This window comes from Eriocheir sinensis, chromosome 10, assembly GCF_024679095.1.
Source record: "Eriocheir sinensis breed Jianghai 21 chromosome 10, ASM2467909v1, whole genome shotgun sequence".
Taxonomy (NCBI): domain Eukaryota; kingdom Metazoa; phylum Arthropoda; class Malacostraca; order Decapoda; family Varunidae; genus Eriocheir; species Eriocheir sinensis.
This window is the reverse complement of record NC_066518.1, coordinates 15,110,834-15,182,922: the sequence shown is the minus strand read 5'-3', so window position 1 is coordinate 15,182,922 and position 72,089 is coordinate 15,110,834.

Here is a 72,089-nt window from a genome sequence, read left to right as displayed (position 1 = left end):
TGTGCATTCAAGGGAGACCACGATCACTGTTACCCTTATCATATTACCTGGCACCGATGTAACGGCACCTCACATCCAGCCATCCTTCTCAGCATCACAGTATTAAAGACTGACACTGAGGCTGGTATTATAAGACACTTTCGCTTCTCATATCAGCTATTTCTAAAGGTCAAAGAGTAGGTCAGTCGGGTTCTTATGAATGTATCTTCAGGTTCAAGGTACAGAGGAAGGGTCAAACTACCACCAGGGTCATAAAACTACTCTTGGAAATGCCCACAACTCCTACGAAAGTCTTGTCAAATATGTGTTCTTGGGCGCAGAAATGTCTGACAATGCGACCCTGAGACTCCATATTCCTGTTGTGGGTGATCTGACGTCCACCAAAGAGGGAGCACAACTACTTTTACCCTTTTCTACTTTACTCTAAACTTCACAGTACATCAGAAAGACCTTGAGACGCTATATTGCTGTTGTGATTGATTTGACGTACATCCAAGACCTTCTACCCTCTTCTACGTTACTCCACCTCACTTGTGATTGATTTGACGTACATCCAAGACCTTCTACCCTCTTCTACGTTACTCTCCACCTCACAGAAAGACCTTGAGACGCTGTATTGCTGTTGTGATTGATTTGACGTACATCCAAGACCTTCTACCCTCTTCTACGTTACTCTCCACCTCACAGAAAGACCTTGAGACGCTGTATTGCTATTGTGATTGATTTGACGTACATCCCAGACACTCTACCCTCTTCTACGTTATTCTCAACCTCACAGAAAGACCTTGAGACGCTATATTGCTATTGTGATTGATTTGACGTAGATCCCAGACACTCTACCCTCTTCTGCGTTACTCTCAACCTCACAGAAAGACCTTGAGACGCCAGATGGTTACGGCTGATTGGGCGTACTCACTTGACGACCCTCGCTTGGCTTCACTCCCTTGCTTTTACCCTCCCTTTTTGTGTGTCTCGGTTCCGCCTCGCCTAATCGCCGGGTGGAATTTGTGATACGCTGTCGTGAATGTCGTTTCCCGCGGCGACCAAGAACACGGAACGGACTCTAAAGGAACGCCATGATGAGGATGAGCATGATGGTGATAGTGGTGGTGGTGATGATGATGATGCTGGTAATGATGGATGAGGAGGAGGAGGAGGAGGAGAAGGGAGGGTGAGTGGTGGTGGAGTAGGAGGAAGAGTTAGAGGAATGGCGAAGAGAGAGAGAAAGAGGAGAAGGAAGAGAAGGAATGGAGAGGAGAAAGAAGAAGGGCGAAGGGAAAGAATAAATGAGAAAGAAGAGAAGAAAAAGGAGGAATAAGAGGAATAGGAAAAAGAAGAGCAAAAACAGGAACAAGAACAGGAAATAAAACATGTGCAGAAATAATAATAATAATAACGTAAACAAAAATAACAAACAAATCATTCCGAATAATGGAATAACAACACGAGAACAAAAGAAGAAAACAAGACGAACAAAAGAAAAGCGAAAAGGAGAAAAGAAAAAGCTGAAAATAAACTAGGACACGAACGAGAACGAGAACAGGTGGAGGAGGAGGAGGAGGAGGGCGAGGAGGTGAAGGAAGATGAGAAGGATAGGAGGAGGCGGAGGAAGAGCACCACCAGCAACAGCGAGAGAGCGAGAGAGGGAATAATGTCAACGTAACTATGGGAATGCTAAGAATGTGTGGTCCGTAGTGGGAGCGTTGTGGCCCCGCCGAGGGCTGTACACTAGGCTCAGGACGCTCCCCTCGACAGCCTGAGAGAGGGAGAAAGAGAAGAAAGGGTGTGGCGTGAGGGGGTGAGGGTGTGAAGGAGAGGATGGTGTAGGTGTGGCTATGGTGATGAGGGTGAGGGGGTGGTAGGGAAGGGATGTGGTTTGTAGATGATGAAGAGGAGAGGCAGATGTATAGATAGATAGATAGATAGATAGGAAGATAGATAGATAGATAAATAGACAGATAGATACAGATAGATAGATAGATAAAGAGAGATAAGGTGTGTGTGTGTGTGTGTGTGTGTGTGTGTGTGTGTGTGTGTGTGTGTGTGTCTGTATCACCATCAAATATTCGAGGACACAAATTTTGCGAAGCTCTCTAAAACCTCTCCGTTCCTCTCTCTCCCTCTCTCTCCCACCCTCCCTCTCTCTCTCTCTCTCCCTCTTTCCCTCAGGCACACGCGACGAAGCTCCCCCGAACACAGGCAAGACTAGCGAGCTTGTTAAAGGCGACAAGGCGACCAACCCCGGCGTTTTCCACAAGGGACAGGAAAATAGGAGTCTAAGGGCCATATTCTTAAACATCTCCCCGCCCAAGCACACATATTTGACAAGGCTTTCGTAGGCGTTCTGGGGGGCATTTCCAGGGGTAGTTTTATGACCCTGGTGGTAGTTTGAGCCTTCTTCTGTACCGTGAACGTAAAGAAACACTGATTAGAACCCGGTTAATCTCATTTTTTGGCCTTTGAAAATAGTTTGGTGTGTAGGATGAAAGCGTTTGATAATACCGACCTTTCTCTGACCCCAATTCCTTCTCCTCCTCGTTTTTCTTACCCTTCGCTCATCCTCTTTTTCATCTTCCTCCTCCTCCTCCTTCTCCTCCTCCTTTTCACTTCCTCAAGTCCACCCACATATCTCAGTCTAACATCTCAACTCTCTCCTCCTCCTCTCCAACTTTTTCTTCATTTCCTTCCCCCTCTATATTTTTTCAAACAAATATGCCATCAAAATATTATCTCTTTTATCTTTATTTTATTTTTTTCCTTCACTTCCCATGTTCATCCCCATATCTACGCACACAGCATGACATCTATCCACGCACTCAACTCGTACCAAAAATAAAAGGAACGCTGACTAAATCTCTCTCACTCATCAAGTTAAGTGAAGCCCAGATCAATTCACTACCCGTCTTTTCTTACTGGCAATACGTATCCTCTTATGCACCTACGTAACATCAAAGGGTCGGCGAATCAGTGCTTAATATATATGCACTCACAATTCATCTGTCTGAGTGAGGTTTAACCCATATCACGACGCGTCTCTCTCTTTTTTATGTCGGTAAGAAGCATCATCCTATCAGCATTGGCGTAGCAGAGCAGATGCTGCTTATCTGAATAACGTTAGAGCTATGAATAGACCGCTCACGCATCTCATCTCTCTAAAAAGGGGAAGGAAGAGATGGGAGTGAGTGAGAAAAAGAATGGAAAGGAGAAAGAAGGAGAGGAGGGAGGGAGGATTAAGCCATTCCACCCAACGTATTTTTATGCTTAAGAGATTTTATGTTATTTATTTACGTCCCAGTTTAACCTTCATAACAACCAACTGCGCCTCTGCATACCTCTTTCAATAATGTCATGCCTATACTGCCCTGTGTGTGTGTGTGTGTGTGTGTGTGTGTGTGTGTGTGTGTGTGTGTGTTTATACTACTCTGAATGCAATTACTCTCTCAAAAGCTATTATAATTACTCCACTCCCTAACTTAACAATTACTCTACTCTCAAAAGCGTGTGTGTGTGTCTCTGCCTTACGACTATCTAAGCTTACATTTTTTTATCCGCTTTATAACCCTAAATTAAACGGGGTCGCTGTTGTGTATGAGCCTCTTTCACTGTGGTATATGATTTGCACTCTTTGTTCAGTGATGATTTTGTGTCTCAAGTCCTACAGTCTAATCGCAACATTATTATCCTAAGTTAAACGGGGTCGCTGTAATGTATAAGTCTCTTCCATGAGGTATGATTTGCACTCTTAGTTCACTGACTTTTTTTTTCTCTCCTTTATGGCTCCTTTACACACTTTCCATCCACCTCTTCCTTTAGTCTCCTGTCTATCCAAACCTAACTACCTCCCTGCATATATAATTCAATCATGCAACTGTCAAACTAAACGGTATGGACTTCCTCTACTCTTTGTTCATTAATATTTTTGTCCCTCACGTCTTTCTTCGCACACTCCATCCGCCTCTTCCTCTAGTATCCTGTCTAGCAAAATCTAAATACCTCCCAGCATCAATATTTCAATCGTGCAACTCTGAAGATAAACGGGACCGCTGTTGTGTATGAGCCTATGCTACTCTTTGTTCGTTAATGCTTTTGTCTCTCAAGCCTTCCTTTACACACTCCATCCACCTCTTTCTCTAGTCTCCTCTTTATCCAAACCTAAATACCTCCCTGCATCTATATTTTACTCATGCAACACCTAAATTAAACGGGGCTGCTGTTGTCTATATAAACCTCCTCTTTTCTTTCTTCGTTAATGTTTTCGTCCTGCATGCCTCCCTTTACACACTCCATCCACCTCTTCCACTAGTCTCCTGTCTATCAAAACCTAAATACCTCCTTGCATATGTATTTCAATCATGCGACACCTACCAGCTGCTGCCCCGAATATGCGTGTGTCTATATTATGCCAAACCTACGTACCTACTCCCGCCTCGTGAATGCCTTTGACGGAGTTTACGTCCCGCGGAGCTTAAGACTGCCCTCGTTACTCATGTATTCAAAGCGCTGGGCCGCGAGTGAGTGTGAGTGTGAGAGTATGAGTGGGTGGCTGGGAGGGTATCGGTCTATCCATCTCCATTTCTGTCTAACCTCGGTGTGGGAGAGGGAAGCAGAGAGAGAGAGATAGCTGGTAGGTTTTCTCAAACGTCTCCCCGCCTCTCACATTAACTATTTCTAAAGGCCAAAAAGGAGATCAATCGAATTTTAATGAGTGTTTGTTTAGGTTCATAGCACAGAAGAAGGGTCAAACTACCAGCAGGGTCAAAAAACTACCCCTGGAAAGCCCCACAACTCCTACGAAAGCCTTGTCAAATGTGTGTGTGTGTGTTTGGGCGCCGAAATACTTATTAACACGGAGACGAGTCGAGAGGCACAGAGAGAGAAAGGGAGTCGAGTGGTAAACAGTTGAGTAAGAGAAAGAGCAAAGACTGGAGAGAGGGATAGAAGCTCAATTTACACAGAGAGGAAAAGTAAATTGTGGAACCAGAACCTAAAATCAGTGTGGGCTTGGAATGAGAGAGAGAGAGAGAGAGAGAGAGAGAGAGAGAGAGAGAGAGAGAGAGAGAGAGAGAGAGAGAGAGAGAGAGAGAGAGAGAGAGAGAGAGAGAGAGAGAGAGAGACAGAGACAGAGACAGAGAGAGAGAGAGAGAGAGAGAGAGAGAGAGAGAGAGAGAGAGAGAATCGTGAGCTGCAGCCGAGATGAAGAAAAGCAAAGAAGAGAGCGGTGGCGAAATTATGTTCTCATTCTTAATTAAGCCACACAGGAGCAAGAAGGAAAGTAGGAAAGAGGGAAAATAAAGCTGCAGTATGTAATGTAATCAGCAGTAATGGACGCCTGCTTTACTTTACTTTAAGCTGACGGTAAGACGATGTAAGATTATGTTTTCTTCCCTAATAAAGACCGTATCACTATCTACCAGATCCCAATTCCATACAAATAAAAGAAAGCTAGAATGATGAGCAAAACTAGACTAATGCGATCAGATGTAATGGACGCAAGCTTTAATTGAGCCTTAAGCTGACGGTAAGCCATGGAAAGATTCTGTTTTGTGCCATAGTAAAGACAGAGAATAAAGAAAGGGAGGAACAAATAATGAGAAAATAACCAGAGCAACGCAATCAGCCGTAATGGACACAGGCTTTACTCTAGCCTGGAAATGATACAACAAGATATGGAAGTACACACAAATGATGAGATTAACAAGATCAACGCAATCAGCCGTAATGGACACAGGCTTTACTCTAGCCTGGAAATGATGGTAAGCGGTGGAAAAATTACGCTCCTCTCCCTGATACAGAAACTAAACAACAAGATATGGAAGTACACACAAATGATGAGATTAACAAGATCAACGCGATGAGCCGTAATGGACACAGGCCTTACTCTAGCCTGGAAATGATGGTAACCGGTGGAAAAAATGCGTTCCCCTCCCTGATACAAAAACCAAGCAACAAAAAATGGAAGTACACACGAATGATGAGATTAACAAGATCAACGCGATGAGCCGTAATGGACACAGGCCTTACTCTAGCCTGGAAATGATGGTAAGCGGTGGAAAAATTACGCTCCTCTCCCTGATACAGAAACTAAACAACAAGATATGGAGGTACACACGAATGATGAGATTAACAAGATCAACGCGATGAGCCGTAATGGATGTGAACTTTAGTTTAACCTTTAACCGACGGTAAGAGGAAGAAAGACTGTGTTCCCTTTTCTTACTGAAGCACATAGTAACAAGAAGGAAAATGCGAGTGATGAAAAAAAAATACTACAGCAGTGCAATTTCCTTCAACCTTAGTCTAATAGTAAACGGAGGAAAGAAAATGCCTTCCCTAGTAAAGAGACACAGATACAAGAGAGCAAAATATTAAGAAGGAGAAAATGAATAAAACAACACGACCACCCGCCGTAATGGACGCTAATTCTACTCCGTTCCCTTCCTCAAAAAAGACGAAAAACAGAAAGGAAAGAAAGGAAAGCATGAATGAAAAGACAAACTTCAAACAATGCTATCCGCCGTAATGGACTTAAGTTGATGGTAAACGGATGAATAAATATTTTCTCCTCTTCAATAAAAAACAGTAACAGGAAGCAAAGTATAAATAATGAGAAAGAAAAAGAGCAATGCAGTGGCAAAATTGTGTTCGCTTCCGTAATAAAGAAACACTAATAAACAAAAGTAATGAGTAAATTAAATAAAACAATGCTACCCGCCGTGATGGAGTCAACCTTTACTTTACTCTGGCCTGGCGCTGCTGCCCTGCCGTCCCCGATAACAGTCATATATACACAAATCATTGGAGGTCATAACGCCGTTCATTACTGCGTTATAATCACGGCCAGACGTTAATGCGGCGGAGATTATTCAGTCTGTTTCTATTAGATCCGCAGGCTTAAACACGGGGCTCTGTGCGTATAGGTTAGGGAGCGCGCGAGTAAACACACACACACACACACACACACACGACTTGTACTTAGACATGCATGTCTTAATCTTTGAGACAAGCATATGACTACTGGCAGGATCAACCAGGTAGCTATGGCGTTAGCTGGAGGACAAGCGGCGAACGAGCACAACAACAACAACAACACCGCCACCAGGAGGCGGAGGAGTAGGAGGCGTGCCGCACGCTCGCTTGGCCGAAAGGTAGAGGAGATCGCTCAGCGTCGGACAGCTCTGGTCAGCTACGCCGCGTCCCTTGTTTAACAGAGAAGAGAGACGGGGGATGATGCGTGGGCTCGAAACTCTGCCGGCCACGTCGCTCGCGCCTCATCGTGCACAAGTCAACAGACTGGTGGGTGGGTTTCCGCGTGAGGCCTTGTCGAGATACGAACGCACCACGGACACCAGCCCCAGCGCACCGTCACCCGTCGTCGCCTGCGAGAGTGGAGTGCTTCGTTCCAACCGACCGCTCGATAGAAGCTGCGTCAGTGTGAAGACTAGGATTCTAACCGACGACATTGCATGCGGCGTCACCCTCGGGATGCGTTATCGCACGGAGAGTGGAGTTACCATCACCTAGACAGAGAGGGGTCGCTGCATTGAAGGCTGATCGCATTGGCAAACACGGTAAGAACGTGCGCCGCCACGAGGAGCCGCAGCTAATGCCGTGAAGCTTCTCATGAAAGAGAGGGGGTTGTGCGGGCAAGACAAGGGTGCTAATGTCAACATCAACATCGACCTGAGAATGAGGATTGCCAGGTGGAGGTGAGCGATGCCGAGTCTTAGCCCGCGGGAGAGTGGGCTCGAACTAGGATACAGTTCAATGGCGTGTTTAGGCTGCCGTAGTAGGTCGGTGCGCGCAACACAAGACTAATCCCACCCAAGTTTGCTAGCCCCGGTCTGAGAGGTTGGCAAACGATTAGTCGCTCTGGTGAGTGCAGCACGCTCCGGCCCCAAACAGCGGGGAAGCTCGAGCGGGTTGTGGAGCAAGTCCGCCGCCGGCAAGCTCAACCCTCGCTCGACACACACACACACACACACACACACACACACACACACACACACACACTTGCGTGAGCCATGAGTAGAAGCTAAGACATTATAACAGGCAGTCAGGCAGAGCAGACTCGTGACAGGACAGCCGAACTCCTTGTTGGAAATGTTCTCCTTGATATAATAGCTAATTGGCGTAAGTGATATCTGGTGTTACGAGGGAAGCTACATCGACTCCTTACCCTTAATGATGAAATACTAATGTAGTTCTTCAGCACCATAGGACAAGTTTAAAGGAGTAAGATGAGTGCTCGACTGTACTGGATTACGTATGGGAATGTATCATATATTTGTGTGTGAAAGGGAGGAGGGTGACCGTACGTGTGTGTGTGTGTGTGGAAAAAGTATTACAAAAGGAAGAGTTTAAGAGAGAGAAAGGAGACTGGCTGATGTCATTGGGCCGAAGGGAAGAAGAGGCATGATAAAGGGAGGCGGCAGAGCTTCAGGACCATGGAGGGGAGACGGGAGGGAGCGAGGGAGAGGGGGAGCGAGTTGACAAAAGACGGAAAAAAAAGGAGTGGACCAGAGAGAGAAGCTGACGGGGTGGAACAGGAAGGGAAGAAAAGGGGTTAAGACTAGTGTCAGAAAGGGGATTGGAAGGGAAGAGATATGGGGATTGTAGGGGATGACAGGGGAAGGGAGGGTGTACGTAAATTAAAGGGGAAAGAGGAGGGAAGGAGGAAGAGGGACTAGCGAAGAATAGGAACAATGTGAAATAGCTGGAGAGAAGTGAATAACGAGGGAAGTTGTAATGAAGGAAGGAAATGGAAGGAGAGTAGAGAAAAGGGGCTTGCGAAGATGAGGAAAGGTTTATTTCACGTATATTTCAAGTACATTTCAAGGGCGTTACAGAATTGCGCACGAAAATATCAACGCTTCACAGCAATCCAATTTTCATAAACTCATAATAAAAAAACATTGCCTGGTGTGTGTGTGTGTGTGTGTGTGTGTGTGTGTGTGTGTGTGTGTGTGTGTGTGTGTGTGTGTGTGTGTGTGTGTGTGTGTGTGTGTGTGTGTGTGTGTGTGTGTGTGTGTGTGTCCTCTCCCTCTCCTCTCTTCTCCTTCGCTTCTCCTTTCCCTCTCTCTTTCTCTCTCTCCCGCAAACCTTCACTTATTCTCTATCTCTGTCACTTCCATTATTTTTTTTAATTTATACGTGTGTGTGTGTGTGTGTGTGTGTGTGTGTGTGTGTGTGTGTGTGTGTGTGTGTGTGTGTGTGTGTGTGTGTGTGTGTGTGTGTGTGTGTGTGTGTGTGTGTGTGTGTGTGTGTGTGTGTGTGTGTGTGTGTGTGTGCCCCGATGGTCTTTTATGTCGCGCAAAATATTTCATGGATCGCTTTCAAAAGCTCGCTCCCGTTTCTCACTAATATGTACACACACCGAGGCTAATGGGGCGCCAATCACGGACTATTCAGCGTTGCAAATACTGTTGATCGCCACATTACCAACCAGATGATAATGGCGAGGGCAATGGTGGCGCTGGTGGTGGTGGTGGTGGTGGTGGTGAGTATGGTTGTGGTCAAGGAGGTTTGAGGGTAGTGGTAGGGGTAGTGGTGGTAGGTAGGTAGGTAGGTAGGTAGGTAGGTAGGCAGATAGATAGATAGATAGATAGACATATAGATAGATAAACAGATAGGTAGATAGATAGGTGGATAGAAACCCAATCGAAAAATAAAAAAACAGAAGAAAAAAAAGAAACAGAAGCTAAAAAAAACTAAATTAACTTGAAAAAAGACTGAAAAAATAATAACACACACACACACACACACACACACACACACACACACACACACACACACACACACACACACACACACACACACACACACACACACACACACACACACAGAGGAAAGTTTGCAGAATACAATCTTTGCATTTTGCACGAGATCTCTCTCTCTCTCTCTCTCTCTCTCTCTCTCTCTCTCTCTCTCTCTCTCTCTCTCTCTCTCTCTCTCTCTCTCTCTCTCTCTCTCTCTCTCTCTCTCTCTCTCTCTCTCTCTCTCTCTCTCTCTCTCTCTCTCTCTCTCTCTCTCTCTCTCTCTCTCTCTCTCTCTCTCTCTCTCTCTCTCTCTCTCTCTCTCTCTCTCTATCTATCTATCTATCTATCTATCCAAGTGCTAACTCAACAAAGAGCAAGAATAAGCGAGCTCTTCCAAAACCCCCAGGCCAGAGAACCCAGCTAGAGTCACCTAAGATCCCCTCCAATGCCTCTCTCTGTCCTGTAGCCGCACTAATTACCCTCAGGTCCATTGGGGTGGATGCATAGTCTTTCCTAGCAGGCGACATGGCAGCTGTTGGAAGGTGGTAGGTGGGTTGGGTGGGGTAGCTTGTGTTTCATCTCTCTCTCTCTCTCTCTCTCTCTCTCTCTCTCTCTCTCTCTCTCTCTCTCTCTCTCTCTCTCTCTCTCTCTCTCTCTCTCTCTCTCTCTCTCTCTCTCTCTCTCTCTCTCTCTCTCTCTCATCCTCCCTTCCTTTCCTCCCCTCGCCCGCTATCTGGCTCTCCCTTCCCTGATGTTTCCTTTCAACGGTGAGGGACGAGAGGGAGAGAGAGAGAGTGAGTTCCATCTCCGGTGATGCTGTCTCCCTCGATACATGGAGCCTCTCTCTTTCTCTCTCTCTCACTCTCTCACACACTGTCTTTCTGTCTCTCTCTGTCTCTATCTCCGTATCTCTGTCTCTTTCTCTCTGTCTGTCGGTCGGTCTGTTTGTCTGCGTCTCTTTCAATCTCTCTATTTATTTATCTATCTGTCTATCTATCTATCTATCTCCCAGCCTCCTTTTCTCCCTTCCTTCTTTCCTCCTCTCGTTTTATCTACCTTTCCTTCTCCTACCTTCTTCTTTCTTAACGTTGGCCTTCCTTCCTTCTCTCTCTTCTCTCTCTCTCTCTCTCTCCTTCCTCCTTCCTTTCCTCCCTCCCTCTATCTGGCTCTCCTTCCTGATGTTTCCTTTCAACCATACTAGGAGAGAGAAGTCATATTTTTTTCCCTTTTTCCTTTTTTTTTTTTTCCTTTAAGTTCGTTGCCTCTCGTTTTTCCTCTGATCATTGCCTTCTTTTACCTCTTCTTTTCTTAGTATGTGAGTCTTCCTTCCTTATTTTTTTTTCCTTCTATTCCATTTCCTTTTCCCCCCACACTCCTGGTCTAAAGAAGTTATCCATTTTTATTTCGCTCTTAACTTCCTTAACTTCTCATTTTTATTTCTTACCTTGCTTTTCATTCCTTATTTCTATACTTCTTCAATGGTAAATTCCCTTCCTTATTTCCTTCCTTCATTCATTCATTCATTTATTCATTCATTCATTCATTCATTCATCCCTTCCTTTCTTCCTTCCTTCCTTCCTTCCCTCTTTACTTCCTTCTTTCATTCATTCATTCATCTATTCACTCAACCCTTCCTTCCTTCCTTCCTTCCTTCCTTCCTTCCTCCCTTCCTTCCTCTTCTCCGTACCTACCTCATGCTCCCAACTAAAGCATTGATTCAACCTTTCACTTCCTCTCTTCATTTTCCATCCTCCTCCTCCTCCTCTCTCTTTCTCTCTCCTTGCAGTAATCTCTTTCACTTCCTGTTCCACCGTCTAAGACTTAACTAATTTCCTTCTTTCCTTCCATATATAACTGCCTGCCTTTCTCCTTTCATCTCCTGTATATCCTTGACTTCATTTTATTCTTCGTCAATCTCCCTTCTGTGTTTCGCTCTGGCCCCAAACCTCCTTCTCCTTCCCTCCACTCAGTAAGATTTTCTCCATTCATAACCATTAAAGAGAAAGAGATGAAGAATTGTAACAAATATCTGAAGAATTTGATGAGGATGGCGATGATGGGGTTGGGAACGATGGTGTATGTCTGTATGTATGTGTGTGTGCGCGAAACAAGACCCTCGGGATGGGATGACGCAAGCCAGCACCAGGACGAACCAGAACTGATAGCAGTGAAGGCGTTGCGGAGCCAGATATTAATTACTCAATTATTCCACCTAACCACCGCCACTCAGAGAGGCTTCCCTTGGTCCGCTGCCCCCTCCTCCGCCCAGCTCCTCCCTGGGTTACCAATCACTGATCAGATGTGTCGGGGTGTCGTGGGGGAGAGAGAGAGAGAGAGAGAGAGAGAGAGAGAGAGAGAGAGAGAGAGAGAGAGAGAGAGAGAGAGAGAGAGAGAGAGAGAGAGAGAGAGAGAGAGAGAGAGAGAGAGAGAGAGAGAGAGGAAAAGGTCCAGATTAAGACAAGAAATGGTTTAAAATTGTGTCTCTATTGACGTGAATCTGAAGGAGAAGGAGCAGGAGGAGGAGGAGGAGGAGGAGGAGGAGAAGGAAAAGGAACAAAGGAACACAAAGGAACACACTGGAAGAACAAACAACAGCAGACCTGCTGGTCCTTACGAGGCTGTTTGTGACAAGCTACACTAACTATCTAATCATAGGTGGAAGATGAAAGGACAGCAAAGGCGAGGGAGGAGGAGGAGGAGGAGGAGGAGGAGGAGGAGGAGGAGGAGGAGGGGAAGGGGATGGAGGAAACTTGCTCAACCAGTTAATTTAGATAAGCCATACAGTTTGTCACCATCTCTCCTGACCACCCCCCTTTCTCTCTCTCTCTCTCTCTCTCTCTCTCTCTCTCTCTCTCTCTCTCTCTCTCTCTCTCTCTCTCTCTCTCTCTCTCTCTCTCTCTCTCTCTCTCTCTCTCTCTCTCTCTCTCTCTTACTCTCTCTCTAACTCTCTCACTCTCGCTCTTCACCACCACCACCACCACCATCACCACCACCATCACCACCACGGCCGCTAATCCACGGCCAAGAGTTAAGTAAAAGCTAAATCAAAAAGAGACAGAAACACACCCAACCAATTACTGTCTGCCCCCAGCTGTGTGTGAAACGCTGCCACACAACACTGCAACTCAACACATCTCTAAAGCTTGCAACACCAATGACAACACTACGACTTGGCGGCCTCTATATAGCCTGCAACGCCTCCTTCAATACAACAACTCAATTATTCGATACCTTGCCACTGCTTCTAATCTGCTTTCGTCAATAAAACAGCCTGCCCCTTACTTTCTAAATCCAACAATCACACTGCTTTCATCTATATCTCAATCTGTCCTAGTTTTGCTACACAGCCTCACTACTTTCGTCTATATTAATCCATATTCTTAAACGTCTCTCTCTCTCTTAAACGTCTATCAATCACACTGTTTTCATAAATATCTCAATCTGTCCTAACTTGCTCCATCAGCCTCACTACCTTCGTCTATATAAACCCATATTCTTAAACGTCTCGGCGTGTTTGAAAAGCTTCTCGTACGTAGTTGTTGCTGGGGTTTTCATTGACTGTTCTGTGATGCTTGTGATAGTTTTAATTGTCTTCCATAGCCTACCTTGAACGGGAAAAACACCACTCATGAAAACCCGACTTCATAATCTTCTCTGTGGCCTTGGAAAATATTCGTAATGGGAGCCCCGATGCGTTTAAAGATATGGACCTATTATAACTCAATCTCTCCTTAACTTGCTGCATATACCACACTGCTGCCGTCAGTAACTCAGTCTCTCCATGCACCTACAACACTGCTTTCGTCTATAGAGTCAAGGTATAAAGGGAAGGAAAGAAAGATTGACAGAAAACTTATATGAAAAAATTCTTCCTCTTCCTCCTCCTCCTTCCCCAAATCTAGCCATTCTTTCGACCTCCAGTTTCTGCCATAACCTTTTCCTCCTTTCCTTTCCTCCTCCTCCCTTTCTCTTCCTAATCTACCTTACCTCCTCTCCCTTCCTTGCTCATAAGATCTACATCCCTCCTTTCCTTCTCCTGCACTCTTTCCTTCCTTTTTTTTCTCCTCTTCCTCCTCGCATTATCTCCCTTCCCTTCCTCTCCTCCTTCCCCCCTTCCCAAAAATCTGATATCTTCTCAAATCTCTCTCTCGTCCACCTAACCCTCTCTCTCCCCCTCTTCTCCCCCTCCCTCCCTCACCCTCTTCCTTGTCTCTCCTTCTCCCCTTCCCTCCCCCTCACACCCTTCCCTTCCTCTCCCTTTTTTTTCCTCTCCTCTCTTTCCCTTCCCGAAAAACTTACACCTTCTTAAATCTCTCTCTCGTCCACCTAACCTTTTCTTTTCCCCTCTTCCCCCACCCCTCACTCGTTGCTCTTCCTCTCCTTCCTTCTCCTCACCCCCTTCTCACCCTTCTCTTCCTTTCTTCTTCCCCCGTGCCCCAAAGACTTATCCTTCCTTTCTTCCCCCACCCTCTCAGCCTCCTCCATTCCGCGCCCTTCCCCCTCACTCCCTTCCTCTCCCTCCTTCCCCTCGGCCGCCACAAAACCTTCAGAGACAAGTCGCTGGGCCGGATAACCGCGGATCATTATTGGATTTTTCGCAATTGTCATTATTGAATCCGGAGTCTGCCCGACCGTCTTGGGGCCTGCATGTGGTCACGGGGCGGGGAGGTGATCTGTCAGTGTGAGGAAGAAGAGGAAGGGAAGGGAAGGAAAGAAGAGGAAGGAAAGGAAAGGAAAGGAAAGGAAAGGAAAGGAAAGGAAAGGAAAGGAAAGGAAAGGAAAAGGAAGGAAGGGAAGGGAAAGGAAGGGAAGGAGAGGAAAAAATGGGAAGGGAAGGGAAAGGAAGGGAGAGAAATATAGGAGTAAGGGGTTGCATCTGCTTAGGGTAAGGAATGTTTGGAGGGGGAAGGGAAGGGAAGGGAAGAAAAGAGAAGGGAAGGGAAGGGGAGGGAAGGGAAGGATATATGATGAACACCAGAGAAAGAATAGCAGAGAGGAAAATAAATGAAAGAAAATAAGGTAGAAATGGAGATAATAGTTTCCTAGACTAGAAATTAAACTGGAAAAGGAAGTAAAAAAAAAAGAAAGAAAAGTTTGGTACGAAAAAAAAAAAAAGACAGCCGATGAAAACACACACACACACACACACACACACACACACTTGGGGTCAATACCTTAGCCTGACTTCGCTCTTCAGACTAATCACGTGACCTTAATGACCCCTGACGAGCTGCCTTTTGCTCTCTCTCTCTCTCTCTCTCTCTCTCTCTCTCTCTCTCTCTCTCTCTCTCTCTCTCTCTCTCTCTCTCTCTCTCTCTCTCTCTCTCTCTCTCTCTCTCTCTCTCTCTCTCTCTCTCTATCTATCTATCTATCTATCTGTCTATCTATATTTGACTTTTCTCTCTCATTTCTCCCCCTCGTCTCTCCTCCCTCCCTTCCCTACCCCTTCCTCCTTGCCACTTCCCCCAGCCTAGTCCACGCACCACACACCCTCGCCTCTTCCGTTGTTGGTGTAATTAATGCAGACACACACACGCCGCCACTACGAGCTGTGAGTTACATTAAATAAAGAAGAATATAACACATGAATATAATCAGAAGGAAAAACTGGACAAGTACAGATATGGAGACGGGACCCACGAGCGTAAGCCCAGGCCCTTTAAACTTACAACTAGGTAAACACACACACACACACACACACACACACACACACACACACACACACACACACACACACATAGCCAAAGCAACAGACGTTTTTTTTTTTTACACTTATTCTTATCTTTCTCTGTACTTCCCTGGAGCACTGAAGAAGGAAGGAATGAGCACTTGTTTCTTGTTATACGGACTTGGTAAAACGATTCCATAAGCGTTCCTTTACGACCATGGTGCAGAAACTTTGTCAAACTTCCACCATGGTAAAAAAACTAGAGTCGGTTCACTCGAGTCTGAAGTGTGCATTATCGCGCAACGGCAAACTGCAGCACGGCGTGTCCGATTTCGTGGCTACTGTTTGCAGTCAATAATGTCAGAATCAATAATGCCGTCAATTATAGTCGATTTTGAGTTAAAAATATATAAGTAATGTCGCAAATAGCTGTTTTATTAATATAAAGCCTGCTAATTTTATCGGTGGTGGACAGCTTCAAGGCTGTTTAATAATCATAATCAGCGATCTTGTAAATTAACAAAACAGCTATTTGTGACATTACTAATATTTTTAACTCAAAATCGACTATAATTGACGGTATTTGTTATTGCTGCCTGCATATTATTGACATTGACGACTGTTTACTATGCGTAGGCTAGCATACAGTAGCCACGAAATCGGATACGCCGTGTGGCTGCAGGCTGCCGTTGCGCGATAATGCACACTTCAGACTCGGGTGAACCGACTAAACTACCCCTGGAAATGCCCCTCACAATTCCTGTATATGAAAGCCTTGTTAAATGTGTGTGTTTGGGCGCCGAAAGGTTTATCAAGAACATGACTTAGATAAGTGGTTTTGACATACGGTAGGGGAACGTTGAAATACACGTTAAAAGAGTGGAGGATGAAAAATGAGATAATTGAGTGAGAAATGGGTGGGGGAAGAAAGTAAGGAACAGTGTAAAAGAAAAATGAATTATAAATGAAGGGAAGGAGTTAGAGGAGAGAAAAATAGGAAAGAAAAGAAAGAAGAGAAAGAAAAAGAAAGAAGAGAAAGAGAAGAGAAAGAAAGAGGAAAAGAGAGGAATGTTAAAAGAGCAGATAACAAAATAAAAGATAAAAGAGAGAGAAATGAGAGAGGGAAAGAGATAAGAAACAGAGAATAAGAGAAAACTCAATTATAAATGAAGTGGAGGGGATAGAGAAGAAGAAAGAGGAGAGGAGAGAAAGAAAAAATGGAAAAGAGAGGGAAGGAAAATCTCTCTCTCTCTCTCTCTCTCTCTCTCTCTCTCTCTCTCTCTCTCTCTCTCTCTCTCTCTCTCTCTCTCTCTCTCTCTCTCTCTCTCTCTCTCTCTCTCTCTCTCTCTCTCTCTCTCTCTCTCTCTCTCTCTCTTCATTGTGAGGCAGAAGGAAGGTAATATCCGGTGATTCCCCCTTCCCCCCTTCCCCCCTTCATTCCCCTCCTCCCCTTCTCTTCCCCCCTTCCCTCACCCCGTTTCCTCCCCCTCTCCTCCCCTCTCTCCCCTTCCCCCTCCTCCTCTTCCTCTTTTTACCTTTACAATTTCCTCTTCATTCTTTTTCCTCTCTTCCCTTTCACTTTCCTTAGTTTTCCTTCTATTTTCCTTTTTCTCCTCTTTCTTCTCTCTCCCTTTTCTTAATTTCCCCCTTATCTTTCCCTTTGTTTCCTTCCTCTCCTCCTTTCCCATCCTCTTATTCCCTTTCTCTTTTCTCTCTACTTTCCTTCCCTTTCCTTTTCCAATTCCCCTTTCTACCCTTTCCCTTTCCTTTTCCAGCTCCCCTTTCTACCCTTTCCCTTTCCTTACATTTCTACTTCCCCTCCCTTTCCTTCTCCTTTTCTCTATACTCCTCTCCTTTCCATTCCTTTCCCAATCCTCCCTCCTAACCCTTCCCCTCATCTTTCCTCTCATTTCCTTCTCTTTCCTTCTTTTCTCTTCCCCCTCTTTCCCTTTCCAAATTTTAACTCCTAACCCTTTTTATTTTCCTCCTACTTCCCCTCCCTTTCCTTCTCCTTCTCCTCCTCCTCCTCCTCCTCTTTTCATATGATACACACATAACCCTTCCTCTTGGGGTAGGTCAGAAAGGGTCTTGCAAAATATGAGAGTAAGATTTGGCTGTCAGACCCCCTCCCTTCCCTTCCCTTCCTCTCCCTGCATCCCTCTCCCTCTCCCTCTCACTCTCACTTTCTCTCTTCAGACACCTCCCCTTTATCACCCTTCCCTGATATCCCAACATCTTCTCCCTCCCTCCTCTTATCACCCCTTCACTCTCTACTTCCTTTCCTCCTTCTCTCCTTCCCTCCTTCTCTCCCCCACCTCTTTCTTCTCTACTCCATCACTCCTCCTCTCTCCGTTTATTCCCCTTTCCCTCCCTCCTTCCTCCAGTCTCTCTTACAAAAGGGCTGATCATGTTCCACTAATATTATTATACGAAAGATTTTGCATGTGACTATGAAGCTTAAGAGAAAAAAATCATCAATCATCCCTTACATTCACATCCTTACATTATACTTTCTTCTTTTCTTCATTCTGTCCTATCACGATTTATTTACCATTATTCTTACGCATGTCAGTCTCTTTCCTCCTCACTTCGTTTCTCTCCTTCACTCGCCGCCGTCCTGGCCTGACCTCTTAAACCACCACCGCCCCTACCACCGCCACCACCACCGTAATCTTTTCAACAGACCTCGTCCCAGCACGCCCCGGGCCACGAAGTAAACGCCGGAATAAGCCCATGCCCTTGATGATGTTCATGCTGCTTCATGGAGAGGATTTGAATTATAATGAATTGCTGGTGGTGTTTTGTGAAGGTTATCCAAGTCGTCATTATCGTCATCATCATCATCATCATCATCATCTTTATCATCAGGACTCCCACTATACTATCACTACTACTGCTACTAATACTACTGCTACAACTACTACTACTACTACTACTACTGTAACCATCACCACGGCCACCCCATCTATCGTAGTACTACTCCTTAGATTACCATTACTATTACTACTACTACTACTACTACTACTACAACTACTACTACTACTACTACTACTTCTACTACTATTACCACTACGACTACCACTACTGCTGCTACTACTACTACTACTACCATCACTACCACCACTATATCACTACACTTAAGTTACCATTACTATTATTACCACCATTACCCCCACCACCACCACCACCACCATATCTTGCATGCCCGCCGGTGACATCCTGGGAGTCCGTGGCCGCAGCAGGACAAGGCCACAACCCTCTAGCATTACTCAGCATCCCCGGCCTGACTGACTCCCGCCGACACCGAGTCTCAACACACAGGAACAAAAGCCTTGCGGTAAAGCAGCTCCCGCAAGGCACACCCACCAAGCACGGCATTCTCTTACCCCAACTCTCGCCTGGGGCTCCGAGGGAAGGAACTGATGTCCGTATTATTAAACATTTCGACGCCCAAGCACACATATTTGACAAGGCTTTCGTAGGAGTTGTGGGCATTTCTTGGGGTGGATTTATGACCCAGGTGGTGGTGGTTTGACCCTTCTGTACCATGAATCTAAAGAAACACTCATTAGAACTCGACTGATCTCATTTTTGGCCTTTGGAAATAGTTTCATCCTGCTGAAACTATTTCCATTTCATCCTTATTATTGTATTTCATCATTACATTAATTTGCCTAATTCATAAACTACCCAAATTCATAACCCAGTTCTTGCCAATCCTCTCCTTAAACCAGAATTTCCCAGACTCCTACACACTCCCACGCCTGCTATCATTCTTTCCAGTGTATTTCATCTTTACCTTTATTATCCTAATTCATCAACCTTACCTTTATTTGCCTAATTCATCAACTACCCAATCCGTAAACTAGTTATTGCCAATCCTCTCCTTAAACCAGAATTTCCCCGACTCCTACACACTCCCACGCCGACTATCATTCTTTTCAGCGTATTTCATCTTTACCTTTATTTGCCAAATTCATCAACTACCCAATCCGTAAACCAGTTCTTGCCAATCCTCTCCTTGAAGCTGAATTTCCCAGACCTCTACAGACTCCCACGCCGGTAATATCATCATCCTCTCCTCTGTAAGTATTCCATCATCGCTTTCATCTTCACTCAGCAAATGTATTGGCAGAGAAAACTGTTGATTGCCTCCCTCCACTTTTTCCTCCTCCCCTGCGCGGCTTCCACACCTTCAAAGCGGGAAAGATCAACGCACGGCCCCAAAGTTAACGCCAGGCTTTCGTTCCCTCTCGCGTCTAGTTTTTCTTCTATCCTCTCAGGACGCAGTGACCGAGGGATTTGCTGGTTAGTTTTATGCCGCGTCCAGGCGTGAAACCGGAAGCAGAAAGAAACGCCATCAAACGCCAGCTGACCTAATGTGTTGCAGCGGACTTACTAAAGGTATAAGTCCCCCAAAAAACGGTCTGTTGATAATATTACTACTGCTACTACTGATATTATTACTCTTATTATCGCTACTATTTATGCTAATACTACCTCTACAGCAGTTCCACTATTACTACTACAACTACTATTACTACTGCTACTTCTTTTTATATTACTCCCTCTCTCCCTCCCTCTTCACCTCCTCCTCTCTTTATCCACACACCTCCAATCATAAATCTTACCTCACTCACTCCCCTTGAACACACTAACAATAACAGCTCTTTACTATCCCTCTCCTGCTCCCCCTTCCTCCTCCCCTCCGCATCATCTCACCTCATCCTACCACCCTTAACATCACCCCAAAAACCTTGACGACCCAGCACTCTCTTCTCTTTACTCTCTTAAAAGATCAGTAAATTAAGACCAATGCATTATACAACCACCAGGAACAGGTATATTATGACTACGTTGCTAATCTTTTTGCTAATGTCACGGGAACAAACGCAGAAGACGCTAAAGTAATATATTATGTCTACGTTGGTAACCTTTTCGCTAACGTCACTGAAACAAAAACAAAAGATGCTCATGTGATTCCTAAAACTCCGTACGTAAGTGACACCTACCTGATAACACGAAGGAAAAAACGAGCGCCTGGCAACTTCCTGACCCAGTTTCTCACGCTCCTTGTACCTTGCCTTAGTCGCGGGTCGTTGTGGGTCGTGGCCGCTGAATATACGTACAACACCTGTGAATATGCTAGACGACACTGACGGGTATAGTTAAGTCACCCCCTCAGCTGGCCTTTTTTTTTGGGGGGGGGGCTATTAATGCTGTTGCTGTTATTACTGTCATCATTATTAGTAATACCATTGTTATCGCTACTGGTATCACTGCTTTGGTATTCAAATTTACTTTGGTCTTTCTTCGTTCATGGCATGGCTTGACATTATCCGTGTGTGTGTGTGTGTGTATGTGTGTGTGTGTGTGTGTGTGTGTGTGTGTGTGTGTGTGTGTGTGTGTGTGTGTGTGTGTGTGTGTGTGTGTGTGTGTGTGTGTGTGTGTGTGTGTGTGTGTGTGTGTGTGTGTGTGTGTGTGTGTGTGTGTGTGTGTGTGTGTAAATGTGTTATGTATTTATGTATGAATGAATGTATGTATGTATGAGCTCGTATCTTTTATTATATTTTATTATTACGTGTGTATGTTGGGAACCTACGTTTATGTATGTATGAACTTATTGCATATGTGTATACTTCTACGTACGTATGGATGTATGCATTTGTATGTATGAATGTATGATGGGTAAATAGGAAGGAAGGTGGGTAGGTAAGGAGGTATGTATGTATGTATGTATGTACGAGTGCTTGTGTGCTTATATATGCAACAGGCAGCCAATCAGTCAGCCACCACGGTCTCTTCACAGGCATGTATTATTAATTTCCATCATCGCTCAGCCTGCCAACATTTTCGCAAATCAAATCAACTTTCTGGTTGTGACGGCGGCTCCAAACCCTGCATCGAGAGCCCCTGAACGAACACACACACACACACGACAGTCTCTCTCTCTCTCTCTCTCTCTCTCTCTCTCTCTCTCTCTCTCTCTCTCTCTCTCTCTCTCTCTCTCTCTCTCTCTCTCTCTCTCTCTCTCTCTCTCTCTCTCTCTCTCTCTCTCTCTCTCTCTCTCTCTCTCTCTCTCTCTCTCTCTCTCTCTCTCTCTCTCTCTCTCTCTCTCTCTCTCTCTCTCTCTCTCTCTCTCTCTCTCTCTTCGTAATTACCGTCACTGTTTACTTTCGTTTCGCTCCGCACGTCCGTATATTAATTTCCGAATGACTCCTGAAACTCCTCTCGCACGGTAATTATGTTCCCCGGCAATAAACCGTGCAGTCTTCATTACGGGCCCATTGACAGACGTACACACAGCCGCCACTTCTGCCGCGGCTGCCGGGGACTCGGGCGTTAAAGAGGAGACTGGGCCTGACAGATGCTGCTCGGGTGACGGTTGCATCGTTTCTCTTCTCTCTATCAACGTTTCCAGATTAGTGCTCTTAGTACATCGTAAATTACACACACACACACACACACACACACACACACACACACATACACACACACACACATACACACATAGAAACATGGATAGAGAGACAGACTGAAGCTTACCAAATAACCTAACAAATAATTATATATAATGAACCCCCCAAAAAAGAAAAGAAAAGCTCTTTCGAGGACGGTACTGCCTTTCTGGCTAACAAACACGAGTCCAGCACGTGATCAAACCATAGTGAATAACTTTAACCAAGACGAGGAGGAGGAGGTCGGAGCACACACCTATCTACCTAGCTATCTGCCTACCCATCCCTAGGTCGGCCACTTACCTTCCCCGCGCTAGTGAGAGGCAGAGGCCGAGGCAAGGCACCTTTAACCCACACTCACTCCACCAGACAGACCAAAGCCATGATAAAGAGGAACACACGTCTCCACCACGCCTTGACCCATGCCCCGCCCTGCCTACGGTCCTTCATACCTTTGCCTTGTGAAGTGACCCAGCCCTGTCCCTTCCTTGATCCCTGTCTTGTCCCTGACCCTGCTCCTTTCTTCATTACTTTTGTCCCTTCTTCCTTCTTCCCCTGTCTGCTCTTCGTACGTGCTTCTTTCCTTGCCCTATATGTGCCCTTATCAATGCAGTGTTTTCCCTTACCTGCCATACGCTCCTTCTTTGCCCCTAGTATTTCCTTCCCTCCTTCCCTACCCTGTTCTATCCCTGTTTCTTCCTTCCTTCTCTGCTGTATTCCCTCTTTCACCCATGCTTCTCCCATCCCTCCCTATCCTATGCTCTGTTCCTTCCCTCCCTGGCTTCCTCCCTCCCTTTATTTTTTTTCTCTATCTCAGTTTTGTTTCTCTCTTTGCATGTATCTGTTCTTTTGCCCCTCGCCTCCCTCCCTTTCTAATCCCTTTCTGTCTAATATATTTCTTCCTTTTTCTTCGTCTCTTTCTTTCTAATTTCTTTTTTTTTTTTTTGCATTTGTACCTTTTTACTTTAGTTTCCCTTGTTCCCCCTTTTGTTTCTTTTCTTTCTTTTTTTTTTATTATATTATTTCTCTCTCTCTCTCTCTCTCTCTCTCTCTCTCTCTCTCTCTCTCTCTCTCTCTCTCTCTCTCTCTCTCTCTCTCTCTCTCTCTCTCTCTCTCTCTCTCTCTCTCTCTCTCTCTCTCTCTCTCTCTCTCTCTCTCTCTCTCTCTCTCTCTCGTAGAAATTAGCCTCAAGAAAAGAGCAGGACGGAGCGTGAAGGAGGGAGGACTGCTCAGACGGATCTCAAGGTGAAAGAAAACACAGTAAAAGAGAGGAGAGGAGAGGAGAGGAGAGGAGAGAAGAGAGGGTGTGAGGGTCAGAGGAAGAAACCAGAGGAGTGCATATACTAAAGGGAGAGCGACTGCCAGAATCTTTTATATTCCCGCAAAAGGAAACGCGTCAAAATATCAGAATTATAACGAGACTGAAAAGGAAGCAAATGAACAAAAGCTGACCACAAAACAAAAGCCATAAACCAAACACAGAAAAATATCAATAAATAAACACTGAACATAAATTTCCAAATATCAGGAAAAAAAAAAAACATTTAGCAAAACCTTTTTGTTTAATGTAGAAAAAAGAAAAATGACTAATCAGGGAAGGCAGACAAGATAAAATCATTACGGGCAACCCTTTTTACGGCACGCGTTCCTTTACTCACCAGTTACGGTCATATTGTACATTACACCTTCTTAAATACATTGGAATACAGTACAAGAAAACTACTACTACTACTACTACTACTACTACCGCTACTATCTTTATTTATTTATTTATTTATTTATTTTTTTTTTTACATCTTGGCCTATGGTGCCGGTAGGCTTTCTTTGGGGGCCTGGTGGTCGGCTCGAGCCCATCGTGGCGCAGGCAAGTGTTTATAGTGCGCCATCTATTCGTGGCTCATGCTGCCTCCCGAGCTCATTCTTGATTTCCCTTTGACAGTTCCTCTAGACTCTTAGACCATAACCACGCAAAAACTCAGCACAACGCCCATACTCCAAGTTCCAACTACGTGTTTCCAGACCTTATTCCTATGATATCAACTTTCCACAAACCACTTTACTAGATGATGAACAACTCTAAAAATTATCCATATATCTCATATTTACTGTAATAATGATCCAACAATCTGATATCCACTGTTAGTAATAATATGACGCAGATGTGCAAAGCAAAAAAAGTAATTGGGTGTAAAGTACCGTATGTGGAATTCAAAGAAGGTGAAAACTATAAAACCTGCCGTTCAGTAGTAAATGATAACTTTGTATTTAGCGATGAAACACTGAGTATAACATGGAGAGGTATAGGTTAATACGAGTTGTAATACTACTACTGTATACGATGATGATGATAATAGTAGTAATAATAACAATAATAGAGCAAGTAGGTATTGGATGTCCTCTGGTCTCATTAGCAACAATCCAGGGGTGTAGTAGGCAGAAAGGCAACTAAAATTAAGAAATCGCAATGGACGGACACGGGATAAAGGGAACAGATATGGAGGGAAAGAGTACCTACGCGACACACTGGGAAATAACTAATGTATAAAGAACCCAAGGCATGTTATCCACGCATTATGCATGAAATAAAAGTTAAGCAAGGTTATTTTTTCTTACTTATCAAGATTTATTTGCGAATAGTTGCCATTCAAAAGAATTAAGAATATTTTATCTATTCCTTTATAGTTTAGCAACAGCCCTGTCACCCGCCATCCGACGCGTGAACTGCACTACTTAGCCGACTAGGCAAGATTATAGCAGAAAGAATTTGCTGGAGGCCAGTCGGTCTTCATGGACGTAGCACCTCCTTTTATTACCTAACACCGATTTCCTCAATATTCGGATAATTTTTTTATATCACATGGAAACAACGATGGGAAATTCTGCATCTCGACAGAAATTAAACGTGTGGGTAACCCTGGAGCGAGGCTCCTCCCTGGTGGACTCCATCAAGCTCTCGTGCAAGGACTCCACCTGCTGCCTGAAGAGGAGGCGTACGGTCGCCTCCGTCAAGCTCCCCGTGGAAGGCTGGTCTTGCGTCGCAGGGATTCAAGGCTGCCATGCCGAGGGTGAGCTGCGTGTGCCCTTGGCGAAGCTGTGCAAGAAAGACGGCAACGCGGCCGTCAGGGTACAATGCGCCTCGCTTAGGAAGCCAGTCTTCACCTCTACCATGCCGCTGGCCTGGCTGCTGGACAACATCAGCGGCCTCCACTTCTCTCTCTTTTGTGACGACGGGCCCGCCTTCACCAGCCTCCGGTGCAACGGGAGGCGGTGTGGCGAGCCCGTCCGGGCGGTGAGCCCTGCACCGCGTGCGGCCACAGACGGGGTGGCCAGGACCGATGAGGCTGATGCATGGGCAGCCTTTGAAGTGACGACCCATGATGACTGGTCCGTGGAGGCTGATGATTCATGGGCAGCCCCAGACTTGGTGACCTCTGTTGCTATGGTCGAGGCTGATGATTCATGGGCAGCCTTTGAAGCAATGACCCGTGATGACTGGTCCGCGGAGGCTGATGATTCATGGGCAGCCCCAGACTTGGTGACCTCCGCTGCTATGGTCGAGGCTGATGATTCATGGGCAGCCTTTGAAGCAATGACCCGTGATGACTGGTCCGTGGAGGCTGATGATTCATGGGCACCCGCCGAATTGGTGACCGCCATCACCGATGAGGCTGATGATACATGGGCACTCTTTGAAGCAATGACCCGTGATGACTGGTCCGTGGAGGCTGATGATTCATGGGCACCCGCCGAATTGGTGACCGCCATCACCGATGAGGCTGATGATTCATGGGCACTCTTTGAAGCAATGACCCGTGATGACTGGTCCGTGGAGACTGATGATTCATGGGCACCCGCCGAATTGGTGACCGCCATCACCGATGAGGCTGATGATTCATGGGCAGCCGCCGAATTGGTGACCGCCATCACCGATGAGGCTGATGATTCATGGGCAGCCGCCGAATTGGTGACCGCCATCACCGATGAGGCTGATGATTCATGGGCACCCGCCGAATTGGTGACCGCCATCACCGATGAGGCTGATGATTCATGGGCACTCTTTGAAGCAATGACCCGTGATGACTGGTCCGTGGAGACTGATGATTCATGGGCACCCGCCGAATTGGTGACCGCCATCACCGATGAGGCTGATGATTCATGGGCACCCGCCGAATTGGTGACCGCCATCACCGATGAGGCTGATGATTCATGGGCAGCCGCCGAATTGGTGACCGCCATCACCGATGAGGCTGATGATACACGGGCACTCTTTGAAGTGACGACCCGTGAAGACTCGTCTGATGAAGCTGATGATACACGGGCACTCTTTGAAGTGACGACCCGTGAAGACTCGTCTGATGAAGCTGATGATACACGGGCACTCTTTGAAGTGACGACCCGTGAAGACTCGTCTGATGAAGCTGATGATACGGGCACTCTTTGAAGTGACGACCCGTGAAGACTCGTCTGATGAAGCTGATGATACACGGGCACTCTTTGAAGTGACGACCCGTGAAGACTCGTCTGATGAAGCTGATGATACACGGGCACTCTTTGAAGTGACGACCCGTGAAGACTCGTCTGATGAAGCTGATGATACACGGGCACTCTTTGAAGTGACGACCCGTGAAGACTCGTCTGATGAAGCTGATGATACACGGGCACTCTTTGAAGTGACGACCCGTGAAGACTCGTCTGATGAAGCTGATGATACACGGGCACTCTTTGAAGTGACGACCCGTGATGACTCGTCTGATGAGGCTGATGATACACGGGCACTCTTTGAAGTGACGACCCGTGAAGACTCGTCTGATGAGGGTGATGATCCATGGGATGCCCTCGAATTGATAACCAGTGATGACTGGTCTGATGAGGATGATGATCCATGAGATGCCCTCGAATTGATAACCAGTGATGACTGGTCTGATGAGGATGAGGATCCATGGGATGCCCTCGAATTGATAACCAGTGATGACTGGTCTGATGAGGATGATGATCCATGAGATGCCCTCGAATTGATAACCAGTGATGACTGGTCTGATGAGGATGAGGATCCATGGGATGCCCTCGAATTGATAACCAGTGATGACTGGTCTGATGAGGATGATGATCCATGAGATGCCCTCGAATTGATAACCAGTGATGACTGGTCTGATGAGGATGAGGATCCATGGGATGCCCTCGAATTGATAACCAGTGATGACTGGTCTGATGAGGATGAGGATCCATGGGATGCCCTCGAATTGATAACCAGTGATGACTGGTCTGATGAGGATGAGGATCCATGGGATGCCCTCGAATTGATAACCAGTGATGACTGGTCTGATGAGGATGAGGATCCATGGGATGCCCTCGAATTGATATCCAGTGATGACTGGTCTGATGAGGCTGATGCCTTCCTGGACGTCACGGCCATCTGTGCTGTCGTTGTGTACATTGTCTTGCTTCACTAAGCAGCCTGGTAACACACTCACCAGTGACCCCCGGCGCAGGCGCGAGCCACATCGTGAGCCACACTCCCGGGGAGCGAGACACCCTTTAGTGACCGTCGCTCTTATTACACCTTCAGGGGAGGAGCTCCAGCTGTATTTCTTATCTTATCAATGAAAACCTTTACAATAAAACTAGTATCCTATTAATGAATTTACCTTACCTATTAATAATAGTGTGCCTATCACAGTGAAATTCACCACATGCACGACTGCCAAGTCTCTTCCATTCGTCTACCATTCTATTAGCAAACCAATTCCTGCCTGCATGTTTAACAAATCTATATTGATCTAACGACCCATGGCTAAGAGTGCATTATATTTTCTTACTTATCAAGATTTATTTGCGAATAGTTGCCATTCAAAAGAACTAAGAATATTTTATCTATTCCTTTATAGTTAAGCAAATGGACACATGTTTGACCGAGTTGAAAAACTTACTAAATTTTATGCTCTATTTTGGAATATACTGTTTTAGATGAATGCATGTAGTTTTATGAAGCTTTTTCCCGCTTACAAGACCCACGAACATTTACATTTAACGGGGGACCCCTCGGGTATTAGTGGAGGGTCCCCGATGGACTGTGAGGTGAGGGCCCTGCCTTCATGCGTGGCTACGAAGACCGCTTCAAATTTTACATAAGACAAACGATATCAAATGTTGGCCTTACCATGTAGCAAATAGTTTAGTAATAGTAGTAGCAGTAGCAGTAGTGGTAGTAGTAGTAGTAGTATAGTAGTACAGTGGTAGTGGTAGTAAAAGTAATAGTAGAAGTAGTAGTAGTAGTAGTTGTAGTGGGTGCCGGAGATACTCCCCCCTTAACATATTCCCTTTTGAACATTTCCCCCTCCGGACATTTCCACTCATTCATCTATTTAATACGAGCGAAATAACAAATTAATGAATCGTAAAACAGACGATTAAAGAGAAGGAACATAATAAAAAAAAACAGGATCAACAACAAAATATGATAAAAAACAAAATACTGAAAAAAACAACTAAGTAACTATCTAACTGAATATCTAACCAGCTAACTCTTCCTAGCTGTCTGACTAGCTATTAACTAACTATTTAAGTACCTGCCTACCTGCCTGTTTTGGTGTGGTTGTTTGTTCAGCTTGGTGACCTACATTCAGAGAAAAGACTAAAAACCAAGGACAAAACATTTCAATCCGGAGAGAGAGAGAGAGAGAGAGAGAGAGAGAGAGAGAGAGAGAGAGAGAGAGAGAGAGAGAGAGAGATTTGATTTGATAAATTTATTACGCCTCATGGCGACAAACAAAATACAAGTTCAATATCCACAGATGTCTCGTAGGACACGTTGACACACACACACACATACACACACACACACGCACACACAAGCACACACACGCACACACTAACACACACACACACACACACACACACACACACACACACACACTCACAAAATATAAGAGACTGAAAGATTCACATTTAATATCCCCCAAAATAAGGAAATCTTATGAGCATTAAGTCCAAATTATCATCCTGAAGTAGATATTTACAAACATTAGTTAAATCCTGTCCCTGCGGTAATAGGTCTTTCACTGTGGGGCAGGCAAGACAATAATGTTGAAGGGTGTTAGCGTTCACTTGGTCACATAGTTTGCATGTAGAATAGTGTGGCATATCCTCGACCTGGGAGATCTGCCACACTGGTCGATAACCCAACCTAATCCTCGCACTCACGACATTGTGTCTACGGACCATGAGGCCATGACGACGATATTTGTGGTTTGTGTCCATGAAGGCGTCGTAATGTCGGATGGATACACTGTCAGCACGCTCAGAGTTCCTGCGATTCACCATACGGGCGTTGACGTCTGACATCAGCGTATTCCTGTAGCACCGTAAGGAGAGCGGGACACGCACTGCAGGAAGGTTAAGGCCACACGCAGCCTTAGCGAGACCGTCCACATTATCATTGGCCGCGAGTCCAACATGAGACGGCACCCACAAAAAGGACACAACCAACGCTCTGTCCCGTGCGGTGGCTAGCCGACGTAGGATATCTTGAACCACGTGATCGTAAGCGTAAGCGATCCCCTGTCTGCTCTTCGTACGTGCTTCTTTCCTTGCCCTATATGTGCCCTTATCAATGCAGTGTTTTCCCTTACCTGCCATACGCTCCTTCTTTGCCCCTAGTATTTCCTTCCCTCCTTCCCTACCCTGTTCTATCCCTGTTTGTTCGTTCCTTCTCTGCTGTATTCCTCTTCACCCATGCTTCTCCCATCCCTCCCTATCCTATGCTCTGTTCCTTCCCTCCCTGGCTTCCTCCCTCCCTTTATTTTTTTTCTCTATCTCAGTTTTGTTTCTCTCTTTGCATGTATCTGTTCTTTTGCCCCTCGCCTCCCTCCCTTTCTAATCCCTTTCTGTCTAATATATTTCTTCCTTTTTCTTCGTCTCTTTCTTTCTAATTTCTTTTTTTTTTTTTTGCATTTGTACCTTTTTATTTTAGTTTCCCTTGTTCCCCCTTTTGTTTCTTTTCTTTCTTTTTTTATTATATTATTTTAGCTACTCTCTCTCTCTCTCTCTCTCTCTCTCTCTCTCTCTCTCTCTCTCTCTCTCTCTCTCTCTCTCTCTCTCTCTCTCTCTCTCTCTCTCTCTCTCTCTCTCTCTCTCTCTCTCTCTCTCTCTCTCTCTCTCTCTCTCTCTCTCTCTCTCTCTCTCTCTCTCGTAGAAATTAGCCTCAAGAAAAGAGCAGGACGGAGCGTGAAGGAGGGAGGACTGCTCAGACGGATCTCAAGGTGAAAGAAAACACAGTAAAAGAGAGGAGAGGAGAGGAGAGGAGAGGAGAGGAGAGGAGAGAAGAGAGGGTGTGAGGGTCAGAGGAAGAAACCAGAGGAGTGCATATACTAAAGGGAGAGCGACTGCCAGAATCTTTTATATTCCCGCAAAAGGAAACGCGTCAAAATATCAGAATTATAACGAGACTGAAAAGGAAGCAAATGAACAAAAGCTGAACACAAAACAAAAGCCATAAACCAAACACAGAAAAATATCAATAAATAAACACTGAACATAAATTTCCAAATATCAGGAAAAAAAAAAACATTTAGCAAAACCTTTTTGTTTAATGTAGAAAAAAGAAAAATGACTAATCAGGGAAGGCAGACAAGATAAAATCATTAAGGGCAACCCTTTTTACGGCACGCGTTCCTTTACTCACCAGTTACGGTCATATTGTACATTACACCTTCTTAAATACATTGGAATACAGTACAAGAAAACTACTACTACTACTACTACTACTACTACTACCGCTACTATCTTTATTTATTTATTTATTTATTTTTTTTTTTTTTTACATCTTGGCCTATGGTGCCGGTAGGCTTTCTTTGGGGGCCTGGTGGTCGGCTCGAGCCCATCGTGGCGCAGGCAAGGGTTTATAGTGCGCCATCTATTCGTGGCTCATGCTGCCTCCCGAGCTCATTCTTGATTTCCCTTTGACAGTTCCTCTAGACTCTTAGACCATAACCACGGAAAAACTCAGCACAACGCCCATACTCCAAGTTCCAACTACGTGTTTCCAGACCTTATTCCTATGATATCAACTTTCCACAAACCACTTTACTAGATGATGAACAACTCTAAAAATTATCCATATATCTCATATTTACTGTAATAATGATCCAACAATCTGATATCCACTGTTAGTAATAATATGACGCAGATGTGCAAAGCAAAAAAAGTAATTGGGTGTAAAGTACCGTATGTGGAATTCAAAGAAGGTGAAAACTATAAAACCTGCCGTTCAGTAGTAAATGATAACTTTGTATTTAGCGATGAAACACTGAGTATAACATGGAGAGGTATAGGTTAATACGAGTTGTAATACTACTGTATACGATGATGATGATAATAGTAGTAATAATAACAATAATAGAGCAAGTAGGTATTGGATGTCCTCTGGTCTCATTAGCAACAATCCAGGGGTGTAGTAGGCAGAAAGGCAACTAAAATTAAGAAATCGCAATGGACGGACACGGGATAAAGGGAACAGATATGGAGGGAAAGAGTACCTACGCGACACACTGGGAAATAACTAATGTATAAAGAACCCAAGGCATGTTATCCACGCATTATGCATGAAATAAAAGTTAAGCAAGGTTATTTTTTCTTACTTATCAAGATTTATTTGCGAATAGTTGCCATTCAAAAGAATTAAGAATATTTTATCTATTCCTTTATAGTTTAGCAACAGCCCTGTCACCCGCCATCCGACGCGTGAACTGCACTACTTAGCCGACTAGGCAAGATTATAGCAGAAAGAATTTGCTGGAGGCCAGTCGGTCTTCATGGACGTAGCACCTCCTTTTATTACCTAACACCGATTTCCTCAATATTCGGATAATTTTTTTGTATCACATCGAAACAACGATGGGAAATTCTGCATCTCGACAGAAATTCAACGTGTGGGTAACCCTGGAGCGAGGCTCCTCCCTGGTGGACTCCATCAAGCTCTCGTGCAAGGACTCCACCTGCTGCCTGAAGAGGAGGCGTACGGTCGCCTCCGTCAAGCTCCCCGTGGAAGGCTGGTCTTGCGTCGCAGGGATTCAAGGCTGCCATGCCGAGGGTGAGCTGCGTGTGCCCTTGGCGAAGCTGTGCAAGAAAGACGGCAACGCGGCCGTCAGGGTACAATGCGCCTCGCTTAGGAAGCCAGTCTTCACCTCTACCATGCCGCTGGCCTGGCTGCTGGACAACATCAGCGGCCTCCACTTCTCTCTCTTTTGTGACGACGGGCCCGCCTTCACCAGCCTCCGGTGCAACGGGAGGCGGTGTGGCGAGCCCGTCCGGGCGGTGAGCCCTGCACCGCGTGCGGCCACAGACGGGGTGGCCAGGACCGATGAGGCTGATGCATGGGCAGCCTTTGAAGTGACGACCCATGATGACTGGTCCGTGGAGGCTGATGATTCATGGGCAGCCCCAGACTTGGTGACCTCTGTTGCTATGGTCGAGGCTGATGATTCATGGGCAGCCTTTGAAGCAATGACCCGTGATGACTGGTCCGCGGAGGCTGATGATTCATGGGCAGCCCCAGACTTGGTGACCTCCGCTGCTATGGTCGAGGCTGATGATTCATGGGCAGCCTTTGAAGCAATGACCCGTGATGACTGGTCCGTGGAGGCTGATGATTCATGGGCACCCGCCGAATTGGTGACCGCCATCACCGATGAGGCTGATGATACATGGGCACTCTTTGAAGCAATGACCCGTGATGACTGGTCCGTGGAGGCTGATGATTCATGGGCACCCGCCGAATTGGTGACCGCCATCACCGATGAGGCTGATGATTCATGGGCACTCTTTGAAGCAATGACCCGTGATGACTGGTCCGTGGAGACTGATGATTCATGGGCACCCGCCGAATTGGTGACCGCCATCACCGATGAGGCTGATGATTCATGGGCAGCCGCCGAATTGGTGACCGCCATCACCGATGAGGCTGATGATTCATGGGCAGCCGCCGAATTGGTGACCGCCATCACCGATGAGGCTGATGATTCATGGGCACCCGCCGAATTGGTGACCGCCATCACCGATGAGGCTGATGATTCATGGGCACTCTTTGAAGCAATGACCCGTGATGACTGGTCCGTGGAGACTGATGATTCATGGGCACCCGCCGAATTGGTGACCGCCATCACCGATGAGGCTGATGATTCATGGGCACCCGCCGAATTGGTGACCGCCATCACCGATGAGGCTGATGATTCATGGGCAGCCGCCGAATTGGTGACCGCCATCACCGATGAGGCTGATGATACACGGGCACTCTTTGAAGTGACGACCCGTGAAGACTCGTCTGATGAAGCTGATGATACACGGGCACTCTTTGAAGTGACGACCCGTGAAGACTCGTCTGATGAAGCTGATGATACACGGGCACTCTTTGAAGTGACGACCCGTGAAGACTCGTCTGATGAAGCTGATGATACACGGGCACTCTTTGAAGTGACGACCCGTGAAGACTCGTCTGATGAAGCTGATGATACACGGGCACTCTTTGAAGTGACGACCCGTGAAGACTCGTCTGATGAAGCTGATGATACACGGGCACTCTTTGAAGTGACGACCCGTGAAGACTCGTCTGATGAAGCTGATGATACACGGGCACTCTTTGAAGTGACGACCCGTGAAGACTCGTCTGATGAAGCTGATGATACACGGGCACTCTTTGAAGTGACGACCCGTGAAGACTCGTCTGATGAAGCTGATGATACACGGGCACTCTTTGAAGTGACGACCCGTGATGACTCGTCTGATGAGGCTGATGATACACGGGCACTCTTTGAAGTGACGACCCGTGAAGACTCGTCTGATGAGGGTGATGATCCATGGGATGCCCTCGAATTGATAACCAGTGATGACTGGTCTGATGAGGATGATGATCCATGAGATGCCCTCGAATTGATAACCAGTGATGACTGGTCTGATGAGGATGAGGATCCATGGGATGCCCTCGAATTGATAACCAGTGATGACTGGTCTGATGAGGATGAGGATCCATGGGATGCCCTCGAATTGATATCCAGTGATGACTGGTCTGATGAGACTGATGCCTTCCTGGACGTCACGGCCATCTGTGCTGTCGTTGTGTACATTGTCTTGCTTCACTAAGCAGCCTGGTAACACACTCACCAGTGACCCCCGGCGCAGGCGCGAGCCACATCGTGAGCCACACTCCCGGGGAGCGAGACACCCTTTAGTGACCGTCGCTCTTATTACACCTTCAGGGGAGGAGCTCCAGCTGTATTTCTTATCTTATCAATGAAAACCTTTACAATAAAACTATTATCCTATTAATGAATTTACCTTACCTATTAATAATAGTGTGCCTATCACAGTGAAATTCATCACATGCACGACTGCCAAGTCTCTTCCATTCGTCTACCATTCTATTAGCAAACCAATTCCTGCCTGCATGTTTAACAAATCTATATTGATCTAACGACCCATGGCTAAGAGTGCATTATATTTTCTTACTTATCAAGATTTATTTGCGAATAGTTGCCATTCAAAAGAACTAAGAATATTTTATCTATTCCTTTATAGTTAAGCAAATGGACACATGTTTGACCGAGTTGAAAAACTTACTAAATTTTATGCTCTATTTTGGAATATACTGTTTTAGATGAATGCATGTAGTTTTATGAAGCTTTTTCCCGCTTACAAGACCCACGAACATTTACATTTAACGGGGGACCCCTCGGGTATTAGTGGAGGGTCCCCGATGGACTGTGAGGTGAGGGCCCTGCCTTCATGCGTGGCTACGAAGACCGCTTCAGATTTTACATAAGACAAACGATATCAAATGTTGGCCTTACCATGTAGCAAATAGTTTAGTAATAGTAGTAGTAGCAGTAGTGGTAGTAGTAGTAGTAGTATAGTAGTACAGTGGTAGTGGTAGTAAAAGTAATAGTAAAAGTAGTAGTAGTAGTAGTAGTAGTAGTAGTGGGTGCCGGAGATACTCCCCCCTTAACATATTCCCTTTTGAACATTTCCCCCTCCGGACATTTCCACTCATTCATCTATTTAATACGAGCGAAATAACAAATAAATGAATCGTAAAACAGACGACTAAAGAGAAGGAACATATAATAAAAAAAAACAGGATCAACACAACAAAATATGATAAAAAACACAAAATACTGAAGAAAAAAAAACTAAGTAACTATCTAACTGAATATCTAACCAGCTAACTCTTCCTAGCTGTCTGACTAGCTATTAACTAACTATTTAAGTACCTGCCTACCTGCCTGTTTTGGTGTGGTTGTTTGTTCAGCTTGGTGACCTACATTCAGAGAAAAGACTAAAAACCAAGGACAAAACATTTCAATCCGGAGAGAGAGAGAGACGTACAACCAGGAGGAAGCCGGCCAGCCACGGAGACAGACTATCAACCCGCAGCAGCCATCAACCAGAGGGAAGACGTGCGAGTACTGCACCCGTAGGGGACACACTGCTGTGTCTTGCTACACAAGGACCTCTGACCTGAGACAGGAACGTCTCCTCCGACGAATCCTGGCGGAGGGAAGGCTTCCGGCCACTAGCCTCCCATCAGCACCACCACAGCCTCAGCCCCTACCACAGACCCGCCCACTTCTTCCACAGCCGGGGGCCTGGAGTCACATCCCGGACTGGCAGTGGAACCCCCCCCTCCCCCGACACCCCCAGACGAGCTCTCCTACACACCACCACGCCGGACCGCTGCCCCCACCATCATGGTACAGCCACAACCCCCCCGCCGTCAACTAAAGGTCATCTCCGCCAATGTACGTGGTCTCCGAACGAACATCGGAGACCTGACCCACAACTGTGCCCTGCGACATAGTGCCGACATAGTTGTGGTGACGGAGACCTGGCTGAACAGTGAAGTGGAGCCCACGTTTGGCAAGATGCGTGGCTACACTCACTGGGCCAGGAGGGACCGACATGAGCGAGCAGGAGGCGGAGTGGCTGTCTGCTTCAAGGAAGGACTACAGGCCCAGCACCTCGACGTGGACACGCCTCCCCAGATGGAGGTAATGTTCTTCCGGGTTGTGCTGGCTGACCGCTCTGCCCTCCTGCTGTGCGCTATGTACCGCCCGCCACGACAAGGGCCTGCCTCGCTCCGGTACCTCACCGAGTCCCTGGACGACCTGCTAGTGGCGCACAGCTGCAGGCACGTCCTACTGGTGGGTGACCTCAACCACCACTTGGAACAGAACGCCTACGAATCCCTCTTGGCGGTGCAGGGCCTGACGGACCACGTAACCTTCCCTACTCACGAGCTGGGCGGGACGCTTGACCCCGTCATCTCCGACCTCCAGGAGGACATTCTACGCTGTCACCAGCTGGGACTCGTGGGCAGCTCCGACCACCATGCTGTCTTGACCCTGGTGGATGTGGGGGTGGCTCGGGACGAGGCCACCGCCCGCACGATCTGGTTGTGGGATAAGGCTGAATGGACCTCCTTACGCCGTGACCTGAGCCACACGGCGTGGCGGAGGGCATGACACAAGCCCTCACCTCCCGACTCTTGGCCCTCCAGAGGCGACATGTGCCCCACCGAGAGTTTACCACCAGACCAGCGGATCAACCATGGTTTGGTTACCGCTGCCGTGTTGCTGCTGACGCTAAGTATTCAGCGTGGCTCCGCTACAAGCGGAACCCGACTCGGCAACAAGGTTCTGCACCGTGCGGCCTGCAGGAGGATGGTGGTGACCAGCAAGTGGGCCATAAGGAAGTGGGAGGAAGACATGAGGCGCAAGCTGTGTGGAGCAGGGGTAGGAAATAAGACCTGGTGGTCCCTCGTCAAGGAAAGGCAGGGGATCAGCCGCCAGGACGCGATTCCTCCCCTCTCAAGACAGAATGGAGCAGTGGCCACCAGCAGCAAGGATAAAGCCCAGCTGCTGGCCAGTCTCTTCGCCGAGAAGATGAAGGTGGATAACCCCGGACAGACACCGCCACATCTGGAACAGCAGTGCGAGGAGACTGTCACGAAAGTGGAAGTGACACAGGTGTTGGTCGAGCGCCTGCTGCGAGGGCTGGACACCCAGAAGGCGACCGGCCCCGATGACCTCAGCCCGCACCTGCTGAAGCAGTGTGCCCACGAGTTGGCTGCCCCTCTCACCACAGTCTTCTCTGCCTGCCTCCGGGAAAACACCTGGCCATCGGCGTGGAAAGAGGCTCTGGTGGTTCCCGTCCACAAGAAGAGCTCCAGGTCTGACCCCAAAAACTACCGGCCCATCTCCTTGCTGTCTGTGGTGGGGAAAGTGTTCGAGAGGGTCGTGGCGGACGTAGTCTGTCGCCACCTCAAGGACAACTACCTCCTCTCGGACCAACAGTATGGGTTCAGACCTGGCCGGTCCACCTCTGATCTGCTGATGCTCCTCACCAAGAACTGGCAGGACGCCCTTGACGACGGCCTGGACACTGTCGTGGTAGCCCTGGACATAGCGGGTGCCTTTGACAGGGTGTGGCACGGAGGTCTCCTTGAAAAACTCCGTGCTAAGGGCATCCAAGGTGACCTCCTTCAGCTCCTGGGAGACTACCTCCAAGGAAGGACCCTCCAGGTTGTCGTCAACGGGCAGACGTCCGACTCCTTGCCAGTGGAGGCATCAGTGCCACAGGGCTCAGTGCTAGGGCCAGTTCTGTGGAACATATATGTGGACGACCTTCTCCGGCAGCTGCCAGCAGTCTCAGCTTACGCTGATGACTGCACTCTCTCCTGCACCTACCCCAGACAAGACTGTGGGCGAGCTGCTGACGAGGTCAATCAGCAGCTGAAGGTGCTACAGGAGTGGGGTGCCCGCTGGCAGGTGACCTTTGCTCCAGAGAAGACCCAGGCAATGGTGGTCTCGATCCCCACTGCCGGGCCAGCAGTGGAGGGAAGCTAAGCTTTGGTGGCGTCCCTCCCACTCCAGGAATCCGTCAATATTATGGGAGTGGAAGTGGATCTAGGGCTACGGTTTGACAGCAACATCAAACACATTGCCCAAAGGCCTCCCACAGAGTCTCCTGCCTGCGAAGGGTGGCCAGCTTCCTCGACAAAAAAGGGAGGCTGTTGCTCTACAAGGCCCAGATACGGCCTTACCTGGAGTACGCTGCCCTCTCTTGGATGTCGTGTGCTGCCTCGCACAGCGGGAGACTCGACGCCATCCAGAGACGGGCACTGCGACTGGTGGATGCGGCAGACCCCCCAACCGGGCAGGAAACTCTCAGCTCCGTCGACTCCTTGGAACACCGCAGGGACGTAGCTGCTCTTGTGGTGTTACATAAGGCACAAGTGCAGGGAGTGCCACATCTGGTGGGCTTACGCCAACCTCCGAGAGTCACCACGCGGGACACGAGAACGGTGCTATCCCGTGGTGACGCAGTGGAGGTGCCGTGTTCCCGTACCAGCCAGCACCAACGCACCTTTTCGGGAAGAGTCTGCCGGATGTGGAACATGTTCACGGCCTGTATACCAAACATCCGGGAGATGAACACCCAAAAAATAAAACTGTCGGCCCACCACTGGAGGGGCTCACTCCCCACCCCACTGACACTCGTGGTGGAGCAGTGACACGAGTGTAGTGTGCAGTGCGCTCACATATATTCTGTATTGTATGTTTTATTTTTTATTTTTTTATAGTATATATATATATATATATTTTTTATAGTTTATGTAGTTATTTTTATATAGTTTTTATTCTGCCCTTCGAATAGGCAGCACACGACAGTGCACCTTTGGGTATGTAAATATTATACATGTGCCTATGTTTAAATAAAAAAAAAAGAGAGAGAGAGAGAGAGAGAGAGAGAGAGAGAGAGAGAGAGAGAGAGAGAGAGAGAGAGAGAGAGAGAGAGAGAGAGAGATTTGATTTGATAAATTTATTACGCCTCATGGCGACAAACAAAATACAAGTTCAATATCCACAGATGTCTCGTAGGACACGTTGACACACACACACACACACACACACACACACACACACGCACACACAAGCACACACACGCACACACTAACACACACACACACACACACACACACACACACACACACACACACACACACACACACACACACACACACAAAATATAAGAGACTGAAAGATTCACATTTAATATCCCCCAAAATAAGGAAATCTTATGAGCATTAAGTCCAAATTATCATCCCGAAGTAGATATTTACAAACATTAGTTAAATCCTGTCCCTGCGGTAATAGGTCTTTCACTGTGGGGCAGGCAAGACAATAATGCTGAAGGGTGTTAGCGTTCACTTGGTCACATAGTTTGCATGTAGAATAGTGTGGCATATCCTCGACCTGGGAGATCTGCCACACTGGTCGATAACCCAACCTAATCCTCGCACTCACGACATTGTGTCTACGGACCATGAGGCCATGACGACGATATTTGTGGTTTGTGTCCATGAAGGCGTCGTAATGTCGGATGGATACACTGTCAGCACGCTCAGAGTTCCTGCGATTCACCATACGGGCGTTGACGTCTGACATCAGCGTATTCCTGTAGCACCGTTAGGAGAGCGGGACACGCACTGCAGGAAGGTTAAGGCCACACGCAGCCTTAGCGAGACCGTCCACAATATCATTGGCCGCGAGTCCAACATGAGACGGCACCCACAAAAAGGACACAACCAACGCTCTGTCCCGTGCGGTGGCTAGCCGACGTAGGATATCTTGAACCACGTGATCGTAAGCGTAAGCGATCCCCTGTCTGCTCTTCGTACGTGCTTCTTTCCTTGCCCTATATGTGCCCTTATCAATGCAGTGTTTTCCCTTACCTGCCATACGCTCCTTCTTTGCCCCTAGTATTTCCTTCCCTCCTTCCCTACCCTGTTCTATCCCTGTTTCTTCCTTCCTTCTCTGCTGTATTCCCTCTTTCACCCATGCTTCTCCCATCCCTCCCTATCCTATGCTCTGTTCCTTCCCTCCCTGGCTTCCTCCCTCCCTTTATTTTTTTTCTCTATCTCAGTTTTGTTTCTCTCTTTGCATGTATCTGTTCTTTTGCCCCTCGCCTCCCTCCCTTTCTAATCCCTTTCTGTCTAATATATTTCTTCCTTTTTCTTCGTCTCTTTCTTTCTAATTTCTTTTTTTTTTTTTTGCATTTGTACCTTTTTACTTTAGTTTCCCTTGTTCCCCCTTTTGTTTCTTTTCTTTCTTTTTTTATTATATTATTTTAGCTACTCTCTCTCTCTCTCTCTCTCTCTCTCTCTCTCTCTCTCTCTCTCTCTCTCTCTCTCTCTCTCTCTCTCTCTCTCTCTCTCTCTCTCTCTCTCTCTCTCTCTCTCTCTCGTAGAAATTAGCCTCAAGAAAAGAGCAGGACGGAGCGTGAAGGAGGGAGGACTGCTCAGACGGATCTCAAGGTGAAAGAAAACACAGTAAAAGAGAGGAGAGGAGAGGAGAGGAGAGGAGAGAAGAGAGGGTGTGAGGGTCAGAGGAAGAAACCAGAGGAGTGCATATACTAAAGGGAGAGCGACTGCCAGAATCTTTTATATTCCCGCAAAAGGAAACGCGTCAAAATATCAGAATTATAACGAGACTGAAAAGGAAGCAAATGAACAAAAGCTGAACACAAAACAAAAGCCATAAACCAAACACAGAAAAATATCAATAAATAAACACTGAACATAAATTTCCAAATATCAGGAAAAAAAAAACCATTTAGCAAAACCTTTTTGTTTAATGTAGAAAAAAGAAAAATGACTAATCAGGGAAGGCAGACAAGATAAAATCATTACGGGCAACCCTTTTTACGGCACGCGTTCCTTTACTCACCAGTTACGGTCATATTGTACATTACACCTTCTTAAATACATTGGAATACAGTACAAGAAAACTACTACTACTACTACTACTACTACTACTACCGCTACTATCTTTATTTATTTATTTATTTATTTATTTTTTTTTACATCTTGGCCTATGGTGCCGGTAGGCTTTCTTTGGGGGCCTGGTGGTCGGCTCGAGCCCATCGTGGCGCAGGCAAGTGTTTATAGTGCGCCATCTATTCGTGGCTCCTGCTGCCTCCCGAGCTCATTCTTGATTTCCCTTTGACAGTTCCTCTAGACTCTTAGACCATAACCACGCAAAAACTCAGCACAACGCCCATACTCCAAGTTCCAACTACGTGTTTCCAGACCTTATTCCTATGATATCAACTTTCCACAAACCACTTTACTAGATGATGAACAACTCTAAAAATTATCCATATATCTCATATTTACTGTAATAATGATCCAACAATCTGATATCCACTGTTAGTAATAATATGACGCAGATGTGCAAAGCAAAAAAAGTAATTGGGTGTAAAGTACCGTATGTGGAATTCAAAGAAGGTGAAAACTATAAAACCTGCCGTTCAGTAGTAAATGATAACTTTGTATTTAGCGATGAAACACTGAGTATAACATGGAGAGGTACAGGTTAATACGAGTTGTAATACTACTACTGTATACGATGATGATGATAATAGTAGTAATAATAACAATAATAGAGCAAGTAGGTATTGGATGTCCTCTGGTCTCATTAGCAACAATCCAGGGGTGTAGTAGGCAGAAAGGCAACTAAAATTAAGAAATCGCAATGGACGGACACGGGATAAAGGGAACAGATATGGAGGGAAAGAGTACCTACGCGACACACTGGGAAATAACTAATGTATAAAGAACCCAAGGCATGTTATCCACGCATTATGCATGAAATAAAAGTTAAGCAAGGTTATTTTTTCTTACTTATCAAGATTTATTTGCGAATAGTTGCCATTCAAAAGAATTAAGAATATTTTATCTATTCCTTTATAGTTTAGCAACAGCCCTGTCACCCGCCATCCGACGCGTGAACTGCACTACTTAGCCGACTAGGCAAGATTATAGCAGAAAGAATTTGCTGGAGGCCAGTCGGTCTTCATGGACGTAGCACCTCCTTTTATTACCTAACACCGATTTCCTCAATATTCGGATAATTTTTTTATATCACATGGAAACAACGATGGGAAATTCTGCATCTCGACAGAAATTAAACGTGTGGGTAACCCTGGAGCGAGGCTCCTCCCTGGTGGACTCCATCAAGCTCTCGTGCAAGGACTCCACCTGCTGCCTGAAGAGGAGGCGTACGGTCGCCTCCGTCAAGCTCCCCGTGGAAGGCTGGTCTTGCGTCGCAGGGATTCAAGGCTGCCATGCCGAGGGTGAGCTGCGTGTGCCCTTGGCGAAGCTGTGCCAGAAAGACGGCAACGCGGCCGTCAGGGTACAATGCGCCTCGCTTAGGAAGCCAGTCTTCACCTCTACCATGCCGCTGGCCTGGCTGCTGGACAACATCAGCGGCCTCCACTTCTCTCTCTTTTGTGACGACGGGCCCGCCTTCACCAGCCTCCGGTGCAACGGGAGGCGTTGTGGCGAGCCCGTCCGGGCGGTGAGCCCTGCACCGCGTGCGGCCACAGACGGGGTGGCCAGGACCGATGAGGCTGATGCATGGGCAGCCTTTGAAGTGACGACCCATGATGACTGGTCCGTGGAGGCTGATGATTCATGGGCAGCCCCAGACTTGGTGACCTCTGTTGCTATGGTCGAGGCTGATGATTCATGGGCAGCCTTTGAAGCAATGACCCGTGATGACTGGTCCGCGGAGGCTGATGATTCATGGGCAGCCCCAGACTTGGTGACCTCCGCTGCTATGGTCGAGGCTGATGATTCATGGGCAGCCTTTGAAGCAATGACCCGTGATGACTGGTCCGTGGAGGCTGATGATTCATGGGCACCCGCCGAATTGGTGACCGCCATCACCGATGAGGCTGATGATACATGGGCACTCTTTGAAGCAATGACCCGTGATGACTGGTCCGTGGAGGCTGATGATTCATGGGCACCCGCCGAATTGGTGACCGCCATCACCGATGAGGCTGATGATTCATGGGCACTCTTTGAAGCAATGACCCGTGATGACTGGTCCGTGGAGATTGATGATTCATGGGCACCCGCCGAATTGGTGACCGCCATCACCGATGAGGCTGATGATTCATGGGCAGCCGCCGAATTGGTGACCGCCATCACCGATGAGGCTGATGATTCATGGGCAGCCGCCGAATTGGTGACCGCCATCACCGATGAGGCTGATGATTCATGGGCACTCTTTGAAGCAATGACCCGTGATGACTGGTCCGTGGAGACTGATGATTCATGGGCAGCCGCCGAATTGGTGACCGCCATCACCGATGAGGCTGATGATTCATGGGCACCCGCCGAATTGGTGACCGCCATCACCGATGAGGCTGATGATTCATGGGCACTCTTTGAAGCAATGACCCGTGATGACTGGTCCGTGGAGACTGATGATTCATGGGCACCCGCCGAATTGGTGACCGCCATCACCGATGAGGCTGATGATTCATGGGCACCCGCCGAATTGGTGACCGCCATCACCGATGAGGCTGATGATTCATGGGCAGCCGCCGAATTGGTGACCGCCATCACCGATGAGGCTGATGATACACGGGCACTCTTTGAAGTGACGACCCGTGAAGACTCGTCTGATGAAGCTGATGATACACGGGCACTCTTTGAAGTGACGACCCGTGAAGACTCGTCTGATGAAGCTGATGATACACGGGCACTCTTTGAAGTGACGACCCGTGAAGACTCGTCTGATGAAGCTGATGATACACGGGCACTCTTTGAAGTGACGACCCGTGAAGACTCGTCTGATGAAGCTGATGATACACGGGCACTTTGAAGTGACGACCCGTGAAGACTCGTCTGATGAAGCTGATGATACACGGGCACTCTTTGAAGTGACGACCCGTGAAGACTCGTCTGATGAAGCTGATGATACACGGGCACTCTTTGAAGTGACGACCCGTGAAGACTCGTCTGATGAAGCTGATGATACACGGGCACTCTTTGAAGTGACGACCCGTGAAGACTCGTCTGATGAAGCTGATGATACACGGGCACTCTTTGAAGTGACGACCCGTGAAGACTCGTCTGATGAAGCTGATGATACACGGGCACTCTTTGAAGTGACGACCCGTGATGACTCGTCTGATGAGGCTGATGATACACGGGCACTCTTTGAAGTGACGACCCGTGAAGACTCGTCTGATGAGGGTGATGATCCATGGGATGCCCTCGAATTGATAACCAGTGATGACTGGTCTGATGAGGATGAGGATCCATGAGATGCCCTCGAATTGATAACCAGTGATGACTGGTCTGATGAGGATGAGGATCCATGGGATGCCCTCGAATTGATAACCAGTGATGACTGGTCTGATGAGGATGAGGATCCATGAGATGCCCTCGAATTGATAACCAGTGATGACTGGTCTGATGAGGATGAGGATCCATGGGATGCCCTCGAATTGATAACCAGTGATGACTGGTCTGATGAGACTGATGCCTTCCTGGACGTCACGGCCATCTGTGCTGTCGTTGTGTACATTGTCTTGCTTCACTAAGCAGCCTGGTAACACACTCACCAGTGACCCCCGGCGCAGGCGCGAGCCACATCGTGAGCCACACTCCCGGGGAGCGAGACACCCTTTAGTGACCGTCGCTCTTATTACACCTTCAGGGGAGGAGCTCCAGCTGTATTTCTTATCTTATCAATGAAAACCTTTACAATAAAACTAGTATCCTATTAATGAATTTACCTTACCTATTAATAATAGTGTGCTTATCACAGTGAAATTCATCACATGCACGACTGCCAAGTCTCTTCCATTCGTCTACCATTCTATTAGCAAACCAATTCCTGCCTGCATGTTTAACAAATCTATATTGATCTAACGACCCATGGCTAAGAGTGCATTATATTTTCTTACTTATCAAGATTTATTTGCGAATAGTTGCCATTCAAAAGAACTAAGAATATTTTATCTATTCCTTTATAGTTAAGCAAATGGACACATGTTTGACCGAGTTGAAAAACTTACTAAATTTTATGCTCTATTTTGGAATATACTGTTTTAGATGAATGCATGTAGTTTTATGAAGCTTTTTCCCGCTTACAAGACCCACGAACATTTACATTTAACGGGGGACCCCTCGGGTATTAGTGGAGGGTCCCCGATGGACTGTGAGGTGAGGGCCCTGCCTTCATGCGTGGCTACGAAGACCGCTTCAGATTTTACATAAGACAAACGATATCAAATGTTGGCCTTACCATGTAGCAAATAGTTTAGTAATAGTAGTAGTAGTAGCAGTAGTGGTAGTAGTAGTAGTAGTATAGTAGTACAGTGGTAGTGGTAGTAAAAGTAATAGTAAAAGTAGTAGTAGTAGTAGTAGTAGTAGTAGTGGGTGCCGGAGATACTCCCCCCTTAACATATTCCCTTTTGAACATTTCCCCCTCCGGACATTTCCACTCATTCATCTATTTAATACGAGCGAAATAACAAATAAATGAATCGTAAAACAGACGACTAAAGAGAAGGAACATATAATAAAAAAAAACAGGATCAACACAACAAAATATGATAAAAAACACAAAATACTGAAGAAAAAAAAACTAAGTAACTATCTAACTGAATATCTAACCAGCTAACTCTTCCTAGCTGTCTGACTAGCTATTAACTAACTATTTAAGTACCTGCCTACCTGCCTGTTTTGGTGTGGTTGTTTGTTCAGCTTGGTGACCTACATTCAGAGAAAAGACTAAAAACCAAGGACAAAACATTTCAATCCGGCCAATCCCAAGGAGGTTAAATTAAACATCCCTCCCGGCCGTCAGCCTCCTTCTTGCCCCTTCAGTGTTGGCGGACAGGGTGCCAGCGAGACTTCAAGCCGCGCGACCCAGGGCCTCATCCATCCTTGACCACCACCACCATAACCACCACACCACGACCACCATTTGATTTTAATGCCCGCCATCCTGAACTTGGTGACTCTTCTCCAGCTCCGAACCGGAATGGGCCTCGACTCCTTGATTTCGTCAGACGATACCGACTCACACGATGGGATACTGGCGGCGCCACCCACTCCCGTGGAGGTACCCTGGACCACATCTTTACGTCAGGACTGGTAGCTCCACGTGTCAAGTGTTTCTCCATCCCCGTGCTGTTCTCCGACCACGTTGCTCTGGGCCTCCGATACTCCGTACCAGCAACACCCCCTCCCTCTCACGCCCGCACCCGCATCCAGATACCTCCAAAATACTGTCCAACATACATCTCCTACATGACTACTATGCTTCCTACATTTAACACCAGCTCCCCTGATGAGTTGTATTCCTCGCTGGTGAAGTCCACCCATGACTTTTACACCCGGTATGTCACCCGGCCTCATCTCACCCGTCGACCTGGGGTTCGTATCGGGCCACTCGATGACCGTGTGCTTCAGGCAGAAAGGAAGGCGGTGGAGCACGGCCTTGCTTTTCAGAGAGACCCAACCCCTGCCCATCTTCACCAGTACCAGACGTCTCGAGACGAGCTGATGACTCTCCAACAGCATGCCCAGACTGACTCGTGGCACAACTTTACTGATAGCATCAATCATCTCACCAGCGTGGGTTCCATGTGGCACAAGATTAACAAGATTGTAAAGAAAAAGCCTTGCACTGCTCTCCATCACAGTCCAACGGAATATGCCGAGTCCCTTATTGACTCCTGGTCTGCACAATCACGACCTGGCAACCTTCCAGCACCTGTACAAGCTGCACTCTCCTCCCAGGCAAGCCTTCGTTCTCTCCGCCTGGTGGACGCTCTGTTGCGGACAGATGAGGAGGATGACGTTCCCATCACGTCTGATGAGCTGCAGCGTGCCCTGACTCGAGGTACGTCATCAGCACCTGGTGATGACGGGATCACTTACTCTGTCCTACGCCTTCTCCAGAAAGTTCCTGGCGATCCCCTGCTGCAGCTTTTTAACTCGTGTTTTCGGAAGGGTTGTGTGCCTCGGGCGTGGACCTCTAGCACCATAGTGCCCATACCCAAACCCGGTACTGATAAATTCCGCCCCATCTCCCTGACATCGTGCTTCAGCAAGGTGCTTGAACGGATCTTCCTTAACCGTCTGATGTTCCGCCTGCAAAACAAGCTTTCGCCGCGACTGTATGGTTTCCGGCCTCAGCGGGGGACGCACCACTGCCTGTATGAGCTTTATTCCCGCCTTTCACCCACCAGTGTTGCAGCATTTATCGATCTTAAGAGTGCTTTTGATATTGCGAGTAGAGAAGTCATACTTGATCAGCTTGTGGCCTTTGGTGTTAAAGGAAGTTTGTTGAGATAGATACGTAGCTACCTCAGCAACAGAACTGCTCGGGTCCTTTTTAGGGGCGCGTGCAGTACCTCTAAGGGCTTCGATTTGGGTACTCCGCAGGGTGGCGTACTAAGTTCATTTCTCTTCAACGTCCTCATGCATCGCCTTCTTTCTCTCCTTCCTGACAGCCCTGGCATTGCAATTACCTGTTATGCTGACGACATCTGCATCCACGCCTACTCACCCATGGATCTTCAGCACTTCCTTCATGCGTTCTATGCATCCTCAACTGCTTGTGGCCTCGTTATTTCCCCTGAGAAGAGTAGGATTTTCTCCACACGCAACCCTCAGACACTCCCTGTCTTCACCGTGGGAGGCAGTATTGTCCCTCATTGCACACAGTATACCTACTTAGGTTCACCCGTGCGCATCACCCCAGCTATGCCTGCACAACAACGTATCCATCCCATCGTTAAGAAGCTACTGGACAGACTAGAGCAGCGCTTCATCCCTGTCAAGTGGCTTGCAAACAACATGAAAGGAGTCTCTATCCCTGTAGCCAAGACCATCTACATAGTGTTTCTTCGATCAGTTGTCGACTATCTTTCCCCTGAGCTCTGCCAGCTTTCCAGGGCATCACTGCAACCACTTGAAATTTTTCAAAACAAAGTCATGCGGTTTATCCTGGGTTGCCCAACTTCGACCAGAATAGTCAATATGCTGTCAGAGCTAACTTTGACTCCACTTGTTGATAGGATCTACATGAATGTCACGTACTTCAGCATCAAGTGTTTGCATCTTCCCCATCTTGCTCCTCACTACACTCATGCCATCCGAGCGGCACTCGACCTGAACACGCGGCGACCTCCACTTCGGCCAGGCGGACGCACACTTGTCCGCATGGTATGTGCTGATCTCCGAAGGCTCGCCATTGATGTCCCTGCAGTCGAGGTTGTTCCTGGTTTGCCACCCTGGCGAGTATCTAATCCACGCATCTCCTTCACTCGTACATCTAAAACTGACCATACTCTCCTACAGAAGCAGTTGTCCCTTGAGGCCATCGCCAGTGTGTTTGCTTTGGTTCCTGCTGCACACCATCTCTACGTTGACGGCTCACTGCAGGCGGACGGGAGTGCGGCGTGTGCTGTGTTCTCCCCCACTGTGGCGCCGCCGGGAGATGGGTGGGTTGGCCGTCGTTTACCCAATTCGACGTCTTCCACCTACTGTGAGCTGAACGGCTTGTTGGATGCTGTTACCCTCCTTACTGACAGGGGACTGAGTGGGGTGATCATCTGCGACTCCAAGTCTGCCCTTCTCGCCCTTTCATCTCCGAGACCCGCTTACGATCACGTGGTTCAAGATATCCTACGTCGGCTAGCCACCGCACGGGACAGAGCGTTGGTTGTGTCCTTTTTGTGGGTGCCGTCTCATGTTGGACTCGCGGCCAATGATAATGTGGACGGTCTCGCTAAGGCTGCGTGTGGCCTTAACCTTCCTGCAGTGCGTGTCCCGCTCTCCTTACGGTGCTACAGGAATACGCTGATGTCAGACGTCAACGCCCGTATGGTGAATCGCAGGAACTCTGAGCGTGCTGACAGTGTATCCATCCGACATTACGACGCCTTCATGGACACAAACCACAAATATCGTCGTCATGGCCTCATGGTCCGTAGACACAATGTCGTGAGTGCGAGGATTAGGTTGGGTTATCGACCAGTGTGGCAGATCTCCCAGGTCGAGGATATGCCACACTATTCTACATGCAAACTATGTGACCAAGTGAACGCTAACACCCTTCAGCATTATTGTCTTGCCTGCCCCACAGTGAAAGACCTATTACCGCAGGGACAGGATTTAACTAATGTTTGTAAATATCTACTTCGGGATGATAATTTGGACTTAATGCTCATAAGATTTCCTTATTTTGGGGGATATTAAATGTGAATTTTTCAGTCTCTTATATTTTGTGAGTGTGTGTGTGTGTGTGTGTGTGTGTGTGTGTGTGTGTGTGTGTGTGTGTGTGTGTGTGTGTGTGTGTGTGTGTGTGTGTGTCAACGTGTCCTACGAGACATCTGTGGATATTGAACTTGTATTTTGTTTGTCGCCATGAGGCGTAATAAATTTATCAAATCAAATCTCTCTCTCTCTCTCTCTCTCTCTCTCTCTCTCTCTCTCTCTCTCTCTCTCACTCTCTCTCTCTCTCTCTCTCTCTCTCTCTCTCTCTCTCTCTCTCTCTCTCTCTCTCTCTCTCTCTCTCTCTCTCTCTCTCTCTCTCTCTCTCTCTCTCTCTCTCTCTCTCTCTCTCTCTCTCTCTCTCTCTCTCTCTCTCTCTCTCTCTCTCTCAGTTTCCCTTTCCTCTTGCCTCCTCCTCCTCTTTCCTCACTTTTTCTTCCTTTTCTTCAATATTGACTTCCTATCGCTTTCTCTCTCTCGTTCTCTTTCTCTCTCTCTCCCTATTTGTCTTTCTGTTATTCCCTGTCTTTCTTGCCTCCTGCTCTTTCCTTACTTTTTCCAATCTATTCTTTCTCGTCAACTAAAAAATTGACTTCCTATTACTTTCTCTCTATCTCTCTCTGTACATGTCTACGGCTTTATCTCTTTCTGTTATTCCTATTCATTCTCGCTGCCTCCTTCTCTTTCCTTTTTGTTCCCTCCTTGATTCTTGCTAGTAAACTGATATATTGGCTTCCTAACTCTCTAACTGATAACTTCTTCCTAACTCTCTAACTCTCTTTCTCTCTCTACGTACAGCTTTATCAGTGTTTCTGTAATTCCTATTTGTTCTTGCCATCTCCTCTTCCTTCCCTCTCTTTCTCTACGAAACTACAATACGAACTTGTTTTCTATGTCTCTTTCTACTTTTAACTAACTGTCTGTGTCTCTTTCTACCTTTGACTTCTTATTTATGTCTCTTTCTACTTCTTTTTTTCTCACTCCAATCCACCCTTTTCTATCTACATTCACTGTCAGTCTAGCTAATTCAATCCTTTCTATTTTCCAGCCTTTTTTGTTTTGTTTTTTCCTCCTACGATCATTATTATTCCTGCTATTTAACTAGGTCACTCCCTCGCTCCCCATATCTCTCTGTCTCCAGCCAATATTTACCTTACCGTCACCTTGGAAACTTAAAATAACTTCATCGCTCTTTTTTCTCCTCGCGTCCCTTCCTTATATCATTCTTCTCTTGGTTACGTAAGGTACGTTGTTCTTAGAGTTAGTTGCATAAGCTCCTTCGTGTGTGGGGGGGGGGAGATGGGGGGGTTGTGTGTGTGTGTGTGTGTGTGTGTGTGTCTGTGTGTCTGTCTCTCTGTCTGTTTGTCTCTCTCTCCCTCTCTCTCTCACACGTGGGTGTGATATTTATTTATCTCCCTCCCTCCCTTCTTCCCTCCTTCCGTCCCTCCCTCCCTCCCGTTCCATCATCATTTCTTTCTCGGCTCAACAACCTTCTCTCCCTCCTTCCCTTCCGTCTCTTCCTTCATCCATTTTTGTTTTGTTTACCCACGCCCATATACCTCCCTCCCTACATCCCTCCCTTACCTTACCTTCCCTCCCTCCCTTCCTCTCTCCCTCTTATTTACCTTCCCATCCAGTACATTGACCTACCTACCACCCACTCGCTCCCTTCCTTCCTTCCTTCCTTCCTTCTCCCTTTCTTTCTACTTATCTCCCTTCCTTTTCCTCCTTTTCCTATATATTCTGTTCCTATATTCACTCTACCTTATCAGTCCATCTATACACATCTATTCTGAACTTCATCCCATCACTTATCCTATCCTACCTATCTATGTATCATCTATCTATCTATCAATGTATCTTTCTCTACTCTTACACCCTCTAAAACCCTCTTCCAAGACTCCTTTCGTCACACTCAAGTTTCAAGAGGAGTTTCAAGCAGGAGACAGAAGAAGACATAAAACCCGGATCTTGCAGCACCCTTATTTAGACATGCCTTGCTAGTAGTGGTGGTGGTGGTGGTGGGTAAGGAAGGACACAGTGGAGTTGAGGTGGTTGGGTGTGGCAGGGACAGTGGTGGTGGTGGTGGTGGGTGGTGGGTAATGGGCGAGTCGTGTTGAGGCCGGCGGCGGCGGTGGTAGTGGTGGTGGTGGTGGTGATGGTGATGTAAGAATGGTGGTGAGGGTGGTGGTTGTGGGTAGGAGTTAAAGATGGTGGTGGAGTAAGGGAGTGGTGATGAGGCTTATGTAGTGAGATGGTGGTGGTGATGATATTGAAAGTAAGGGTAAGGATGGTGGTGATGAAAGTGGTGTTGGTTGTGGTGGTGATGATAATAATGATAGAGAATGAGAGCAGTGATGAGTGTTTTGGAGTAGAGGAGTGGTGGTGGTGGTGGAGGCTCTGGGTAGGTGTGGGTAAGGATAGGGGTGTGAGGGAGGTAGTCTTCCCTACCCAGAGGCAAGGTAAACGGAGAAGATACATGACTGGTTGGCTACAAGAGGTGGGAAGAACAGGATAGAGTAGAACTGCATATACTACACACTGTGTGTGTACTACTACTACTACTACTACTACTACTACTACTATTACTACCACTATTTCTACTACTACTACTACTACTACTACTACTACTACTATTTCTACTACTACTTCTACTACTACTACAACAACAACAGAGAGCACTCACGGCCTTCACCTAAACCCTAGATCCATAGCAGGAGATAAATAAACGGACAAAAACAATCCTGAGAGGTATTAACGCAAGAATGTCCCCTTTATATATATATATATATATATATATATATATATATATATATATATATATATATATATATATATATATATATATACACACACACACACACACACACACACACACACACACACACACACACACACACACACACACACACACACACACACACACACACACACACACACACAACAACTCAACCCCATATAGAGACCCTTAGACCTCCCTTTACATAGAGCGCCAGTGTAGTTTAAGAGCTTTCCCGCAGTATGTACAGGAAAATCCCAGTCTTAATCCGTGCCGCTGGGTCGCTAACAGAAAATAAATAAATGAGCAATAAAATGTTCAAGGCGACGTCCATGTCTCCCATATATCGTCGCCACTAACCCTCCCTTTACACAGAGCGTCACTGTAGCTTAATATCTTCCCCGCAGTATGTTCAGGAAACTCCCAGCCTTGATCCGTGCGCTGGGTTGGTGACAAATAATAAATACTAAAATCTTCAAAGCGACGTCCGGGTCTCCCATATATCGTCGCCGCGCCGCCGCCTCCTTCACGGGCCGCGGACTCGGGACTGACGAGGAAATTGATCGCCAAGCCATGCACGAACTCGATTTCACAGTCAGAGTGCGATAACGCCAGCGGCAGCCTCCCCCCTTCTTCCTCCCCTCCTCCCTCTCGCCTCCTCCTCCTCTTCCTCCTCACCTTGGTTTACCCAGCGCTGGCGGGTCAGAGACTTGGTGGATCCGTGCTTGCCTGCGTGCTAAAGCGACTCACGCAATTATTCTGGAGCGCTGAGAACTTGACATGGGAAGATTGTATGTGTGAATCAAGGTTGGGTGTTTTGTTAGCTTAATATTATTCAGATCTTGCTCTAGACTGTGTTGATGAGTTGCTGGGTTTTTTTTTTTTTTTTTTTTCACTTTTGCAGCAAGGGATGGAGCTCAAGGGCAAAAAACAAAAGCACCAACAAAAAAAGCCCGCTAAACACTGCTCCGGAAAAAACACGAGAAGCCAAAACGGGAGATCAATTCCGGGTGCATGGAGACGGAGAGGTGTCTTGATACTCTCCTCTTAGACGTGAATATGCTGTGTTGTTGTACCTGTCTTTGTGTGTTGAAGCGCACCTGCTACCGTGTCTTTCCCGAGCTCTCCTTTGCACGCCGCTAAACACTGCTTCGGCAAAAGAAAAACAAAGATCGAGAGGCCAAAAGAGGTCAATTCCGGGTGGAGAGGTGTCTTGATACTCTCTCCATTGGCTCTGTTTCTCAACCCGTGTTTGTGTCTTGAGGCGAACCTGCTACCGTGCCTTTCATGAAAATCCCTTGCACGCCCTGAGCCTCGCGGGGGCCACTCCGCCGCGTCCTGGGAACCTGAGCAAAACACTTACTGCAGGAGGCCCTTTTATCGAGGTAGTTCGCTTCAAAGGACTCCGCTGATGGAATATGAAACTTGACTGGATTAGTTTGACGAGGGGGCCGGGAAATCAGGTCAGCAGGGACGCCCCCAAGTCAATCCTGCAGTGCGAGGGCAAACAACCTATGACATGGGTCCGCGCGTGTGTCTCTGGAGCGGCCCTTCCATCGCCTTTGTTTAAAACTCGATGTAACTCTCAAAGCCCCGCGTGCGTGTACTCTGCCTTCGCTTCCGTTGCTACCTCCATAACAACTCCGCTCGTTCCATTAACAGGGCCGGGGGGGGTGGAGAAAGATTTTTTTCCTGGACGCACTGATCCAGCATTGCATTATTAAATATCGAGAGAGAGAGAGAGAGAGAGAGAGAGAGAGAGAGAGAGAGAGAGAGAGAGAGAGAGAGAGAGAAAGAGAAAGAGAAAGAGAAAGAGAAAGAGAAAGAGTGTGCGTGTACTCCCCGATCTATCCGTTTGTCTATCTGTCAATGGCTGGCATTCTTAGACGCTTTTGCCTCTCACAATGACTAATTCCAAAGGCCAAAAAGGAGAGTAATCGGGTTCTAATGAGTGTTTCTTTAGGTTCACGGTAGAGAAGAAGGGCCAAACTACCATCCAGGTCATAAAACTACCCCTGGAAATGCCCCAAACTCCTACGAAAGCCTTGTCAAATTTATGTGCCTGGGAGCCATAATGTTTAAGAATACAACCCTATATCCCTTTACCTTGCCATCTGTTTATCTGCCTGTGTGTATATATTTGTCTATCTGTCTATCTGTACCGTCTCTTCATCACCTACAAGACTTACTAGCGGGAGGATGAGCCAGCGAGCATGTAGGTCACGAAACATATCCGGTCTCACACACAAGAGCTATCCAACCCCCTTCCTCATCAGCTACCACCCACCGCCCTGCATTCAGGTCCCCACGCGGCCCCCAAACCCAACTCCATCACGCTTCGTCTCAACACAGCCCAGCACAACACAAATCACCTGTGGCCTGGCGCTGCAATACACGAAGTCCTCTCCACGCTGAGCCATCTCTTGATTACTTTTCTACAATGCACTACCCCGAGCTGCCTCCCTCCTACCTTCCTTCCTGCCTAGCCTTCCCTTCCCTTCCCTTACCTACCCCACCACCTCCCCATCCACATGGAGCATCAACATCAGCAAAATCTTTCTTTTTCTTCCTCCTCCTGGCCTTACACTTCCTGGTCCATTGCCCTCCTCCTCTTCCTCCTCCTTCTCCTCCTCCTCCTCGGTGAACAAAACCCCGCCTCGACCTATCATTAACTTGAGGCCGCGTGAGGAAGGTTCGGGACTTGGTTCGGGAGATGCACTTCGTTAATGATGTAGATATTAAAGAGCATTGCGTTTACATTTATTTTTTTTGCTAGTTTTGAAATGTTAAAAGGTCAGATTGTGCTCGCATGTTCAAAGGCTTGCATGGGGGCTCTCCTTACGACTGTTTCCAAAGGTCAAAGAGAAGATTAATCGGATTCCCATGCTTGAGTGTTTTCCCGTCCATGGCGAAGAGGCCTTATCAAGCTACCACTATATAAGAGCATGAAAATCACCCATGGAAATCCCTACAAGTACTACGAGAAGTGTTCATTCACGAAACCGTCTGAGTCATAAGTCAAAATAATACCGAACGTGCCTCTTACACTCCATCTGTCGAGATTTTAATTCTAAAACTTTGGCAGCATAAGAACGCCCTGACGCAAGGCCTTTGACACCCACATACCTTTACACACAAAAAATGCTCTTTCCGGGAAGGCACTGGTAGGCGATTACGAGTCCAGCACATGATCAGACCGTGGATGAATGACTAACACACACACACACACACACACACACACACACACACACACACACACACACACACACGGCAGCATCACCCCGCCGCCCCAGATACGGGTCGAGGAATTCCTGTGGTTGGCCTTCAGTGACCTCCGCCCCGCCGACCCCCGCCCGCCGCCCCCCTCAGCACTCCCGCAGGACCCGGCACTCGGCGGCTGCCCCAACGCCGCCTTTACTGCCCTTTGTGAGGGATGGCTTCCGCCCACACGGGGAAGACAATGGGCCAGCACGGCGGCGGCACTTACCGGTGGCCACGGCGGCTTGTGAAGTAGACCATCCCGCGACCTGATCCCGCGCCGCTGAGCAAGCCACCGTCATCACTACGGCAAACCATTCTGTCCCGTGACTTATTATTTACAGGAAAGGGTGCAGCTCAAGGGCAAAAAGAGGAAATAATAAAAGCCCGCTGGTGTAAACTACTAACAAGGTGTCCATGAAACGTAGGGACAACAACCTTTTTCCTTACAAAACTGAGGACCACATTGGAAGTAAGTGCACCTGTTCTCCTGGGTAAACAGTATATGTGTGTGCTGCTTTACCGAAATATGAACAAGTTTGTCAATCAGTCAGTTATACGTGGAAGTCAATGACCCGGTAGTGTGTATGTAGGCGTCACAAAATAAAAATATATGAATCAATCAGTTGGTCAATCAATCAATCAATAGAACGTGAACAACAGTAATAGTCAGGCATTCATGATACATTCTTTTATATATTTTTGCTCTTTGAAACAGGAAGTAGGAAATGGCTCGAGTCCATACATGTGTGCCCTAGGCAGACATCGGGGGTACCAGGGCGATATATTTTTCCTTTCTTTTTATTTTATTTTATTGTTATTCTGTTATCACACCAGAGTTTTACGGCAGCACACACACACACACACACACACACACCACACACACACACACACACACACACACACACACACACACACACACACACACACGAGCCTCACCATACATAATGCCCGACCCGCTGCACCTCTATGCATATATGTTGGTTTAGTATTAAAGCTGAGTTGCCGGGATGAATAATATTATGATTATGACACGAGTTTCAACGCGTGTGTATTTGTTGGTGTAATTAGTGTTATTGGTAAGTTAGTTATGTTGATTATGTTGTTTACTGATGAGTTAGTCAGTCAGTTAGGTAGTTAGTTAGATAGTTAGTTAGTTAGATAGTTAGTTTGTTAGTTAGTTAGTTAGATATATAGTTAGTTAAGCAGGTAATTCGTTAGTTCAATAGTTAGATAGATAGTTAAGTTAGACAAATAATTAGTTAATGAGTTACACTGTCAATGAGTTAATTAGTTGCTCATGTTTATTTAATCTGATTTATTTATTTGTTTACGTATTTTCAATCCGCCAGCGAACACACACACACACACACACACACACACACACACACACACACACACATGCCAAGGACAATTCACCGTTACCAACACAGCCAGCCACGCGTACTCGTCCCCCTTCCTCCCTTGTCAGCAAAGTTCACAATATATTTTCCCCGGCCGATGCGACGCAACAGTTTAAAAATTTATTCGACCTGAGGGATATTTTTACTTCCTGTACCATGGCGTTTAGTTGGAGATCTCTGATACTTATTTATTCGTTATGTTTAGTGCTCTTACTCAGCCTCTCAGCCTACTCTATGTATACTCAATAACCCTGTCTGGTCACTAAGGAATGAGAGGGAAAATGAAACGAAGGAAAGAGGAGAGGGAGAAGGAAGGGAGGCGAGGGGATGGGAGGTGACCAGGCCAGTATTCTTAGGGCCAATTATACAGTCCAATGCAGCAAGTTTGTGAGCTCCCCAACCAAACACAACATACGACGAAAATTTCTTGTGTAATGTTTGGCGTTGATATAAAAAGTAGGAAATTTTAGGAACCCACACAGGAAATCTCTTTAATATCTGGTACCGAGTAGAAATAACGGATCATTGTAGAGAATATAGTTTGGTTTGGGCGTTTACAAGGACTGTGCTGGACTGTCGAATTGACCCTTAGACGTTTTCGGCTCTCACAACAAGCATTTCCAAAGGCCACAAAGGAGCGTAGTCAGGTTCTCATGAGTGTTTTTCCACATTCACGGTACAGAAGCTTCGTCAAACTAACCCTAGGCTCATAAAACTACCCATGGACATATTAACACAACAACTCCCATGGACATATTAACACAACAACTCCCATGGACATATTAACACAACAACTCCCATGGACATATTAACACAACAACTCCCATGGACATATTAACACAACAACTCCCATGGACATATTAACACAACAACTCCCATGGACATATTAACACAACAACTCCCATGGACATATTAACACAACAACTCCCATGGACATATTAACACAACAACTCCCACGAAAGCCTTATCAAATGTGGATCGGTATTGTCAGACGATTCCGCCTCTCACATCAGCTATTTCCAAAGCCCAAAAAAATAAATATAAATCGGGTTTAGGTTCATGGTATAACAGAAGGATCAAACTACCACCAGGCTCATTCTAACACAACGCCCACGAAAGCCTTATCAAATGTGAATGTGTAGGGACGGTATTGTCAGAAGCTTCCGCCTCTCACATCAGCTATTTCCAAAGCCCCCCAAAAAAATATAAATCAATCGGATTTAGGTTCATGGTATAACAAAAGGATCAAACTACCACCAGGGTCATTCCAACAACGCCCACGATAGCCTTATCAAATGTGGGTGGGTGTAAGCCCCGAAATGTTTAAGAATCTCGACCCAAGAGCAAAGGGGCAGCAAATGAAAGGCGGAAATGGCTCAAACGGCCACCAGACATTGACCGCCGGGGCCACCACCAGCACGGCATTACAGGGTTAGGCCTAATACCACCTCCATGCCCTCGATTTACCTCCCATCCATACCTGACCTGCTCACCGCTGCCTCGCCCCTGCAACCCTACATACCACCACCACCATCAACAGTGGTGTTCCACAGGGCTCTGTCCTATCACCCACTCTCTTCCTGTTATTCATCAATGATCTTCTTTCCATAAAAAAAAATGTCCTGTCCACTCATACGCCGACGACTCCACTCTGCATTATTCAACTTCTTTCAATAGAAGGCCATCCCAACAGGAAGTAAACGACTCCAGACTGGAGGCTGCAGAACGCTTAACCTCAGACCTTGCTATCATTTCCGATTGGGGCAGAAGGAACCTCGTGTCCTTCAATGCCTCAAAAACTCAATTTCTCCACCTATCAACTCGACATAATCTTCCAAACACCTATCCCCTATTCGTCGACAACACTCAGCTGTCACCATCTTCAACACTAAACATCCTCGGTCTATCCTTAACTCAAAATCTCAGCTGGAAACTTCACATCTCCTCTCTCGCTAAATCAGCTTCCTCAAGGTTGGGCGTTCTGTATCGTGTCCGCCAGTTCATCTCCCCCGTGCAGTTGCTATCCATATACAGGGGCCTTGTCCGCCCTCGTATGGAGTATGCATCTCACGTGTGGGGGGCCTCCACTCACACACCTCTTCTGGACAGAGTGGAGTCTAAGGCTCTTCGTCTCATCAGCTCTCCTCCTCCTCCTACTGATAGTCTTCTACCTCTCTTTCTATCTTCTATCGATATTTCCACGTTGACTGCTCTTCTGAACTTGCTAACTGCATGCCCCCACCCCCCTCCCGCGGCCCCGCTGCACACGACTTTCTACTCATCCTCATCCCTATACTGTCCAAACCCCTTATGCAAGAGTTAACCAGCATCTTCACTCTTTCATCCCTCACGCTGGCAAACTCTGGAACAATCTTCCTTCATCTGTATTTCCTCCTGCCTACGACTTGAACTCTTTCAAGAGGAGGGTATCAGGACACCTTTCCTCTGGGAGCAGCGAGTAGCGGGCTTTTTTTTTATTATTGTTTCCTTTTTTGTGCCCTTGAGCCGTCTCCTTTCTTGTAAAAAAAAAAAAAAAAAAAAAACAGAAGCAGTATGACCCCTAAACGCTGCTTAGAACAATAGTAAATTGAATAAGAGGTCAGGAGAGGTCAAATTAGGGTGATGTTTCTTGATACTCTCTTTTTGAATGAGTTTAAATATTCTGCAGGAATAAATACAGACAAATGAAGGCTTAGTTTACCAGCGGAAGGAATGAAAGAATGAAGATGCTGCTTAACTCTTGCATGAGGGATTGGTATAGAATAGGAATGAGCAAGAGTAGAGAGATGTGTGCAGGAGGAAATGCAGACAAAAGAAGACCATTCCAGAGTTTACCAGCGGAAGGGATGAAAGAATGGAGATACTGGTTAACTCTTGCATAAGGGATAGGGATAGAATAGAAACACCACCACCTCCCCTCCATCCGTCTCCCAGCTCTGTCACTATTTGCCTCCCTCTGCCTCTCCCCCTACCTCCTCCTTTTCTCCGTTATCCACTCACTATCACCAACATCTGTCCGTCTTCCCACCTGGCGAATCCTTCCTTCACTTCTACTCTTTCAGCGCCCCTCCCTCCCTTCCTCTTTTCTCTCCCTCTCTCCCTCTTGTCATCTAGCTCTCCCTCCCTCCTTCACAACATCCTACCAATAATGTAATATAAGTAATGACACAGACACTACCGCTTACTTTCTTTCATTTTTTGTTTACTTACTTATGTATCTATTTACCTATTTATTTATTTATCTATCTATCTATTTATTAACTTCCTTCTGTGCCTTCCATTCTTCCTTTTCTTTCTTTTATTTCTTTACCAATAATATGTTTAAACTATACACAATGCTATGTCGGTAATGTATCTATACTGTACCTATACTAATGTCTATACCATATAATCACTATCACTAATGACAGCAAGCTTAACTAGTCCTTACTCTCTACGGTCACTAACACTTCTCTACACCACTTCACACCAATACCATACAACCTTTACTCTTGCTAGGCCGATAGAAAATAACAGCACGAATCGATGGCAAAAAGGAAACGAATAAAAGGTAAAAAATAAAAAGGTTACGATGTCTTCAGCGCTTTAGAGGCAAATACATCCTCAAATATATTGTGATCCGCTCTTACACCTCCATCCCCTTCCCCTCCTCCTCCTCCTCCTCCTCCTCCTGAAACATGGGCCACCTCTGACCACTTAATGACTGAATTTTCAGTTCCGGGATACGAAAGTTTCTACAAGAACAGACTTCACAAAAAAAGAAGCGGTGTCATATGCTACGTCAAGAACACGCTCCCTGCTATGAAAATAAATAAAAAAGACTCAGAGAAATACGACTCAGTTTACATAGAACTAGAAACTAGCAATATCCTAGACCTCGTACTCGTGACTGACCCCGACCTCGTACGCGAAGGGAGGGTCGGTGAGAAACTAAGCGGCTGCGACCACCACCTAATTCGCTTCAGCATTAGAACGGAACACGAGCTTATAGAAAACGCGTCCAAAATTCCAGGCTACAGAAAAGCTAATTTCAATCTTGCTCGTGAACTACTACCTCAAGCTACTTGGGAACACCTAAACTTTGCCCTTGTAGACGACGCGTGCATGGAATATCTTCAAAAATAAACTCCTAGAAGTAGAGAGGACAACAGTCCCCATTAAGACTAGGAGAACAAACAACGGCGTAAATCCACCATGGATCACTATCCAAGTCAGAAGGGCGATAAATTTAAAGAAAATAAATTATAACTTGTTGAAGGAAAACAACACAGATGAAGCACGTGAACAATACCACCGCAGCCTCAGAGCTTGCAGAACCCTCATCCGCCAATGTAAGCGCGACTATGAGAAGCGAATAGCACGCACTCCAAGTCTAACCCGAAAAAAAATTCTTTACATATATAAGAACAAAAAAGAAGTCGAAAAGCAACATCGGTCCCCTAAAAGATGAAAGCGACGCCCTAACACAAGACAGCAAACACATGGTCGAAATCCTGAACAAGAACTTCGCGTCTGTGTTCACGGTCAAGAACAGAGTCGATACCCGAGAGCCCTGTTCCACCGAGGGGAATCACGCCCCTAGAAATTGGCTCAATTGACGAACGGGACGTGCAGAAGTACCTAGATGAACTAGAGACAAACATGTCAACCGGACCCGACAACTTGTCACCCAGGCTGCTAAAAGAACTCAAGCAACAAATACTCAAGCCACTCACCGCCATCTATAATTTGACACTACAACAAATTAAAGTTCCCGAAGACTGGAAGCAAGCGAACGTAACACTGATCTACAAGAAGGGAGACAAGAGCGAGGCCTTGAAATAAATGCCAATCAGCTTGACTTCAGTGGCTGGAAAAGTTCTCGAGAAGATCATCAGAGACAAACTCGTCAAGTTTCTTGAAGGCAGCAATATCATTTCCGATACTCAGCACGGTTTCAGGAATAAGTGCTCATGCTTAACCAACTTACTGGATTTATTCAAGGGTATATATGAAAACTGGGATAATCATATTCCCAACGATGTAATCTATCTAGACTTTCAGTAGGTCTTTGACAAGGTTCCGCACGAACGACTTCTCAAGAAACTGAAATCGGCGGGACTGGGAGACAATCTGATTGCGTGGATAAAAGATTGGCTCACTGGAAGAAAGCAACGAATTCTACTCAACGAGCAGGCCTCCGAGTGGCTCCCGGTGACAAGTAGAGTGCCACAGGGGTCAGTGCTGGGCCCCATACTCTTTATTATTATTATTATTATAAATATATATATATATATATATATATATATATATATATATATATATATATATATATATATATATATATATATATATATATATATATCAACGACCTAGAACTAGGATTAAGATCCACACTTTCTAAATATGCTGATGACACCAAGGTGGGAGGGAAGGCCCTCACGACAGCAGACTGCGAAATCATCCAGAGAGACTTGGACCAGATCACTCAGTGGTCGGAAAAGTGACAAATGTCCTTCAACACTAACAAATGTAAAGTAATGCTCATCGGGTCCAAAAATAGCAATCACACATACTACATGGGTAACGAACCACTACAGGCAGTGCAGAAGGAAAAAGACCTCGGGGTCACCATCAGCAGTGACCTGAAACACGTAGAACACTGCAAGTCCGCCTGCAAGAAAGCCAACACTAAGCTCAGGTTCATAGCGAGGAACTTCGAATACAAGACGCCGGGAGTTGTGTTAACCTTGTACAATTCTCTGGCAAGGCCCCACCTGGAATACGCCGTGCAGTTTTGATCTCCTAACTACAAGAAAGACATTGAATTACTCGTGAGAGTACAGCGACGCGCTACGAAAATGATACCATCATGAGAACGATTCAAGCGACTCAACCTCTTCACGTTGGAAAAGAGACGACTGTGGGGAGACATGATACAAGTCTTCAAGTACCTGAACAAGTTCAGCAATCTTGATCATTCCAAACTCTTCACGCTACAATCTAACCCACGAACAAGAAACAACGGTAAAACAATTCAAGCGAAGCGATGCTTTACGGATATCGGCAGGAGTTATTTTTCTAATAGAGTCGTCCGTCACTGGAACAGCCTTCCTGCAAGAGTGGTTAGTGCGGAAACAATCAACTCCTTTAAAAATTGCACTGATCGTGAAGTCACTTTGCTACGTCAGGAGTGAACTAAACGTATCCACGAAAACGTTCAATAGTGATTTAATCCTTCCCCCAAGCGACTGCTGTGGCTGACGGATTGATTAAACCGCTAAAAGCAGGCAGCCTCGCAATGAGCCAATAGGCTTTCTGCTGCCTGCTCGTCCATGTTTTCATGTTTCCATGTTTCCTCCTTAATCCTTCTCCCCTGTGACGTGTGAAAAGGAAGAGCAGGAAGAGGAGAAGAAGAATGAGGAAGAGTCGTAGGAAGCTTTGAGGTGATTGCTCTCTTTTCTTCTCTCTCTCTCTCTCTCTCTCTCTCTCTCTCTCTCTCTCTCACACACACACACACACACACACACACACACACACCACCATCACCACTAAAATGCACCATCTTTTATACCACAAGTGATAAGGATGTGATGGAGAGATACAGACAGACAGACAGACAGACAGACGGACAAACACTCACACAGACATGCAGATACAGACAAACATATAGGAAGAAAAGACAAAGAAAACGAAAAATATAAAAAAAATAAGAAAAAAGAAAAAAGAAACAAACGGAATAAGAAGAACAAGAACAAGAAAAAGAAAAAGAAGAAAAAGAAAAAATTTAAAAGAAGAAAAAGAAGAAGAAAAAGAAGAAAATTAGAAAAAGAAAAAAAGACTAAGAAGAAAAAGAAGAAGAAGAAGAAGAAAGAAAGAGAAAAGAACAAGAAGAATTCAAGTGTGAAGAGGAAGAGAAAGAGGACGAGATGAATTTAACCCATACAGATATCAGAGAGGAAGGGAGGGAGGGAGGAGAAGATAGGCGTGATCAGGTGAGAGAAAAAAAGAATAGATAAGCGTGAAGGTGTCAGCTGATGAGAGACAAGCAGGTGAGAGAGAGAGAGAGAGAGAGAGAGAGAGAGAGAGAGAGAGAGAGAGAGAGAGAGAGAGAGAGAGAGAGAGAGAGAGAGAGAGAGAGAGAGAGAGAGAGAGAGAGAGAGAGAGAGAGAGAGAGAGAGAGAGAGAGAGAGAGAGAGAGAGAGAGAGAGAGAGAGAGAGAGAGAGAGAGAGAGAGAGAGAGAGAGAGAGAGAGAGAGAGAGAGAGAGAGAGAGAGAGAGAGAGAGAGAGAGAGAGAGAGAGAGAGAGAGAGAGAGAGAGAGAGAGAGAGAGAGAGAGAGAGAGATAGAGAGAGAGAGAGAGAGAGAGAGAGAGAGAGAGAGAGAGAGAGAGAGAGAGAGAGAGAGAGAGAGAGAGAGAGAGAGAGAGAGAGAGAGAGAGAGCGCATAACAAGAAAACACAACCTTCTCATAATTAGGAAACGCACTAAGCAGAGAAATTAAACAGAGGAAACAACACTAAAGAACTTTGACATATTCTTCCTTTTTTCTCCTTTATCGTCTATGTCACATCAGGAGTACAGACCAACCTAATACTTCCCATCAACCATCCTTTCTAGATACACCAAGAGACCTACGTAGCCATCAATCTTGAACTGGACTAATAAGAACCTTCACATATGCTTCCCTTTGCCTTCCACATCCCCCACATCACACCAGAAACTCATACCAACCCAACCAACCCTTACGACCTCTACCCTTTTCCCTTCCTTTTCCTCCACCAAGAGACCCACGTAGCCATCAATCTTGGGCTGGACGAATAAGAACCTCCACATATGCTTCCCTTTTCCCTCCTTACCATCCACATCATACCAAAAACTCAGACCAACCCAACCAGCCCTTACGACCTCTACCCTTTTCACTTCCTTTTCCTCCCGCGATCAACCGTTCTAGATACACACAGAGACCCACGTCGCCATCAATCTCGGGCCGGAGGAATTACCCCGTCATGTACAAGGGAGTTAATCAAATAGTCGTCGGGAGTTCAGGAGCTAATGAGGGCAAATCACGTTACTGGGGCTGCTCTTCCCACCCGCCCAGCCACCCAGCCAGAACCAGTTACCGAGCCTCGTCTCCTGCACGGGTTATGTTGCCAAGGAAATCTGTCCATTGCGCACTGACGATGATTTGTGGCCAAGTTGAAGACGAGACGAGACGAGAATAGATTGAGCTGTGAAACATTCTAACGAAATCAAACTGTCTATTCACAACACAGCACAGCAACGGGAGTATGACAGATAGGAGTTACGTGCTATAGAGATAAACGATTGGATCTGGAAGCGTGAAATATGTGTGTGTTGAAGGACGTGACTAAAATGAACGAACTAAACTTGTGAAATAGTACTACAACCTCAACCTTTCGTCACAATACAAAACTCAGACCCAGGAAACATCACATTAAGGAGTCCTGTGCTATGTAAATGCATCTAAAGACATGATATATATCTGTAAAAGGACTTGAACGGACTAGAGCTGTGAAATGCTACAACAAAATCAACCATCTCTTCTTCACGACACACACAGCACCAGGAAACATCGCCGAGAGTAGCTACGCGGTGTGTCTGTGGTATTCTGATGAGTGTCGTGAATCGCCGCTAATGACGTACAGCGGCAATCACGTGTAATTACAAGACCGAGAAAATTGCGATCGTAAAGCGGCCGTAAGTGTCAACGCCCGACTTAGGGGACCGACACACGCGTATATTAGAGTGCTGGAGGACTGACTTCGAGGGCTGACTTGGCTCACACAGGGGAAAGAATGACTACTTTTAATATTTTTTTTTAACCTCATTTTGTTCTTGTCCCTATTCCATATTTCATAAAAGGATTTCGGCGTTTCTCATCTTATCATGGTGCTCTGGTGAAAGGATTGACAACTTTTGATATTTCTTTTTCCCCTCGCCTTGTTTCTTTCCTTGTTCTGCATTTCCATAAAAGACTTCGGGGTTTCTCATCTCATCAGTTTCCTTCCTTTAAGCAGGCGACCGGCAATGCTTCAGTACACTGGTTCGCTTCAAACACCTTGCCAAGGGATGACATTACAGCCATCACATCTCTCTGCAAGGCTGGACACTCTACACGGGCTATCTTTGAGCAGCGCCAGCGTCCACCAAGTTCAATTATATGGGAAGAATATGACGGAAACTGGCGACAACTAAATACCTGAAAAAAACTTACCTAGAAAGACTCAAAACTACAACCCTGCGAACCCTGAGCCTGGCACACCGTGAACCTGAACGCAGTCTTTATATATCAGCCAGAAAGAAAGTAAAGGAAAACATGTCACGCTAAAAATATCCCTCGATCGGCGTGGAGGAAAACTCTGAGGAAGGCTGCACCACACCGCCTCGATGGATGTAAGTCTCGCCCTCTCTCAGACAGGAGGCGAGCACCGGCCGTACGTTTTCAGGGCAGGAACAAGAATAGCTAGTAAACATGCATCAGGCAGAGGGAGGGGGCGAGTTTATCCATCAGGGTGACCAGTGACACGCATCGCAGGGAGGGGAAGGAAGAGTCTTATCCATCAGCGTGACGGCAATGGATTAGAATGAAGTGCACGTGCCTGTGTATAGAGCCAGCGAGGGAAAGAAGAGCCATGGGATTAGGGTCTGTGGCTCCTATTTTTAAACATTTCGACGCTACTGTAAATAATGGAAAGTGGAGGCGTTCTTCTTTCCTCTCCTGATAGAGAAAAAGTAACTCCCAGATGTACTACGTAAGGGCCGTTTGCTGTGTCCTCCTGTAAACGAGTTCCAAATGTGTTCCTCTGTGTAATGGAAAGAAGAGGCGCTGTGTTCCTATTTCCTCCTTTGATAAATAAAGACAGTAACTGACAGATGGACTACATAAGGGTCATTTGCTTTCTCCTCTAAACGACTTCTAAATGTGTTCCTCTGTGTAATGGCAAGTAGAGGCGTTGTGTTTCTGATTCCTCCCTTGATAGATGATAGATGGATAGATGATAGATGGACTACGTAAGGGTCGTTTGCTGTCTCCTCCTCTAAACGAATTCTAATTGTGTTCCTCTGTGTAATGGAAAGTGGAGGCGATATGTTCTTGTTTCCTCCCCTGGCAGAAGGAAAAAGTGACTGATGAACAACTATGTGAAGGCTATTTGCTTGACGGTGTTGCCTAGCGAGAGAGAAAAAGTAGGTGATAGATGTACTACTACGTGAGGGGTGTTTGCTGTCTGTCTTCTGAACGAGTGGCTGGCGATAAACAACTCAACACATTCCTCCATGCATAGAAACATTGGTACTATATATATTGAGTGAAGGCCTTCCGTTTTCTCTCTGTCATTCCCTTCCTCACTTTTGCTTCGTTTTTATTATTATTATTATTATTATTATTATTATTATTATTATTATTATTATTATTATTATTATTATTATTATTATTATTATTATTATTATTATTATTATTATTTTCTTAAGTTCACCCTCTTCGTATGTAACCTAAGCATTATGCAAACTCTCTTATCTCCTGTCCTTCGTCACTCCCTTCTTCATTTATGTGTTATTATTTCTTTATATACTTTTATTTTATTTATTTCATCTTATTTTACATTATTTTCTTACATTTTATCTTTATTTTATTCATTTTCTTATTTATTTTAACATTTTTCATCTTTTTTTTTGTGTTATTATTATCGGTAAGGTCACCCTCTTCACACGTAAACCTTATTAGCAGTAGTATACGGTATGTGGACCCCCTTCCATTACCTTCATTCCACTCCATTCAGTCCCTTATTTTCTGCTGTTGTTTTCTGCTTTTTTTCTCTTCTCGACATCCCGGTAAGCTCCCCCTCACCCCTGGAAATGACTCACAGTGTTGTTCATCCTGTTTGACGTTCTTTTTTCTCTTTCAGCGATGCATCAAAAAGAGGGATATCAGATTACCTGCAAAAACGGCTCGTTCGCTTTATTTTTTTCTTTCACCACTTTCCAGTCTTGTTTTTACTCTTTATTTTTTCTCTCTCTCGTTCCTCTGAAAAAAATTGCAAAACTTGCGCCTTTTTTTACGCCAGTCTTATTCTCTTGTAATTTCTAGTTTTTTTTAACTCTGACCATATTTTTCTAACTCACTAACTCCCGACCCTTGCCTAAACTGGATAAATTCAGATTCAACAGGGACATAGGCAAAAATTGGTTTAGAAACAGGGTGGTGGATGAGTGGAATAGGCTCAGCAGTCATGAGGTGAGTGCCAATACAATTGTCACATTCAAAAATAGATTAGATAAATTCATGGACAACGATATTAGGTGGGGTTAGATACACGGGAGCTACACGGGAGCTTAGGTTCAGAGGAGCTGCCTCGTACAGGCCTACCGGCCTCTTGCAGACTCCTACGTTCTTATGTTCTTATGTTCTTATGTAACCCTCGCTTAACCTGCTACATTAGTCTACACAGTTTGTCGCCCGCTCAGAGAAAGGGTCGTATTCTTAAACATTTCGGCGCCAAAGCAAGCACACACATTTGACAAGGCTTTCGAAGGAGCTTTGGGCATTTCCAGGAGTAGTTTTATGATCCTGGTGGTAGTTTGACCCTTCTTCTGTACCATGAACCTAGCGAACCCGATTGATCTCCTTTTCGGCCTCTGGAAAGAGTTGGTGTGAGAGGCAGAAGCGTCTGACGTTACCGACCAAAGCTTCGTGATGCTATTTAGAACTCGAGGTGCGCCGGCTATGCAGAATCAAGGGGCGGGGGCATCGGTATGTGGTGTTCTGTTGCAGCCGTGTGGTGGTGGAGGTGGTGGCGTGAGAGAATGTGGGAGGGACGATTTGTTAAGGGACGAGACTTGCCAGGGATTAAAAAGAAGGAGGCATGGAGGAAGGAAAGGAAGGGGAGAAAGGGAAAGAACTAAGAGGAAGGTGTGAGTGGGGGGTGAGTGAGGCTGAGAAAAGAAAGAAAGGCAGGGAGGAACTAAAGCTTATGGAATGGAAAGGAATAGAGGAAAGGGAAGGAAAGAAATGGCAAAGCATAAACAATAATAGACAAGTAGATAAGCAAGGAAGTAAGGGAGGAAAGGTAGAATGAAAGAGAATGAGATAACAAAAAATAAGGGAGGAAGGACGAGAGGAAGAATGAAAAGGAAAAAGAGGAGAATATCGAGAAATGGAGAGAGGTACGAAGGGCTGTGGATGGAAGGAAGAAAGGAAGGAAGGAGGGAAGATCGGAGAGGATATCGAGAGAAGAGGAAAAACATGAAGATATAAAGTTAGGGAGGGAGGGAGGAAGGGAAAATGGGAAAGATAAAGCAAGGAAGCAAAGAGTAGGGAAGGAAGAGAAAACATAAAAAGAACTGAACATCGAGAAAATAATAAAAACACGAAAATATGACAGAAGGACGGAAGAGAGGAAGGAAGTGAGAGAGGGCAAAAGGGAAAGATAAGGGAAGGGACCAAAGATTAATCGTGTTAAGAGAGACTTCGACAGCCATCAGGACAGCTCGGGAGGGCGGGAAGCAGCGGCAGGAGGAGAGACGTGACCAGGCAGAGTATGGGGAAGGGCCGAGCAAGGTAGGGTTAGACAGAGGCAGGATAGGGTAAGGCAGAGGCAAGGTAAGGAAGGACCAGGCATAGTATAGGGAAAGGCCAAGCAGGGATAGGGTAGGGTAATGTAAGGCAAAGGAAGGGTAAGATAAGGTAAGACAGGGCAGTGTAAGGCAGGGATGGGTAGGGGAGAGGCAGGGTAGAGAAGGGCCAGGCATAGTATAAGGAAAGGCCAAGCAGGGATAGGGTAGGGCAATGTAAGGCAAGGGAAGGGTAGGGTAAGGTAGGACAGGGTAGGGTAAGGCAGAGGCAGGGTAAAGTAAGATAGAGGCAGAGTAGGGAATGGCCAGGTAGGGTAAGGCAAGGGTCGTGTAGGGTAAGGAAGGGGAGAGTAGAAGGGTTGTGTTTACGTTCCTCTGAGGTCCCTCCGCCCTCGCCGTGTTGTTCTCTTGTTTGTGTTCTCATTTTTGCTGCTGGGATCATTGTCAGGAAGAGCCACACACCCAAACACAGCCTGCCCCTCTCTCTCCCTGCCTGTTTGTCTCTCTCCTTCCACTGTTTCTCACGTCTCCCTCCGCCACCACACACACACACACACACACACACACACACACACACACACACACACACACACACATATACACACACTCACGACCCCTCTCTCCCTCCTTCCCCCGACACATACACATCATCCCCCTCCCCCTTTCCTCCCCACATACAGGCTGTCACTACCCAGACATATATAAGGAAAGGAAAAACGAAAATGCAAGGAAAGCAGAAAAGTTTATACAGAAGAGAGAGCAGCGAGGAGGAGGAGGAGGAGGAGGAGGAGGAGCAGGAGGACATAAAAGCGAAATATATCAAAGGGAGGAATGAAGGACAGACAAGGAGTGCCATCAACGTCCCTCCTTGCATCACCGACAAGCCCACCACGGCACAACACCCTCGCCAGACACGTCAGGCTCAGAAGATATTTACATAACACATGTATAAGAATTTAGTCTCCCCGATTACCCAAGACGATAAGAAAACGGGCTTGAGATGACCTTAGGAAGACATTTATGAGGGTCGTATTATGAGACATTTCGTCGCCCAAGAACACCTATTTGACAAGGCTTTCGTAGGAGTTGTGGGCATTTCCAGGAGTAGTTTCATGACCCAGGTGGTAGTTTGACCCTTCTTCTGCAACCTGACCCTGAAGAAACACTCATTAGAATCGTCCTGACCCCCTCTTTGACCTTTAGAAATAGCTGATGTGAGAAGCGAAAGTGTCTTATATTACGGACCTTATTATTATGTTGTAAAAAAAAAATACGTATGTAAATAGTTCCCACTCTCACGCTAGACACGTTGAGCTTGAGACATCTATTCTGTAAGGCAATGAATCACGCTTATTACAAATGCTACCTATCAGTGCCTTACAGTTCAACGCACATGTATAAAAAGTCCCCGATTAGCCAGTACGATAAGATAAGGAGACGAGGCAAGCAAGAAAATAAGTAGGTAAGTGTTGACGGCGCTAAACAGACCCATGACTAAGTGAGGTCGCATCCCACATCCTCCCTCACGGCCGCCGAGTCTCCACGTTTGCCATAAATAATGCAGGCTCCGTGTGCGCTGAATAAGTGGGTCAGACAAGCGCATCAAGACAACCTGTACTTACTATTGTAGCGTCCCACAATACACGAACAATGGAGAGGGCAGAGTAGAAACAAGAGGGATGGCTGGTAAGGGTTGGGTTAGGGTTCCTATAGCTGGTAAGGTAGTATCTTGCTCACGTAGAGAGGGAAATGATGAATGGGTGATGCTGGAACGGTCTGCGTGGGGTGGGGGGGTGGGGGGGATAGTGTGGGGGGGGGGAGAGTGTGTGGGGGGGGGAGGGGGAAGCAGTGTGTGTGTCGCCTCGTCGCCTTACACACGCACACACACAAACCTATGAATCTCCCCACAAAAGGTTATCAAAACAAACATCTACGAGAAGAGGGTTAAATGCCAGATCAGGGGAGGAAAGAGAAGCATGGAGTATCTTGTCGCCGAGAGAGGGGGAAAATAAAGCGACATTTTATAAAGCTTTAGCCAGGAGTTACGAAGCGAGGATTTTCAGGTTTAAGCGGAACATCAAAGAGGGAAAAATGTTACTTGTTTTTTTTTGTTTTTTGTTTTTTCAAAGTGAACGCTGGTTTGCAGGCTCTCTCTCTCTCTCTCTCTCTCTCTCTCTCTCTCTCTCTCTCTCTCTCTCTCTCTCTCTCTCTCTCTCTCTCTCTCTCTCTCTCTATCTATCTAACTATCTATCTTTCTAGCCAGCTAGCTAGCTAGCTATATCTCTCACACACACACACACACACAAACTATTCCTCTCTCTCTCTCTCTCTCTCTCTCTCTCTCTCTCTCTCTCTCTCTCTCTCTCTAATCAAGCATCCTCTTTAATCCGCATTCAAGAGATTTACGATTATTTTTTTTTTTACCTCCTCCTCTTGTTCCCAATCCACACTTTTTTTAGCAAGTAACTTTTGGCTTTTGGAGCGGTCAAACTCAATTGAGATCAGCGCTAATCTGTTGCTAATTACTTTGAAGGGGAAAAAACAAGAGTATTATGAGGATCGATTTCGCTTGAGCATAGAGGCTTCTCGGCGGCGGCGCCCTCACAACTGTTCATTATAAGTTGTTGTTTTGGCGAGGCTCGGTGGATAGACTTCGACCTTAAGCTGGAGGCGATGAGCAGCGAAAAGACATCATGAGAGACAGCAAGAGATATACAGAGATCAATACATTATCAGCCAGCAATGGATATAGAGAAAGGTACAGTAACAGATAGCAACAGACACACAGACATAGGTATACTAGCAAATAGTAATATATACACAGGTTGATACGCCAAGAGATAGCAACAGATGAACAACCTAACGGATAGCAATAGATGGGTAATTAAGAGGAAGGGAGAGGAATGGAGAGGAAGTGAAAGGAAGGGAAGGGAAGGGAAGAGAAGAAAAGGGAAGGGGAAGGAAGAGGCTGCGTTGTCTTCTTGAGAATGACATGCCTTATTCACTTTTAGCATCATGAGAGGAAGGAAGGAGAGACGGGGACGAAGAGAGAGTGCG